Source organism: Malaclemys terrapin, chromosome 23, assembly GCF_027887155.1.
Source record: "Malaclemys terrapin pileata isolate rMalTer1 chromosome 23, rMalTer1.hap1, whole genome shotgun sequence".
Lineage (NCBI taxonomy): Eukaryota > Metazoa > Chordata > Testudines > Emydidae > Malaclemys > Malaclemys terrapin.
In genome coordinates this window covers 2,013,248-2,082,852 of record NC_071527.1, presented here as the reverse complement: position 1 = coordinate 2,082,852, position 69,605 = coordinate 2,013,248, and the positions used below count along the sequence as shown (strand labels likewise).

General features: G+C 47.7%; 3 protein-coding genes across 4 annotated transcripts in view; 2 read left to right on the top strand and 1 right to left on the bottom strand.

Moving 5' to 3' along the window:
- DNAJC14 (DnaJ heat shock protein family (Hsp40) member C14) overlaps positions 1 to 6,754 on the top strand; it is a 9,370-nt gene extending 2,616 nt beyond the window's left edge. The window contains exons 3-8 of the mRNA XM_054012283.1: positions 1 to 434; positions 1,727 to 1,833; positions 3,003 to 3,122; positions 3,478 to 3,638; positions 3,955 to 4,057; positions 4,934 to 6,754. The exon at positions 1 to 434 is cut by the window's left edge and continues 1,296 nt beyond it. Of these exons, the coding sequence (XP_053868258.1) occupies positions 1 to 434; positions 1,727 to 1,833; positions 3,003 to 3,122; positions 3,478 to 3,638; positions 3,955 to 4,057; positions 4,934 to 5,162 (1,154 nt within the window). The 3' untranslated portion in view covers positions 5,163 to 6,754. The remainder of the gene's footprint in view (positions 435 to 1,726; positions 1,834 to 3,002; positions 3,123 to 3,477; positions 3,639 to 3,954; positions 4,058 to 4,933) is intronic.
- A 2,818-nt stretch (positions 6,755 to 9,572) lies between these two features.
- ORMDL2 (ORMDL sphingolipid biosynthesis regulator 2) lies at positions 9,573 to 12,932 on the bottom strand. The gene is made up of 4 exons (XM_054012320.1): positions 12,866 to 12,932; positions 11,402 to 11,576; positions 10,718 to 10,869; positions 9,573 to 10,081 (listed from the first exon to the last, which is right to left on the bottom strand). The coding sequence occupies exons 2-4, from the start codon at positions 11,573 to 11,575 to the stop codon at positions 9,946 to 9,948; spliced, it is 462 nt and encodes a 153-aa protein (XP_053868295.1). The 5' UTR covers position 11,576; positions 12,866 to 12,932; the 3' UTR covers positions 9,573 to 9,945.
- Positions 12,933 to 13,161: 229 nt separating this feature from the next.
- Positions 13,162 to 62,912, top strand: SARNP (SAP domain containing ribonucleoprotein). Of its 2 annotated transcripts, XM_054012443.1 has the most exons (11): positions 13,162 to 13,234; positions 15,309 to 15,408; positions 16,019 to 16,065; positions 19,901 to 19,968; positions 23,235 to 23,286; positions 26,795 to 26,868; positions 27,895 to 27,923; positions 28,557 to 28,582; positions 29,999 to 30,067; positions 58,445 to 58,534; positions 60,432 to 62,912. In XM_054012443.1, the coding sequence occupies exons 1-11, from the start codon at positions 13,199 to 13,201 to the stop codon at positions 60,471 to 60,473; spliced, it is 633 nt and encodes a 210-aa protein (XP_053868418.1). In that variant the 5' UTR covers positions 13,162 to 13,198; the 3' UTR covers positions 60,474 to 62,912. The 2 variants fall into 2 exon arrangements, with proteins under 2 accessions (XP_053868418.1, XP_053868420.1); XM_054012445.1 differs by lacking the exon at positions 29,999 to 30,067.
- The last annotated feature ends 6,693 nt before the right edge of the window (positions 62,913 to 69,605 follow it).

Sequence of the window (69,605 nt, the reverse complement as noted above, 5' to 3'; positions counted from 1 at the left end):
TGCTCATGCTTCTCCTGGGCAGCCTGCGTCTGTGCTGGCGAGTCTCCAAGTCCCTGCTCCTTGCTGGGGCAGCTAAGCTGGGCAGAACCAGCAGCGTGGCCCGGCTCCGCTCGCTCCTGGACGCGCCCCTCCTCCGCAGAACGTGGGCTCTCGTCACCGAAACCAGGACTTGCAAGTACGTGGCGCACGTGCTGCAGAAGTGGAGAGGGCTGCTTGGGGCAGCCAAAGGGCTAAGGACCGATGGGCTGGGAGAGGCTGTGGCTGGCCCTGATCCCGGCCCAGGGGGGCGCTACCAGCCCAGCCAGGAGGTGGCACGGCTGCTGGCCCTGGCCGACGTACCTGAGGAAGAGCTGAACCCCTTTCAGGTACTGGGGCTGGAGGTGACTGCTTCAGACACGGAGCTGAAGAAGGCCTATCGGCAGCTGGCTGTGCTGGTGAGTGTGCCCTGGTGTGGCGGGGGACGGACGGACGGACATCGCACCCAGCCCCATGGCACCCGAGCACCTGCGGGGCATGAGGCAGGAACTCCATTCGAGCTGCATTGCCCTCTTATGGGGGGAGAGTGAGTCACTCTTCTCTAGCCTCTCCCCACTGAGGCTCAATATGCCTACCCCCCTGCCCCCATATTACAGATGAGTAAACTGAGACCCACACAGTTCGGGTGACTTGGCCAAAGGCCACATAACGTGTCTGTTTCAGAGCTGTGGTGAGACCCAGATTCCTTCCTGTGAATCCCTTGCTTTGGCGGGTCCACCGCAAGGCCTCACCAGTGGCGTGGGGGATCTGTGTTAATCGCTGGCGGCACCAGCAGCAGCTCCTGAGTTAAGCTTGTGCTGAGACTGGCACGGGCTGCAGGGCCGAGCAGCTGACTGACTCTAGTGCCCGGTGCTGCCTGGTATCTCCACGTCCTTTATAAAGTGAAAATTCTGCTTGACGTTTTGCCCCATGTGCTTCCTGTTTTCCTGGGCTCTTCTAAAGAGTCACGGCCCGGGGCAGCCTTTGCGTGCTTCCCGGCCCCAAGGGGATCCGCCTCCTCTTGCAATTCTGTCTCCTCCACTGTGCCCCTTGTTCGGAGGAACCACTCAGCGCCATCAGCTGTCCTCTGACTGTCCCGGCTGGGGTGAGGAGGGACTGGCAGAACCAGCTGAGCTCTAGGGAGACGTGGGGACCTGTTGGGGGGCAGGTGGAGCCTGGCGATTGCACCCTGCAGGCCAGGGCAGCAGCACCTTGGGGCGCTCTCCGAGCCCTGACACCTCAGGGTGGTGGCGGCCCGTCCTGACGCAGCTTGGTCAGTTGGAGTCGCCATGCGAGCACCATGGAGTCGCGGTGGGGGCCGCACTGGGAGTGCTTGATGGCTTTGAGGCTCCCCTTGGTGCTGGCCATCCCTTCTGCCCCAGCTCATCAGCTGGGCACCCCCTTTTTGTGCTGGCCGGGATGGGGAGCCCTCCTGCCTTTGCTACCTGAGAAGGAAGGCGAGGAGCTGCCAGGCAGGGGTCGGGACCCCAGAAGCGGCTGAGGCGCCCCAGCTCAGTAGCCTGGCCCCAGCCAGACCAGAGTGGACCAGTTGGCCTCGTCTGAGGACATGTAGCACCTCCTCCTTCTCCCCCCCCGGCCCATCTGGCTGTGCTGCCCTGCCCCTGGAGGGGGCTCCATCCCGGCCAGACCCCTCGCCCCAGACGAGGTCCGCACCGAAGGTGTTCTCAGGTTTCCGTGTCTTGCTTTGCAGGTTCACCCTGACAAGAACAAGCATCCGCGGGCGGAGGAAGCCTTCAAGGTGCTGCGAGCCGCCTGGGACATCGTGAGCAACCCAGAGAAGAGGAAGGAGTACGAGATGTGAGTGGGGGGCCCCTTCCTGCCGCCCAAGGCAGGCCAGGCGAGGGATGGAGGGGCGCCTGCAGTCGCTGGTGGCGGGTTAGAGAACATGGCCTCCTCCGTCCCACCTCTGTGTGCTCGAGGGACGGGCGACAGGGAGGAAAGTGGGCTGGGATCTTGGGCTGTGCTAATCAGTCCCACCGTGACTTGCCGATCTGAGCTGCCCACCGAAGTCGGTGCTCTGGCTTCAGGCCTGCCCTGGGACTTCTGCTTCCCCAGCTGACTGGGGGAGCAAGGATGGCGCCTTCAGATGGGTGTCTTGAGTGGGACTGGTCCTCTTCCAGCACTCGCCACTGCGAGACATTGCTTTCAGGCCCGAGGGTGGGTGAACCTCCTGTGCTCTGCTGGGAGGACACAGCCAGGAATTTCTGAGCGAGGCACTAAGGGCTTTCGATGAGCTGTTGGTCATGAGAGCAAAGGCAGAGCACAAGGGGGTTTAACCGAGAAACCTCCTGTACTTAAATCCCCTTTAGAAGTCGCTCTTAGACAGACTCCGGTCCCCTGTCAGAGAACTGGCATGTGGGAATTTCAGGCGTCCGATTATAAGTGAAATCCCTCCGGCTCTTCTTCTCTTCTCACCTGTGATCAGTGTTACGGTCTGGTCCGGTGGCCCAGGTCAGGGTGTGGGCGCTGTTGTGCTAGGAGCTGTACAAATGTGTCCTAAAACAGTCCCTGTCCTAGAGCGCTTACTGCCTGGGTTAGCGAGGAGCCACCACAGGTGACAGGAGCAAATGGGTGGGGAGGGAAGGAGGGCTTACCATGCTCGAAGCACCTTGGCGCACAGGCTGATGCGAGTGGTGCAGTGCGGCGTCAGACCCAGGCTGATGGAACAAAGCGGAGGCTCTCCAGGCCTGGCTGCCCGGCCCGGCGGCCTCCCAAGTGCTGATCTAGTGCCGGGCTTCTGCCACCACATCTCGGCCAGCGATGGCCTGGGGAAGAGGTAAGGATGTGTGCCCCCACGCTGGCTGCAGCAAGACCCTCGTGCAAAGCCGGCCCTGCTGCCGACGAGGGCTGAGCCCAGCAGGGAAGGGCGTGGGCTGACTGCTGGGTGCAGAGGCTGTGCTGTGGCAGTCCCCCCTGTGGGCTCCCTGCCTGGGGCGTGACTCAGCCCCGTGCCGTTGTGATTGCAGCAAGCGGATGGCGGAGAGCGAGCTGACCAAATCCATGAATGAGTTCCTCACCAAGCTGCGAGAAGACCTGAAAGAGGCCATGAACACCATGATGTGCAGCAAGTGTCAGGGGAAGCACAAGTAGGTGCTGGCCTTCGGTGACTGCTTTAACCTCTTGCTTGCGGGCCTGGTGCCCTGCCTCCTCCTGGGGCACGGAGCGTTACCCCTCCATGGGGCCTGGGGCTCAGGAGCGGGCCTGGCCCTGCCTGGGGGCCGGAATGGATCAGCCAGACGATCCTGCAGCTGGTGGGCTCATGTCCTGGCTTTCTCAGTTAGCTGCGCTTCTTCCTTCGCACAAGTGTTCTCTGGTGTGGGTTGTCCCAGAGCATTCTGGGAATTTGGGGTGCTGTGGGAGGGAGGACGCGTCCCTCTGGGACGTGACATGGCAAAGCTGGCCCCGCTCTACCGGCGTTTGAAAATCTCCCTGCTGCTCTAGGAGGTTCGAGATGGACCGAGATCCGCTCAGCGCTCGCTACTGCGCGGAGTGCGGCAAGCTGCACCCTGCCGAGGAGGGAGACTTCTGGGCCGAATCGAGCATGCTGGGGCTGAAAATCACCTACTTCGCCCTGATGGACGGGAAAGTCTATGACATCACAGGTAGGGGGCGTCTGTGGGGCCAGGACATGCTGCCTGACTAGACCGTGAAACTGCCCAGTTGTTTGCCAGCCCCCTGAATAGCAGTTACCCCAGGCTGATTAACCTGTGTTTAAACCTTCCTCTGCTCCCGATGGGTCAGGGCCTAGCACGCCTCCCCCTCGGGATCCCTAGCCCAGCTGGAGAGGAGAACGCCAGCCCTTGGTCGGGGTGCGGCTGCCTCCTGCTTTCCCTGAGCCTGTCATTGCTCCTGTGCTCCGGAGGCTGGGAGGGGTTGCTTCCCGCCGGCTGATGGTGTGTCCTGCCTGTCTGTCTGCAGAGTGGGCCGGCTGCCAGCGGGTTGGAATCTCTCCCGACACCCACCGCGTCCCGTATCACATATCGTTTGGAGCGAGGAGCTCTGGTTCGGGTGGACGCCAGAGGTGGGTACTGGATGCAGTTCTGGTTCCTTCGTGCTCTCGCCTTGGTCTGAGGGGGTGGGGATGGGTCCAATCCCAGACTTGAGCACTTCTGGGGGAGCTGTGGCTAGCCGTGAGTTCCCTCTGGCATCCCCCATCAGCGGCCCAAAGGGAGCTGAGTACGTCTCCTGGATGGGGTCAGCAAAACTCCCCCCTTTCCTAATCGTGCTAGTGCTGGGCCCTGGAACAGTGCCCCCTTGTGGAAGAATACTGCGCTGCGGCTTTAAACCATGCGGACTGAGGACAGGTTATTCTGCACAGATAAAACTCCCCCTTTCTGTGTCTGTTGGAGGACCCCCCCCGATCCTCACAGATGTGTTTAAACCAACGCCGGCCAGCGATCCGTCCTCTGTCGCTCTGTCAACCTGTCCTGTCTCTAGCTGCCTGGAGTTCCAGCTGCCTCCCCCACTGGGTGGAATGGTCACGGGAGCACAGTGATCCCCGAGCCCCCTGCCAAGTGCCATCCAATGCTTCTGAAGTTAACAGAAGGGCAGGTCACTGAGCCCCTGGCAGGATCGGGCCCCTTAGCCTCACCTCTCCCTCACTGTGTGGCTGCTCTCCCTGGCGAGGAGACCGGGAGTGGCCTGCCTTGAGAGTCCCTGACCGAGCTGGGAATAGAACCCAGGAGCCCCTGCCAACCACTTAGACCTCTGAGGTGGGGACAGAACCCAGGAGTCGTGAGTGCCGACCGCCCGGCTGTAACCCACTAGCCCTTGCAAACCTCCCTTGGCTGGCCATAGAACCTAGGTATCCTGACTCCCTGATTTAACCACTAGACCCCACTGATCTGCCTCTCGACACCCAACTGCATGTGTAAGGGCCGTCTCTCGTTTCCCTCAGAACCGCCTCTGAAGGCAGCCCTACCTCGGCTGCGGACCTGCAGGACTTCTTCAACCGCGTATTTCAGGGGACCCCAGGGCAGATGCCCAATGGGGGCTTCTTCAGCCCACCCCAACCCCCTCGGGCAGCAGCTCCTTCTGCTCCAGCCCCGAAGACAGAGAGTGCAGCCCCAAAAGGGGACTCGAAGCAGAAAAGGCGGAAGAAAGTGCGCCGGCCCTTCCAGCGCTGAGGAGCGGCGTGGCCCGTGGGGGCAGCTTTGAACTTGGCCTGGCAGGAGGCCACAAGCACTGGCAGGAGACGAAGCTCCGGTGGACGTTCCAGCAGGCAGCTGGGTGCGTCCCAGGCGCTAGGTCGGACACTAAAGGGCTCTTTACAAGAAGAAGAATCTATTTTTCTTTCTTTAGATATTTAAAAGCAACCAGGCGTGTGGGGAATTTCCGGCTGACGCCGTTAACTTCTAGCGTAAAGAACCAGCCCCAGTGATACCAAAGAACTCCAGCGGGGGGTGCCCTGCAGGATCCCTGGAGACACCAGCCCAGTGTATGGGGAAGGGTCTCTCTGCTGGGGTGGGGGAAGCTGGACAGAGCCATGGAATCTCTTCAGGGTCACTTTAAAAATCAGGGGATGTTTCATTTCCATGAAGGCCACACCTGGGATCCATTGGGAGGCAGCCATGTCCCTTCCATCCCCCTGCCTCCCCTTCTCATGGGCAGCTCCCATTGAAGTCTGTGTCTCGCAGCCCTGCGAGAGCTGGGGGAGCTGTAATCCCTCAGACACAGCGACTGAGCAGCATCCCGTCGAACTGAGTTGCGATTTGGCCTCCTAAAGCTTCTGCAGCAGATGAGATTGACCCCGCCCGTCCCCCAACTCCTCACCCTAGAAGAGCCATGCCGAGCGTTAACCCCCCGGTGCTGGAGGGCAGCTTGCCCAGCTCACAGCTGCCTAGAGAATGCTTCCAGGAAGCAGCCTGGCCTTGGCCCTGGGAGCCCAGACTGAGTCCCTTGTCTAACTCTTGCAGAGCGTTCTCCATACCTGCTGCTGTAGCCAGCGCATCTGTCTGCGCTCTCAGTGGAGCGGGTGGGGAAGCCTTTTCCCCCAGAGATGAAATGAGGCCTGGGGGGGGTGCTTCCTTCCCATTGCGCTGGTAGCACAGGCTGGCCCCTAGCTTCATACTTATTCCCCCCCCCCCCCCCATCTGATTTTTGTTGCTGATTTCCCCTCGGCCCTGATTCCCAGCCGTGGGTAGCTTTCCTGCCAGCTGGGCTCTGCCACAGGCCTGAGATGCGGGACAGCGGTTCCTCAGCAGGTTTCTCTGCGAGCTCAGGTGTGAGATGTTGTCTTCACAAGTCTCCTGATCTGTGCAGCCTGTATTGAATTTACTATTCACAGGGATGCTGGCTGGTGCCAGCCGCTCGCACACACGGGAGCCAGACTTTCCAAAGGAGCAAGGTCAAGTTTGTAAGTCCAGCCCCAACCTGGGCCCTGCAAGCTCCTGGCAGTTAGACGGGTCTGTAACTGTCCAGCCTCTCCCTGAAGGATTGGTCTTGGGTTTTAACCGCTGGTTCCTCTTTGTACATATCTCTCTTATGTGCATACCCCTTGCGATAAATAGAGCTCAGTCCCCGAGAGCAGATGGGGGAGTGCTTCCCCCCCTTCCCAGGGCAGCGTCACTCAGTTCCATGTATTACACCTCGGCTTTCTGTTGGCACTTTCTGTAACCTCCTTAGGTTTGCTCTGCCGGTCGCTAACACGCACCCAGCTCAGAGAGCTGCCGCTGAAATACTTTGACCCCAGGTGCAGTAAAGCTGATTTTTAAGTTGTGCCAGGAAGTAACTCATTTTACTTGTCAGGTTGTTTTTGGCATTCCACTGCTGAATTTCCAAAACGAAGTGGATTTAGGGTAGGGCCTACACAAACAATTGTGTGGGTGTGAGCAGAAAGCTCTGCTTTAGGATTAAACTGGTGAGTGTATATTGGACAATTCTCTATGCCCCTGCAAAATAAACCCCAGTAGGATTACATGAGTTCTCTTCACACCCACCTTGTGTCCAGACCCCACTGTGCAGGTGTGAAAAAGGGGGACATCACTAGCAGGAGGCCTGGCCCCCCGCTAAAGCTGGATTTTGGGCTAGTGGAAGAAGTACCTCAGGACACCCTGAATCTTTGTTGGTGCTGCCTTTGTCTGTGAACTAAGGCCTGGCCTGGCTGCCCTGGACAGGAGGGGTGAGGTCAGGTATTTCCTCATCACCTTCCTTCTAATGACCAGACAAAGCTCTTTAAAACAAACCCTCCCAGCTCAGCCTTCCTCTAGCTTTGTTACGTGAGCCTCTGTTCCTTAGGTGAAGGGTGTGACGGGAACCGCTTAGCTGGCTTCTCGTCAGCCTGTTTCTCCCCCAGGTGTCACTTACCTGCAAACCCGGATTCCTCTTCCCAGCGTGAACTGTGGGCAGCAGGACTGAACGCTGCAGGGAGCAGGGCTGCAGAGCTCTTTGCCTCTGGCTACTTGGTTCTAAGGGCAGCTGAGCTGGGAGTGAGTCTCCGCATCAGATGGCTAGTGGGGGGGCCTTATGTGAAATGAATCCAGGGTCTTTAGCTGGTTCCTTGCAGACGTGCATCCATGTCCCTAAAAATTCCAGCTACAGTGGGTGCAAATGTGGGGTCCTCTGAGAGGGCAGCAGGATTGTATGCAGCACCGCAGGGTCTGACCGGACCCCTGAGGAGGTGCAAGCTGTGCTCCCTCGGGGGCGGGGGGCAGCTTGGACTGTTTCTGCCAGGGCTTTACCTGGTCTGCGAGAGGCGGCCCACATCTGGCACCCTATCCCCTCGCTCCTGGGCTCAGTTTACCTTGAGCTGAGCAGGTAGCCGTTAGCTCTAGGGTTGAAGTTGGTGGCAGGAGGAAGCAGTGTTTTAACACGAGGCCAATCACAGTCACTGGTGCATAATGGATGAATGGACAATGTAAAGCCATGCGTCCAAGTGATCTAATCATAAGGGAGCTAATCATAAGAACGGCCATACTGGGTCAGACCAATGGTCCCGCTAGCCCAGTGTCCTGGCTTCAGATAGTGGCAGGTGTCAAGTGCTTCTGAGGAAGTGAACAGAACAGGGCAATCATTGAGAGATCCAGCCTGTCTTCCAATTCCAGCATCTGGCAGTCAGAGGTTTAAGGACACCCATAGCATGGGGCTGTGTCTCTGCCCATCTTGGCTAACAGCCATCGATGGACCTCTCCCCTGTGAACTTAACTAATTCTTTTTTTGAACCCAGTTATAGTTTTGGCCTTCACCACATCCCCTGGCAAGGAGTTCCACAAGTTGACTGTGCATTGTGGGATCCATTGTTGGTTTTAAACTTGCTGCCTATTCATTTCATTAGGTGATGCTTGGTTGGTTTGTTATGAGAAAGGGTAAATAACACTTCCCCAGTCACTTTCTTCACACCATTCATGACTTTATCAACCTGTCATATTCCCCCCTCCCCCCATCTCTTTTCCAAGCTGAGCTGTCCCAGTCGTTTTTAATCTCTCCTCACCTGGAAGCTCTTCCCAATGGAGCTCCATCTTGAACTCTCCCACATGGAGAACCAGGGCTGCTGGGGATTTGCTCTCTCTAGTTCTCAGCTGCAAAGGACACCTTGGCTGGTAGTGCCTTGGTGACCCCAAAATGTGCATTAAGGGGCCTTGGAAATATACCAGGAGGGCACAACTGCTCCAGTAATGTTCTAGCTGCCATCACATGGGGCAGCTCCAGAATGGTGATGTCCTCTTGGTCTGTATGCTCGTGGCTTCTTGTTGGCTCCTCTTGGGCAGCTGCCACAGCCACCATGCTGCTCCTTACCCCTTCATGTTTAAGGGGGAGTCTGTCTACTGCTGGGCTGCCAGCCTCCTTCGCTTGTCTTTTCACCATGAGCAAGTACAGCAGCGCTTGCCTTTGGCAGATGCCAGAGTCTCTCTTTCGCTGGGGCCTCCCTTACACTGAAAGCCACAGGCTCCCCGGCTTTGAGCCGAGCATGCCCAGGAGAGCAGCCACGCCCCAGGACCCCTCCCTGGTCTCACCTGCCAGCTTGCTCTGTTCTTTTCTCCCCTGAGCTTGCGTGGCCTCTGTGGCTCTGCTGCCAGGGCTGCCTAACTCCGTTCACAGCGGGGGAGCCAGAAACCGAGTTACAGGCATGTTCCCTCTCCCCTGCCTCCGAGCACTTGGCCGGGTGCCTCCGCAGCTTCTCGGTGCTACGGGAGCTTTGGGGAAGCGGATCGGCTGGAAGCGCATCTGCTTGGGCTGCTGCGGGGCAGAGCTGCCTTAAGATGCTTAAATACGTTTTGCAAAAACAATAAGTTTTGGACAATCAATCACTCTGCCTGACCTTTATTGCCATGTGAGTGTTTGATGTCGGGTGTAGGCACGGTTCATCTCCTGTGTCTTGAGGGCTGAGCACGGAGGTTTTTAAGATGATTGTGTAATTCTTTCTTATCACTTTTGTTAAATTAAAATATGATTTGAAGAAGCCTCTCTCTTCTGCGGAACGAGCAGTGGGTTGTGGGATCCACTCCACATCCTCTCCCCTGAGTGAATATCTTCTGTTCTTTACCGTCACCCCTGGCTGATTCCTCTACGCCTAGGACCCCCTTGCAAGAACACCACTGTTGTCTCTAAAACGTCTTTATTACGGTAGAAGTTTATAAAACACAAGGATGGGGAGGATGCACAGACTGGCCATCTCCCCCCTGCTGAGCAGCAGTTCTCCCCTCTCGCAGTTACATGAGCGGTAGACAGCTGACAGGGTAGCTCATGTGACACTTAGACCCCCTCCCTCCTCACAGCTCTCTCCACCCAAACAAAAGATAAGCCCAAATACCGATGATTATTAGGGAGAGTAACTTAATCCCCTTGCAAAATAATCCCTCCAAGTGGCTTAAGCAGTGGCCAAGTTCACGGGACAGCACCTTCACGCTGGGTTCATTACTCCTTGTTGGGATGGGTCCCCTCTTCCCTCGCAGCCGGCTGGGCAGCGCTGACTTAGTATTTGTTGATGCCAAAGACGCGCACGCCATGGAACTGGGGCAGCTTGGGGAGGAGGACGCTGAGGAGGGACGTCGTGTTGATTATAAAATGCGCAGGGTCGTATTTGGTATAAAAGCTGGTGAGGAGGTAACTGGAAGAGAGACAGAGCAGGGTTAGTTCTGTGGCCATCCAGTCCCCGACTGGGGTGACGGCACGTGAAAGCTATTTCTGAGGCTGGATTGACAGCAGAGGTGGTCATGCAAACATCCCAGCCAATGACCCTCATGCAGAACTATTTCCCCGGCACCGGCAGAGTTCAGTCACCACAGCCCGTGCTGCTCAGGGCACAAGCCTGCAAGGACGAGCCTGATGCCCACTGGTTTGTTTCAGGCCCGAGAGCTTGTGCCTCAGAGGGCAGCCACCTTGCCAAGGCATGCAGGGCTCTGGCCAGTTCCACTCTCTAGCCGAGGTGGCTTTCCCTGCCTAGGTGAAGGCCCAGCGTAGGCTAGTGCCCAGTATGGCTCCACGCAGACTACAGCAAACCCACCTTCTCCCTGAGCCACTCACGCCTGCTCAGCTGAAGCTGGGGCCTGGCATAATGTGCTTCTAGTCTCCCTGGGCTACGCAGGGGCACTGCAGTGAGCCCCACTGAATGCCTGGGAGCTGCAGCTCTGGGCAGGTTTGAAGCACTGCTACCATAGGCCCCCTGCAGAGCAGGCAGGTCCTGGAAATGAAACCCCACTGGCAGCTCTACAGCTGACCTGCCGCAGCAGGAGCGGACACTCACAGAACGACTGGAGAGATGCTGAGGAACTTGCGGGAGGAGGTGCACTGCGTCCCATAGTCGATCTGCTCCCAGTGCGTGAGCAGGCGATCCTTGCCCTGGTCCGGCGTCTCAAACGGGGTCCCTTTCACAGTGTGAAGAAACCAGTACATCACCTGCAATTCCCAGCGTGAGAAGGGAGGATGTAAGGATAGGGCCTGGGTCCTTATGCTGTTGTATCATTAACACAATGGGGGGGGAGGACACACAGCTAGAGCGCAGTGGAGCTGTGGAACTCATTGTTAGGGAGGCCAGAGTCAAAGACCGCGTCTGGGTTTAGGAAAGGGCTGGCTGGGCAGGAAAGGGCTGGCTGGGCAGGTAAGTTCTCTCTAGGTAAAGTGACTTGCCTAAGAGAGCGGCAGCTGGAAACAGAACTCAGGAGTTCTTGCTCCTAAACTAGGAAAAGGATAACGACATGTCATGCGTCAGACCACAGCTGATCATCAGCGGTGGTCAGGAAAGTATTTCCTCTTTCACCTTAAGCTTTCCCAAATACAGCACCCTCTATAGCTACATCTCTCTGAGTGCTGACCCAGCAGGGAGGGACTGGGCCTCATCCCAGCTCCGCCAGGGCCCAAGGAGCCGAGGCGAATCCTGCTCTTTCTAGCAGTGCAGGAAAAGGAGCCGGGAGGCTGAGATTTGACTCACCAGGTTGTGTATAACATTAGTGAGGGTCCAGACCACGGGAATGCTGAAGAACGGGATGCTGAGGAGAATGATATGGAGAACTCCCACCGAGATCACGTAGGCCAGCCAGATGCCACGGCTATTCAGCACCCGTGTGTTGGGATTCACCTCGCTGTGGGCCACCCCGACGTTCATCCTGAATGAGAGACGGGGTGTAGGAGAAGAGTCCAACGTTACTCATCTGAGACGACGAGGTTTTCTGATTCCGCCATGTGCCTGACGCCATCCTTCCTTGGGATCACGGCTTTCGGCACATGCCCATTCCAGGTTTCTTTCTAATACTTTGTCCTTCTGCAACATCTTGCAGCCAAGAGTCCCCAGATGCTTTATAAACATTAATGCATGAATCATCACAGCCCCCAGGCGCGTTGGTAAGGTCTCTGTATCCCCATCTTATAGGCAGAACATCAAGTCACAGAGAGGGGAAACGACCGGCCCCACAGCCACAAACTGAGGTAGCGGCAATGAGCAGCGGGACCCAGGCATAGCTGCCTCCTCTAGTCACTACACCCCACTCCTTGCCCGGAGCTGGGGAATAGAACCCAGGCATCCTGACTCCCAATCCCCGCCCCTCATCCTCCACTCTCATCCACTGGATGGCACTTGTTAGTGATTCTGGAAATCCCGCAAGCAAAGCTGAAATTGCAGGGACCCTATGCATTGCTTTTGCTCTGTAATTCAGGTTTTAGTTTCTCCCCATCTTTATGGCCCCACCCACAATACCTACAGCTCATCCTGCCTCCCATATGTCTCCCTCCACCTCTCAGCCCGTCTATGGCCGCGTCACCCCTTCCAGTAGAATAATACCACCACCACCACCACCACCACCACCACGCTCTTTAAATCTCACTTTTCCTCAGGGGATCTCAAAGCTCTTTACAAAGGAGGGCAGTATCATGCTCTCCATTCTACCCATGGGGAAACTGAGGCACGGAGCGAGGCAATGACTCGCTCAAGGTCACCGAGCAGGCCAAGGGGAGAGCCGGGAACAGAACCCAGGTCTCCTGAGCCAGCGCTCCAGCCGCTAGTACCGCTATAGGGGCCCCGCCCACCACGAACCGCCCCGCCCCCCGCAGAACGCCCCGCCCACCACGAACCGCCCCGCCCCCATCAGTGCCCCGCCCACCACAGGCCGCCCCGCAACCACCGGTGCCCCCGCCCACCGCAGACCGCCCCATCGGAGCCCCGCCCACCACGGACCGCCCCGCCCACCACAGGCCGCCCTGCAACCACCGGTGCCCCGCCCATCGCAGACCGCCCCGCCCCCAACGGTGCCCCGCCCACCACGGACCGCCCCGCCCCCATCGGAGCCCCGCCCCCTACAAGGCCCCCCGCCGGCAGGCCCCTATAGCTGCTCCTCCCCCCCTTCCTTCCCCGTTCAGAGCCCTCGGGCCCCTATAACCGACCCTCCCTCCCCTCACCCACCTGGCGGCGGGTGCGGAACCTCCACACCGCTGCCCCGGCTCGTCTCCAGGAAGTGGCCCTGCCTGCGCCCCACCCCCGCTGCCGCCCGCTATTGGCTGCCCACCTCCGTCCCTTGCGCACCTATTGGCCCGCGTCGCCGTCGCTCACCTCTGTCCCCGCCCCTCCCTCTGTGGCCACCAATAGGAAGCCGCAGGGCCGGGTGCCGCTGGGCCAGTAGGGAGGCGCGATATTGAGGGGCGGGTTGAGCGCCCGCTCAGGAAGAGCGCGGCTCATTGGGCGGCGGGCGCTCGGGGTGGGCGGGGCCAGGCGGGAGCGACCTGAGGAGGCGACAAGATGGCGGCGGAGACCGTGGAGCTCCACAAGCTGAAGGTAACGGAGCGGGGCGCGCGCCGCGGGGCCCCGCCTCCCTCCCTTCTCCTCAGAGCGGGCGGGGCCTGGCCCCCGCTCCCCCTCCCCGGGGCAGCCGCGGAGCCTGACCCCCGCCTGCGCCAGGGGCCGAGACCCCCCCGGGCCGCCCGCGCCTCGCCGCCTCCGAGCGCTCAGCCCCCGCCAGCAGCTCGTGCTCCGGGGCCTTCCTCCGCCCCCTGGGCTGCGCGGTGGGAGAGCGGGGGCTGCCCCCAAGCGCCTTCCTGCCCGTGGGGACGCGCTGTGACCCCCCCCCCCCCCCCGGTGCTAGTGAAATAAGGTGCTCGGGAGCGAGTCACAAAACCCTGGGCGAGCAGCAATCTTCCCAACCCGTGGGCAGGGCGGCCACTTCCAATACTGCGGAGAAACCGCAGCTCCCCCCTTTGCCCGGGGTGGAGGGGTCACTGGCTGCCTCCTCCCCAGAGTAGGGGGTTTCCAGAGTATATTGGGGCGTCAAAAGTGGCACATCCTTTAGTTTGTGGTGGTGAGTTCCTCCACGTGTTAGTGTGGGATGCTGTTGCTTTCACACCCTAGTGCGGGCAATGCTCTAAATCTGCTTAAATGGGCCTTACTTTGACTGAAGCAAAAGAATGAGGATAGGACCTGATTACAGGGTAGCCAAATATCAATCCTTGCACACACCAGGTACAGCTATTAACCTACCCAGAATCATCAGCATTCTCTAGAGGACATTCTCAGCATGTCCTCTAGTCTTTGTCTTGATAAGAAATGTCACCAAACCTGTATGAGGCTAATGAACAAGCATGTCAGAATTCTACAGGGGAAGAAACTTCGCTAGCAAGATGTTTGACCGTAATATAATCTTGGGAGGATTGTGATTGAAGCCTGTATTTAGGACTCTTAAAATTGGCCTGGGCAGAACACTAGAAAGAGTTCATTAGGGGATAATCTTGAATTGGGCCCAGGCAAATGGACTGGATAATCTAATGGCTCTTTTGTCTCTAACTTCTGTGGTTTCAATAACATGACTATAGTGTCATACAGAAGGACCTTTAATCTTAATGTCTTTGAAACAGTTAAATAGAGAGGCACATATTTTTATTTATTAGATTTGGGGGGGAACCGATCACAGGGAGATAAACTGACTTGTCCAAGGCATCAATAAATCATTGGCACAATTGAGGGTAGTTTCAAGGAATCCTGACCACCCCCCCCCCCGTCCCTGCTCTAACCACTAGAACACACTCCTTTCAAATCCCAGCAGTCGTGACTCCCAGTCCCTGGGCACTAGGCATCATCTCTATGCTCTTATCTTCAGAATTTTCAATTGACCATTATGATAACACTAATGATAGCAAGTAGCGATTGGAAGTTCTTCATATCTTGAGTATTTTGGGGTGAGTAGGCAGGTTTAATTATATTTAAGGAGTGTGACTAGAGATTGTTACTATAGAACAATGTAATTTTTCTGCTGTTTTTGTCCAATGCGGGGTGTAATGTCTGCAGCTATGTTTCTGTTCCAGTCCCCAGAGCAACTCAGAATCTGCAGGATGTAAAGCAGTTCTCAGGGGAGCACAGATTCAGACCCTCTGTTAATAATACATCTTTTGTCCTTCTCAAGCTCTTTTTGTCCAAGGATTGTGAAGTGCCTAGCTACCTCAGAGGGCTTGAGGCATTTGACAAATGGGAGAAATGGAAGCACCAAGAGAATTACAGAAATTGTGATGGAGAAATTCTAGTAGATTATCTGACTCCTTTCTAGTGCAGCAGTGTTCCCTTCTAGTACATTTTCTGTGGAATCTTAGATATCAGGGGTAAAGTAAAATCAAGGCTACACAAAGGGAGCCTATGAAAAAGCTGGAAAGAACCCACTCATTGACTCCTGGTTCCCCCCCCCCCCCCCAGCTCTAACCACTAGACTTATTGCCTTTTCTTTTGTCAGTGCCAATGCCCTTGGTTTATCTGGTCTGCTCATTATTTGCTTGTTTTGATCCTTTTGCTTTGGTGGTGTTTCTCCTGTTCTTTGCAAACTTGAATGAATGAAGTATGCTAATGGGAAGTCTCTTCTGGTACGCAGCTTGCTGAACTGAAACAAGAATGTCTCGCCCGTGGCCTGGAGGTGAAAGGAAACAAACAGGATCTCATAAACAGACTCCAGGCCTACCTTGATGAACACGGTGGGTAATATGTTGCGCTGGAGCAAGCTTTGCAGTTCGAGGGTCCCCTCTGGCAAGGTTGACTCAGGGTCCAGCTCTGGCCTTTTTTTTTTTAAACAGGAATTTTGAACTCCCCCTAATTGGTTCCTTTTTATAGATTCTAGCTGTTGTGAACAGTCCCCATTACATGGGCTTGCTGTGAGACTCTTGCAATAAGAGCTATCCTGTGGCTGTAGCCTCTGAGAATCTCCCTGCTGAGACAGTCCTCAGAATTTTCTTGGTGATAGGAACACCTGATGAATTGGGCCTCATGTGGCGCTCCCATCCAAGTCTATGTATGGAGAGTGACTGTAATATTGAGTAATTCAAGGTGTATTCTTTTCTTCTTTGATCCCAATTCCCATCCCCTAAAAAAACCCAAATTTATGAAGTGTCTATCTATACATTTTGTGTAACACAGGCCACAGAGCTTCTCCAAAACAATTCCTAGAGTATATGGTTACATCTTACCACAATATGTAAGAACCTGAATAGAATCTTTACAACATTCACTTACTTATTAGTGTGGAGAACATCAGCCTTCTAGGAGTTAATCTCTCACTAATCTGTGGATTTTTTAAAATTCTTTTAGCTGAAGAAGAAGCAAATGAAGAAGATGTTTTGGGAGAAGAAACAGAGGTAAATCCTATTACTGTGAGCAGATTATCATACTGTCAATCTATTTGTAGGTGTAGCTGTGTACCAGTTTGCCTGACGTCAATGTACAGATTAATTACTCTATATCATGTCAATCACGGTCGCAATCATGGGGAACTCCACTGTGAATGAACTGTAGTGTATTTGACATTGTTACTAATGGGGTTTCTTGGGGACTGCATAATCTTGGTATGTGGCTTACATTACAGAATTGGACTCTTTTAATAGTAACCCTAAGTATGAAGTATCAGAGGGGTAGCCATGTTAGTCTGAATCTGTAAAAAGTATGAAGTAAACTGAGTTAGTTTTTAGGCCTCACTCACTGAAGAGCAGATCTTGTCAACTGGAAAATATTGTGCTTAAGAAAAGCACCTGTTTTTTGTGCTTTTACATAGTGCTGTAAAAGTGAGTGGACGTGGGCATAACCAGATTGCCTGAAGAAGTGAGCCTCAAAACTAAGGACTTGCACTCCGAGAGAGAACAAAGAGCTTAACCCTGGGGGGACCAGTTTGTGTTAGGAAAACTAGTCTCTTTAGGTATCTTTATCTACCGCCAAATGTGCTGGGTTTGGATCATACATGTTGTGTATGCTCTCTTTGCCAGCTACCTCGCTGTGAGAAGGTAGGATATTGTAAACTTGAGAATGTTCTCATCCTAAGCACGTTTCCTATGTCTTCAGAAAATGTGGATTTTTTTATTAAGTATTAGCCTTGTCAAAACAAATATAACCCACAAATAGATATACATAAAATAAATCCTTTATCCTAACACTTACGAAACCTGCTAAGACTTCATAAAAAGACCCAGCATAAATAATAAGGTCCTTGAGTTTACCCACAAGCCCAGAGGAAAAGTAGAGCCAAAACATTTTTTGCCAATAACATCTAGGTTAAATTCGGACCTGACATATCCAGGTGTATCTCTGCCGAAGTCCAGAGTTGCATCTTTGTATGTATCTCTGGATTTGGCCCCATGTCTGTGTTTTTAAATACATTGCGATTTAGTTGTTTGTTGTTGCACTTTGTTTTCAGTGTCTATAGAATTTTTGTTACTCTTAATACTATAAATTCAGTTGGAAGAAAAGCTCTAATCCTGCAAACACGTACGAAACTTTACTCATGTGAGTGGTCTTCAGTGTTGCAGAATCTTGTCCCAAAATACTACTGTATGGAGAAGCCAGGGTAAATCTTAGCCCCTTATATTGTTCACTCAAAAAAATTAATCGCGATTAAAAAAAAAAATCATGGTTAATCGCAGTTTTAATCGCACTGTTAAACAATAGTATACCAATTGAAATTTATTAAATATTTTGGATGTTTTTCTACATTTTTCAAATGTGTTGATTTCAATTGCAATAGAGAATACAAAGTGTACAGTACTCACTTTATATTATTATTATTACAAATATTTGCACTGTAAAAATGATAAAATAAATAGTATTTTTCAATTCACCTCATACAAATACCGTATTGCAATCTCTTTATCGTTAAAGCGCAACTTACAAATGTAGATTTTTGTTTTTTTGTTACGAAACTGCATTCAAAACCAAAACAATGTAAAACTTTAGAGCCTGCAAATCCACTCGGTCCTACTTCTTGTTCAGCCAATCGCTAAGAGAAACAAGTTTGTTTACATTTACGGGAGATAATGCTGCCCGTGTCACCCAAAAGTGAGAACAGACGTTTGGATGGCACTTTTGTAGCTGGCATTGCAAGGTACGGTATTTACGTGCCATATATGCTAAACATTTCCATGCTGATGACGCTTGTTAAATAATGTGTTAATTAAATTTGTGACTGAACTCCTTGGGGGAGAATTGTATGTCTCCTGCTTTGCTTTTTACCTGCATTCTGCCAGATATTTCATGTTATAGTTGTCTCAGATGATGACCCAGCACATGTTGTTCATTTTAAGAACACTTTCACTGCAGATTTGACAAAATGCAAAGAAGGGACCAATGTGAGATTTCTAAAGATAACTACAGCACTTGACCCAAGATTTAAGAATCTGAAGTGCCTTCCAAAATCTGATTGGGATGGGGTGTGGAGCATGCTTTCAGAAGTCTTAAAAGAGCAGCGCTGCGATGCGGAAATGACAGAACCTGAACCACCAAAAAAGAAAATCACCCTTCTGCTGGTGGCATCTGACTCTCATGATGAAAATGAATATGCATTGGTCTGCACTGTTTTGGATCGTTATTGAGCAGAACCCATCATCATCATGGACGCATGTCCTCTGGAATGGTGGTTGAAGCATGAAGAGGCATATGAATATTTAGTGCATCTGGCAACGCCGGCTACAACAGTGCCATGCAAATGCCTGTTCTCACTTTCAGGTGACGTAAACAAGAAGTGGGCAGCATTATCTCCTGCAAATGTAAACAAACTTGTTTGTCTGAGAGATTGGCTGAACAAGAAGTAGGGCTGAGTGGACTTGTAGGCTCTAAAGTTTTCCGTTGTTTTATTTTTGAGTGCAGTTATTTTTTGTACATAATTCTACATTTGTAAGTTCAACTTTCATGATCGAGATTGCACTACAATACTTGTATTAAGTGAATTGAAAAATACTATTTTTTATTTTTACAGTGCAAATATTTATAATACAAAATAAATATAAAGTGAGTACTGTACACTTGGTATTCTGTGTTGTAATTGAAATCAATATATTTGAAAATGTGGAAAACATCCAAAAATATTTATATAAATAGTATTCTATTATTGTTTAACGGCACAATTAATCGCAATTAATTTTTTTAATTGCTTGACAGCCGTATAATTTGCAAAATAAATGCCCAGAATATAAAATCCAGGCGTTTATATTAACACTGTATGATAAATACAGATGGCTGTAGTGACTACATTACGGGGTAAGCGCTAAGTATTGTCTTTTATGTAAAGCTTTCAGCTGTTTCCCAATGTATCTATCCTCACAGCACCCTCCATACAGTAGGGTTGTCTGTAGTATTATCACTGTTTTTACAGATGGGGAAGGTGAGGTAGAGGTAAAGTGACTTGCCTTGATCACTAAGGAAGACTGTTTCAGAACCAAAACTAGAGACAGGCTTTGCAATGTCTACTGAAGGTCAGCAGTCTGGCCCTGGGCTCTGATGACAAGACTACAGCCCCCTCTAATAAATACTAACAAGGCTTTTGCAACAGGCAGTTATCCCACAGCGAGGTGTTTATTGGCCAGGCTACACAGACTTCTGGGGAAGCAGAGTTTGTGTTGTCCTCTGAGTACTCTGAGGAGAGGCCAGCAGTGAGATTGCAGAATGTCCATGTGGGATGGCAGCCCAGCGATTTTAGTCTCTTTCTGCCTGCCTGCCTTCCTTCATCAGGAGGAGTCTTAAAGTACATTAGACTGGGTACATAGGTTCACTCTTGGGCCTCTTAACCTTTAGAGAGACTCTTTCCTCAGGTGTTACTAGGGGCAGCTGATATGTTGCAGCTGACAGCCCTCTGGTTTAAAATCAGAGAGATTAATTTTCTCCTTGGTTTGCCAAAGTCTGAGATGGTTGACCTTCAGTAGATGTTGCAAAGCCTGTCTCTTTTCCCAGGGACTGGGTGGAAAGGGAAAGTGAGATCAGATGTGCAGAGATTCAGGGGGAGAAGGGTGCACTGACTGGGGACATTGTCTCCATTTGAATTCTATATGTAATGTGGAAAAACTTGTTTCCAAGCACCTAGAGCTCTGGGTAGATGTTTTTAAGCCATCCAAATCTGTAAATGTTGACAGTGTTCCCCTCCAATGCCTCTTCCTTCCATTCAGTTGACTGGAGTATTAACCTAACCCACTTTCTCAACTAATTGAATTGCAGGAAGAAGAACAGAAACCGGTAGAGCCTCCTGCTAAAGAGGAAGAACCTCCTGAAAAATCAGCTGATGTGTACGTTTCTGGGGAATGCATGGCTGTAACTGAGGGGGGTATGTCTGGGTGTGGAAACAGTAGCACTGTATGAGCACTCACTAGTTCCATAGTACCTGCTTCAAAGGAGTTGAAATCTACAAAGACAAGTATCATAGGTGTGTGTGCGTGTGTGGAGGGGGCCTACTGGAATAAACATCAGGTGTGCAATACCTTGGACTGCCTGGAATCACAGGTTCACATCCCAGCAGGGTAGGCTCTGCCCCTCATTCGTCCCTGGCAGATAAACTGACTTCCAAGCAGTTTAGTCTGTAGATCTTTTGGAGGAAACTTTGAAAAGCAAGGCTCTGCCCTGTGTGGTCACCAAACATCCCTGACACCTTCTGAGAGAGCAGAATTCTGGCCTGGTGTCCTTGGCCTCACCTTGCTGTTGGACTGGCTACTGCGGTCCACCTCAGAGGCAGCTGCATTTCAGGGGAGCTGTGTATAGTTTGTGAAGGATTTGGGGATGAAAGATAGTATAGAAATGTGAAATATTAATCTGATTTCCAGTCAGTTGGCCTAGTTGGCCTCTTCCTTCTCTTGTGACAGTGTCTATGCTATATATTTCCCATTCGCTCAGGTGACCCACAGTGACATGGAGTCGGATGGAAGAGGATGAGACTAGTAAATTAGTCTCCTCACTTTTGCATCATGCCAGCAAGTCACAGCACAGGATGTCTTTCCATGCTTTTTTCCTTTCATTGTGGTTCCTAAGCATTTGCTTCTGTAGCTCTGAGTTGAGTTTCATTATTAATCTACAGACAGTTGTTTGCTGGATGCTGGGGGTGTGATTTAGCAGTTACTGCAGATATAGAATGCACAGGGTTTAGTGCCAGAAGGGAAATAGGAAATTAGCCTGCGGTTTTGGTTTTGGTTTGGCTCTGCGAAGATGCATCATGTCTGTGCAAAGAGAAGACCCTCTTTCAGATGAACTGAATGGTGGCGTGTCAGAGGGGTAGCCATGTTAGTCTGGATCTGTAAAAAGTAAGAGTCCTGTGACACCTTATAGACTAAAGCATGAGCTTTCGTGGGTGAATACCCACTTCGTCAGACACATGTGAATGGTGGACGTTAAATCCCAGTGCATTACTGGTAGCAAATCCCTGCAACACTGGCGATGCTTTTCTCTGCAAAGCCCTTTGCTGCTAACCCTCACCACTCCTTGGCAGGCAAGGAAGTATTTATCCCCCTTATTTCTGTCAGATGGCAAACTGGGGAGGAGAGAGGTAAAGTGACTTGTCCAGGACCACAACAGGAGTCATTGTCCCTGCTTCGATTGGCATTCAGGACTTTTCCTCCCAGTCCTCTGTGTAGCCCTCACCTCTTGCTACAGGAGGGTGTTTCCAGCATGTGTTTTGCTGTCCTCCATTGCCAGTTACTGTGTTCAAGTAGTCAACATGAGCTTGTTAATGTTGCCCTCTTGACATTCAATCCCGTGCTGTGGGTCAGAACAAAGCCTCACTTAAGCCATCAGGATAGCACATAAGCGGTGCATAGGCCTGGGCCTGGCCCTCTGCGTAAGTGCCTACATTCATGCTCACGCCTGGGCTGTTGGGAGTACCTGAAGGAAGCTGCAGCAGTGGGAATGAAGAGCTCTTTAAAGCATTGAAATGAGACTATAGCGCAGCACATTGGCTTGTTATAGTTCAGATGAAACCATGTTCTGGGGCCCCTTCATCTCAGCTGGGCCAGCTGTAAGTTAAAGGTCTTGTAAGGAGAAAGGGACAATTCCTCGTGTCCCAACCCACATCCCCCATAACCATAAATCAGGTTCTAATGTCCTTGGCTGCCTGGGAGCTCTGGCTGAGTGTGTCATAGCTGCGTATTTGCCTGCATGATTGCCGCCTTACCAGTACTTAAATTGTTACTATGAAAGAGATGAGAGAACCAAACTCTCTGATGTACAACAGTCTGCGACGGAGAGAGAACTGCTTCAAGCTCATTTGAGTTCAGTACTTAATTTTGGACAGCAGGGGGCGTCCTTTATCTGCGTCCCAAACAAGCAGCTCCTGTGCAGGCTGGAGAGGAACCAGTCCTGGTTCCTGTTCAGAATTGCTTCCTGTGCGAGTGTAATTAAACCATTACGACCTTTCAGGGCATAAAATGGGAAAACTGGCCAGGAATCTGGAACAAAGGCAGCACATTTCTCTAAATGGGAGACCTTAATGAGGCTGGTTATGACCCACTGGTTTATGGGAGTTGTTTGGGGGAGGAGGATGCTGTTTCTTTTACCCTGGGAACTTCCGAACTTTCTTTTCCTCCTTTGTTTTCTCCCGCAAACCTCAGCCCTATTTTCAGAGCATAAACTTTGGAGCCCGCCCACTCCATTATATTTGTGTTTGGTCTTCGCTGTAGCCAACTGTGCATTGTTAAAGAAGCGTGCGTTTGAAATATCGCCAGAGCTGAGGAAGCTGGTGCTGACCTGGTGAAAGTAACCGGTGGCCGTGCCGTGAACTAGAACAGAGCAATCCTTTGTAAAGGAATAAAGCTCTACAGGGCACATGGTCCAGGCTTTGGGCTTCTGGTGGGAGCTGAACATTACTGTTGAGAGCCTCTGGGAAATAGCGATAGGTTATTCTTGGGTGTGTGGAACATGTGTGATACTTTGCATTTCTGTATCACCTTTCAAGCAAGCTTCTCAGAGTGCTGTGTGCATGCTGGTTAATCCTCACCTCCCCGCTGTGACTTGGGGAGCATCGAGGCTGCATTGGTAACAGAGCTGGGAGGAGAACCCAAGAGTTCTTGACCCCATTGATCTTCTCTGGCAACTAGGCCATGCTTCCTGTCAGAGCCCCTGATGGAATCTAGGAGTCCTGACTGCTAGAGCCCACCCCCACCCCACTAGTCACACTATTTAGGACCCATGGGGCCTGACTGTCAAGCTGTGGCCTCACCAAGAGAGTACTTCCCTCTGTCTTACCCCAACCTTGGGTAAGGATTGTACTTCCATACCTGGTGTTCTCTTTGGTACCTAGTGCCACGCTTACAGAGGTTTGTCTTGCAAGGGGCTGGAGAGGCGTTGGTGTCCTAGGAGTGTTGGCTGAGGGTGCTTTCGTTCTGTAGACCATAAACCCAGTGATGGTTGAGATGTGTTGGTTATACTTACAGAGGTGGAGGGAGGCAACCCAGTATATCTGCTACTGGGACATATTATTTTAAACTAATAGGAATTCTGTGGTTGGAAATTAGATTGAGTGTCAGTTCCTGGCTCTGATCCATTCTCTTTTTCCCCCCCAATCGTCTAGGGGTGCAGAAAAGAAAGTGGTGAAAATAACATCAGAAATACCACAGATGGAGGTAAGGTTCCTGTCGCCACCCCATCCCTTCCCTCCTTTTAGGGGTATCTGTTTAACCGGTGTGTGTGTGTGTGTGTGTTTCACATTTGGGGATCCCTCCCTTACGTTTCTTATCGGTGTTTCCATTGTAAACCCTGTTAGGTTTTTTAGGGCTTTATATTGTGATTCTGAGTTGCTTTAGGCTGCAGATTGTCTTTAAGAGATGTCGAGCTCTTGGTGCATTTCATTTTGCCACCAGATTTTAAGGTCTGCTCCTGTCAATCGTCTGTCAGTGTATGTCACTTTCCTTTCTTCCTGTCTCATTTCTACCACTTTATTCCTTCTTACCAGCAATCATCACAAGCCACGCATCAGTGCCACCTGCCGGGCAGCAGCAAGCCAAATTCATCCCTAGCTTGTAACTGTATTGCAGTCAGTGATGAACTTAGTCCGTGGCGTCCTCTGATGTGAGTTGGCTGAAGGGATTGCTAGAGAGGAACTCAGGCCTACCTCCATTATCACATGGGCTTTGTAAGCTGCATCTTTGTTCCTGATGTCTCTAAAGCCCTATCACTGGACTGCCGTTCCCAGCTCTGTTAGACTGATATCCTGGATTCCTCGAGACCTGTCAAACTGGAGACGATAGAGCCCTGCTGAGAATACGCTGTAGGGAATAATCCTGTTTGGGATGAACTGATCAGTTAACAGATTCTCATCTTTACCTTTTATGATCCTCTCTCTTTTATGCTTACTTGTCGTCTTTAAAATACACACACCAGAAGCAACTGATGCAGTCCCCTGTGGAAACTGCAAAAGTGTTCAGTCTCCAAAACCCATTCTGCTTCCTCTAATGCTTTTTTCTATTTTGTTTTGTTTTTTTCTCTTGTTCTCCATAATCAAGAGTTGATATGAAAATATGATTTGTCTCTCCTTGCTGTTCAGCCACCACCTTGAAGTTATAATCTTCTGTTTATGACATGAACAGCTCCACAGCAACCAGGGGTGATGTCTGAAAGGGAGGATTATGACTTCAGCTGGGGGAGCAATGAGGAGAAATACGTAAAAATTGATCTGAGGTGGAGCCAGAACAAATCACGAAGTGTCGTCTTCCACGCTTTGTGGGATGCCTTTGTCATTAGCTGCTTAAACAGCTCATTAAATGCCTTCGCTGACATCATACCTACAGCCTTGTTTTCAGTTCCAAACTCCGCCAAGACCCATTCACAAAGAAAACACATTTTTGTTATGTAAATTAGTTTCATGTACCTTTTTAATCAAGACACCTGCTGGAGTAGATGTGTGTAGAATGGCATCCCACTGACGTTTCCAGGACTCCTGGGTTCTAGTCCCAGCTCAGCCACTGACTTGCCATGTGACCTCTAGGGCAAGTCATTTCACCTTCCTGGGCCTCATTGGTTCAAGCGGAATGACATGCAAGTGTAAAGTAAGAGCATAAGTAAATCACGTTTTTTAAAATTCTGTTTTAATACCATAAGGAGCTTAGTGTTACAAAGAGTTAGTAAGTAGTTAAGAACATAAGAATTGCCTGGATCAGACCACTGTTCCATCTAGTCCAATATCCTACCCCCAGCAGTGTCCAATGCTAGCCCTTTCAATGGTAGGTGCAAAAATCTGCAGATAAACTGCCCCCTCCTAGCCCGTAATACTCAGGCTGGCGTGTGCCCAGAAGCAGGAGGGTGTATAGACCTTCAAAGCTCTTGTCTGTGGTTATAGTGTTCACTATAACAACTCTGGATAGTCTTGTTGTTCATATAAATGGTCAATCCTTTTCTGAATCTCGCTAAGCTTTTGGCCTGAATTCTATCTTGGGGCCATGAGTTCATCAGGCTAATGCATGAACAAATATTTCTTATCAATTTTAAACATGTTCCCTTTGTTTCGTTAAACACACTCTTGTTCTTGTGCTATGGGAGAGGGTGAGTTGCAGAGCTTGGTCTAACTTCTCTAGACCATGATTTTGTTACTTCTGACTGCATCCCTCCCATATTGCTCTCTTTGTGAAGGTAAACAGTCCATCTTTTCAGTCTCTCTTCACATAGAAGTTTGTTCCATGCTTGACAATAGTCAAGGGAATGGTTATTGCAGCTACTTTTAGTCCGAGTAACTAAGAAATTCCCAGTTGCTCTTAGCTGTAAAGCACCAAATCAACTTTTATGGTCTTGTATAAATAAGAATAAGGCACTGAAGGCCGATCAAATTTCTTTCCTCCTTTTAAGTATAAAAATACTTAAAGGGTTATAAATAAGTATGTGTGTGTATGACCACACACGCACCCTGTGCTTTCAACACTTCCATCCTTCGCTCCTTTCCAAGGCAGACTGCATCTTGGTCTGTGGGGAAAGGATGGCAGACTGGATCCTTCCTATGGTGAATTTCAGCATTAATCGTATTTTCACTGCTAAGTGATCAACTCCACTCCTGAGCCAGCTGTGTGAATTGTGCTGGTCACCCGCAGAAAGACTTGCTCTAAGATTTAAGGAACAGATTTCTTTTTTTTGAAATAACCCTTCTTTTCAAGCGTATTTCTCCTTTTTGTTTCACTTTAAAAAAAAAAATCTTGTTGTTTTTTTTTTTTTGCAAGTCAGCTGAGGCTGGATAATGCCCTGGTTTCTTCCTGCCGCTGGAGGGCAAGTCACAGTTGCTCCCTTTGCAATCAGTGCGAGGGCTGATGCTGCTTTGCCTTTTGGCACAAGGTTCTCCCCGGATGAGATGCGCAAGGCTTGGCATACCAGTCTGCGCAGCAGCAGATTTGTATTGTACTAATTTGAAAAAGGAAAAGAGTCCGTCCTTTTGCCTCTGGGTCAGTGTGCTAATCTGTCTCTCCTTTGGCAGTTCCCTTTCCATACAGATGTTTAATAAGTACGCTCTGCTCAGATTTAAAGTTGGGGAGCTGCAGGTGCCAGGACTTCACCGGCGAAAAGCTTTCTCTAGGATTAGATTTTTATTATGCGGTTCATCACTGCCATAGAAATAAAGGAGCGCTACATTGCTAGGCCTGTATCCCGAAGTTTAAGGGATGGCCATGATACAGACCATGCAAATAGCAACTCTCTCCCACTGGCTGTGGCATGAGGGCAGAGCTGACCAGCTGCAAGTCTCTGCTCTAATGATCTGTTAAGGCAGATCTCAGATGATTTTGTGATCGTTTTACACCCCTTTTGTATGGTTTTCCCTTCTGTAGTGCCTTCTCTCCAAGGATCTCCAGTCCTCTCAATGAGGCTGGGAAATAGCTCTGTTTTAAGCGGGGAGGGGAAACTGAGGCATAAAGAGGTGGTGAAACTTGCTCAGTCATGGTGAGTTTCTGGCAGAACTGGGGATGGAGCCCAGGAACTCTGATCTCTGTCTTTAAATACTAGGCCACAAATTAAGAGTGGGCTCTTGGCCTCCTAGCGCTTTGGGAATGCTTTCTTGGGGACTGAATGCGGGCATCCCTGGTTTAAGGTGTGCCCCATAACTGGCTGCCAGTGTGGCTGGATTAAGTCTTGCCCTTTTTCTTCTCCCTGTTTCAGAGAATGCAGAAACGGGCTGAGAGATTCAATGTCCCCGTGAGTGTGGAGAGTAAGAAGGCAGCGCGAGCAGCTCGGTAAGTCTCTGCTTGGAGCACTGTCACCCTTTTGTGATTGGTGGAAAACTCCTAGACTCTTGTCTCCTTGACAGCCCATATTGATACGGATCCTCGCCACAGCTCTGTGTGTGGGGATCTGGGGCAGCGTTGGGGATTGAAAGTGTCTGGATTTTTGAGGGGCATGTAAGGTGGAGGTGAAAGCTGCTTCTTAACTGGATTGTCTTTCGGAAAACTGCTTACCTGAGTTTCTGGAAGGCTTTGCCCACTTTGTAGTCCTTGTTGCTTGCCTAAGCATCTCTTGTCCTAGCACATCAAAGCACTTGTCAAGTATTAACGATTGAAACCTCGCAGCCCCTACACTGCTTCCCCCCACCCCAGAGAGAAACGTGGTTTTTATCACCATTTACAGCTGGGGAAACTGAGTCTTGGGAAAGGGCTTGGCCAGGGTCATTATTGGCAGAGCTCAGAATGCAAGGTGGGAGTCCTAGAGCAGAAGCTTGGGCATTCACTGCTAGGTAACATTGCCTGCCTGCCCTCCTGAGTGTCACAGGTGGCTAAGGCAGGGGAAGATGGTGCTCAAAATATGAGGCGAGTGTTTGGTATTCAGCACCTGGACTACACTTTTAAACCTGATTTACTAGCACTGGCACAACATGCTTTGTGTATGTAACCTGTGTCACTTACCTTGATCCTAAAATGCCAGGAAACCGATGCTGCCTACTCCCCGTGATGTAGAACAACAAAGGGAAAGGTGGTTATTGAGGGGCTTTGCAGCTGCTTGTATGGAACAATGGTGCTGATGCTAGCCCAGGAGAGATTTCCTTTTTTCAAAATAAATACAGCAGTGATCACTACAGTAGTAACATGAACTGGAAGCCAGTGTTGCCGGTTAATCCCACCCAAAGACCAATTTGTCTCAAGTACTCTCATGAAGAATTTTTGAAGGAAACGCTCCTGCTACCTCTTATGCTTGGCGAGTCAGACACTTTCCTACCTTATATTGGAGCCCTGAGTCTCTGACAAAACTCTATTTACTTTCTACAGGTTTGGTATGTCCACAGCTTCAACTAAAGGTAAGCAAGTCAAGTAGAGCTAATCTGTAGAATTAACCCTTCTGCAAGTATTTAACACCTCCTATACAGAAAAAGCCAAATGGGACTTCGTGTGCTTCCAACTGCTTGTGCCCCTTTCCCTAGAGATCACCAGAATCAGTGGGCTGGAAGAACACAGGACAGGAAATGGAAATGCATTGTCTTGGTCCTTTTTCAGAGTGGCTCCGAGCTACCCTAGTCCAGTAGACACGAACAGCTAGATTTTTGTACAGCACCCAGTTGCCATGAGCAATCAGTAGGACCTGGGCTACCTTTAAAAATACCACTCCTAATTGTCAAAGCTCTCAGCTACCTCACAAGAAGGCTATCTGTATTTTTACAGATGGGGAAACAGAATCAGGGATGAAGTGATTTATCTCCCAGGTCGCGCAGCGAGGCAGTGTCAGAGCCAGGATTAAAATGGACTTCAATTCCTGGCTCTCACTTGTGTTTAGCTCGCTAGAACATGAGGGATACCCAGCTAGTTCTGTTCAATCATGATCCAGTGGAAATTGCTTAAACTATGTCTTTGCCAAGGGGGTCAGAGAACTCTGTTTTAAAACTGTTCTTGCCATTTCTGATCACTAACTGTGTCCTCCCCTTTCCCAATCTCAGGTCTGTCTGCAGACAGCAAGCCTACGGTAAGGAATGCTTATTGCTTATAATTATAGCTGATCATGCCCTTTAATCACAATACCAAAAGTGTTTAGCTTGTTCAGACAAGTCTTCATCCCCAGGAGTAAATAGTAAACCCCCAAAACAAACCAGGTAGGATATGCATGAGGTTGCTTAAGGTTATACGGGCATTAAGTTTGCTAGGACCCCCTCCTCTGTGCAATATTTGGCTGTCTCTCTCAGCTGACCGCACTCCTGGATAAGCTGGTTTTAGAGCTAAATGCCTGAAGGAATAAAGGCAAATATTTTATTAATATTGCATGCGAGCTTCCCGCTTGTGTGCCTGGTGTTATGTCTTTGCCCTTTTTGCTTGAATTGATATATGCATTGCTCCAAGAACCTAGATTCTGGACAGCCTGCTATTTTTCTACAGTAAATGACCCTTCCTTTCTAATGTCCAAATGGTTCACTATTCTACCTCAGATTTCAACTGGAAATGTAAGGTATTAAAATACATGGAGAGCTGAGAGTTCTGGGCAGCCCGCTTAGTACCTTTCTGCTTGATCATGGTGAATTATTGGTGCAAAATGCAACAGAAAGCTAATTTAAGCAAGTTTTGGGTCTAATCACGGTTTCTCTTGGGCAGTGTGTTTTTGGAAGATGTTTTGCAAATACTGCTTAGAAGTAGGTTAGTGTCAGGGACCCCATTTTCTTCCATGGCACCACATACTGTAGAAGACTTGTCACTGAAAGCCATAACTGGGCTTCATTAGACTGTGGGATACTTCCCCCAAGGGAAACCCTATTGCTTGTGACCTGGGCAAAGCCAGGGGCTTGACTAGATGTGTCCTAGTAGTTCCTGAAGAGTAAGAATGAAACAGTGGTTACTGAAAACGACAGGCGTTGGAGAGAGATGGCTGGTTTGGTTGTTTGTCTGAGAGGCAGTAAGTTTCCTTCCATTGTGTTAATTGTATCTGGCTGCTGAAGGAAGAGTACTAAGTTCATTTGATTTACAGTTTAAAAAAAAAGAAAAAAGAGGAAACTGAACGAGCTGGTCCTTCAGTGGGAGAATTCACCATCTGTAGCATTGTCCTTTGGGCTAATACTTGAGCTTTAAGAGATGCCCATTAATGAAACTTGGGAGCAGAATACAGCTCTCTGAAAGTTCTTGACTGCTTCATTTGGGGCACTGTTTTCTTCCCCTCTGTAGCTGACAGGTGTCGCTGCTGAGTCTGCCGACCTAGCACAGAGAGGGAGTGCTCACAGGAGTGTCCTTTGCTCGACCAGGTTTTCCACAGACCCATCAGAATGGGTCGCTCTCTATCCAGGGACCCTTCTCACGAGCTGCCCTCTCCCAACCACAGTTGGTCTTTTAGTTTTCCTAATCTTACAGTTCAAGTGACAATGACTTAAACGTTAAACTGTTTCCTGTGTCTTTGTAGGTAAACATGGATAAATTAAAGGAAAGGGCTCAAAGATTTGGTTTGAATGTCTCTTCAGTCTCCAAGAAGGTAAGGTGCATTGGCCTCTAGGACACTGTCTGCACCTACAGATTAGCACAGTGCTCAGAATAGTGAAAGTTCTAAGTTGTCTTCCTTCCTGAGATTTTTACCTTCTGTCGCTGATACAGCGCTCCATGCACCACGCCACAAGAGGACTCTTGTCAGCATCGTTTTCCTTACCCCTGTCCTTTCCTCTCTTTGTTTGGCTGTAATTTTGTTGGTTTTGAGGAAGCCTGACTGCCAAGGCGCCAGGCTGGTGGATAGAGGGCTTCCTTCCAGGGGCTGTCAAGATAAACTCTTCATAAAATATTACAAGTGGGAAGGAGAGACAGTTGAGGCTTTATAACTGGATTGTTTTCAGGCATTTGGCTTGTGTTGTATAGGTGGATAGACCTGATCGGCCCTCACAACTGATCTTTTTCCCCAAGGTAATGACTTCCTCTGGGATGAGAGGCTCCAGAGCTCAGTTTGAAAAGTGTCTCAAAACTGTAATTCATCAAATGGTTGAAAATGCCGGACAGAGCTCTAGGTCCCCTTAGCCATCAGGTTCAAAGATTCCTGTATGTGTGCAGGATTTGACTGAGCGCGTCTGCTTGGAAATACAGCGAACGAAGCACAATTCCACCTTGCCTGGAGAGACTGGATCTTTTTGGTGACAAGATGTTGAGTGAGTTGGGAAGGGCAATATAAATGTCAGGAGGGAGAGGAAGAGCGTGGTAGCACAGGCATCGTCGCCAGTACAATAATCCCCTGCGTAAAAATGTTCTGCAGTAGGAGAGATTAAAATGGACAGGGGAAAAGAGCTCCTGTTTGAGGGAGACAGATAGAAAAGAGAGGGATCAGTAATACCCTCTTATAGCAGCTTAGATCACAAAACATCACACAGGAATAACCTTCTACTCCTCTGGTATGAAGTGCAGCCATGATGTACCAGTGCACAACAACACTGCACAATGCTTTAGGACAGGAAGTGAAGAAAAATCTTGTCCATTTGCAACGGCTGTGCTAGTGGGGTTTGGAAACCCTTCCTCTCTCTTTGAAAGAGTGTAAGGGGATGGGTTTGTCCTCTTCCCTCCACCACTGAGAGATAACCCCCACTTCTCCCATGGGGTTTGTACTGTGGACATTTTAATGCATCCATTTCTTCAGCAAGTCAGAGTGAAATGCCAGGCTCTGCAAATGTGGAGCCAGGAAGTTCAGTGATGTAGAAAATAACTGGTGTTGGAGGCCACTGTTCCTCCCCCACACATCCCTTTGGGGGTGGGGGAATCAGGCAAGTGCATTAAAGCTGGAATATGTGGAAGGGCAGGTCAGGGTGAGAGGCTGCTCAAACATCATTAACCCTGTCACAAGGAACTGTCGTTTTTCAGGAAGGATATATGCCGTGTCAGCATTCATGGCTGCAGCTTGCTTTGGGTGGAATAGTAGATCTGGGGCTTGGTAATGAGTCAGCATTTCTGAGAGGGCCTTCAATGATTTCCTCTTTTTGCTCCAGAATCTTGGCGATTCAAAGCAGCCAAGTGCTGCACCTGAGCTGAAGGAGTGCTTTACAAACACAAATGCCAGGCGAAGTTCATTAACGAACTGATCCCCTTCTACAGATGGCGGCGTACCAGGGTGAGGAAACGACATGCCCAAGGTCACACATCCATGGCAGAGTTAGGTCTAGCATCCAGTTTGCCTGACTTCCAAATGCCGTCCTTGTGCCTTTTACAAAGCGAGGTGTCCAGCCTTTGCAGTGCTATGTCGTTTGTTTGTTTGTTTCTGTTCTATCAGGAAGCTGAGTTCACCGGCTTAGCAGTGGCTTCTCCCACTGAGCGGAACGCTCTCACATTCCTGTGAGGAATATTATTGGTTACTTTAATTAGCCTGTAGTATTGTACTGCCCACCTGGGTGTTCTTTATAGCTTTTCATTACAGAGGAGCCTGGCAGTTGCTAATGTTTACATGTGCCGGGGCAGGTTTTTATACCCTGCTTAGCAGCAAAAAGTTTACAATAAACCATTGTCTCCACGGAGCCACACTTCATTTCTATTCAAATTGGTTTGGAAGAAGGGAGGGCCAGGGGTGGTGAGAGAATCATTGCTTAAGGGGGATTTCAGACCTGCTGAGAGCAGGGAGCAAATGCAGAGCTGCATTAGTGGCAGAGAACTCATCTGTAGCTTTGAACCCCCTGACTAGCCCTCCAGGGTGAAATCTTTCAAGTTTAAAATCCTCTTCCTCTCCACCTAAAGGGGAGGAAAGGCCCCAGTAGTTCAGAAGGGTCCTAGCAGGAAAAGGTTGATTTTTGGCAGAACAGAGGGCAGGTGCTTGCTTGTGTCTTGGCGGTACAGGCCCACCAAATTAATGTTTAAAATAAAACCAAGCAAGCGTTTATCTCCCCCTAGTACTAACCCCCCCCCATCCTCTCTTGTGAAGTCTCCTGTTAAAACACACTCACTCTGACCTGAAGCTACCATCCCTTGACTCCTCCCTACCCCATACACGCACTTATAAATTTCCCTCTCTCTGTAACGCTGAGAGCTCTTGGCTCCCCAGGGGCTGGAGTTATAGCTGCATGTTTTATAGGTAGGCTTAGTGGGAGTTTGTGATGCAGAAGCATTTCTCCAAGGCGTTGGTTTGCTTTTTTTCTATAAAATAGCCTCGTAAGTCTCCTGCTGAGAGTGTTGCCACCAAATGGAAAGTCAAAGCTCTAGGGATAACATAAAAGCCCAAAGCCCCCCCATGCCCAGCATTGGATTATCAAATACCTTTCCCTATCTGAGCAGATGACCAAAGTAATTGGCTTTTATGTTTCTCCTTTAATGTGGAGGTCTGAAACTGCCTTACAGACAGTTGGCTGACTAACCCTCAGCCCCATGGATGTTGAGATCAGAGAGATGAAGTCACTGCTTTGAGGTCATACACTAAATCGGGGCAGTATTGCGAATCGAATCCGGAGTCCTGAATCCCAGTTCCCTACTCTAAGCACTAGAAACACTCCCTCCCAGAGCTGTGAATGGAAAAAAGGAGTCTTGACTCCAAGTCTCTTTAATCACAATGAGGGGTGTGTGTGTGTGTACACACATTACTCAGTGATACCACATGTGGGAATGGTTGTCCATGGTACAGAGTACTGTGGTGTCCAAAACACCAGGTTGTGATGACATCAAGTGAGTTAGACTGGAAGAGGCCAGTTGCAATGAAGAGCGCTTCTATGTATTCTACATGTCTTAGAGATGATATGGTCAGCTGGGGTTAGAGTGGGGAAAACTGGGAGGTAGGACTTCTGGGGTCCATTCTCTGCACTGACACTTATTCAGGTAAATTGCTTCACCTTTCTGTGTCTGTTTCCCTATCTGTAAAATGGAGTGAGAACCTGGCTATTGTGACGCTTATGTAATGCCTGTGCAGTTCTTTGAGAGCTCCATAGACATGCCAGCTTGATTATTAGTCAGCAGTGATGGCAGGTTGCATGTTTTGGTGGAGAAAGTAGTCTTTGTGGCTACGAAGAGTTAAATAAAAATTAACATGGCTACCAGTCACTGCTCTGGCTTAATTCTCTTTAATAAGGATTTGTTTTACAGGTGGCAGATGAAAATTATTGCACTCATCGTTTGAGATTAGGTGGACAGAGCTGGCAGGCTGATTATTTCATGTGATATTGAGGGAGAGCAGGGGTCAGGAGCCCAGCAGAAAGTTTGTGTGTGTACAAAATATCTAAATGAGAGAGAGAAAACAATTGGCTTAATTGTTTGGCTCCCAGCGAGCTTATAATAACGTGCTGAGGAGGAATCCTTTTCCTGCCTGCAGTCTTTCCAAGCACCCCCGCCAACGCCGGATGTGAAAATATTAACCACCAAAGAAGCAAAGGAGGGAAAAATGCTTATGTTGGCAGATCAGGATGGAGAAAACTCCCTGAAAAAGAAGCCCCTTCTAGCTACCCACTAGGGATTTATATTTAATATAGAATAAGACCAGCTTGGTGCTCTGTGATGTTACTGGTAATTGCAAATGGCTTATGGTGTGTTAGGATGGTGAAAGGTCATGAGCTTCATGTCCGTATTCAATCTGAGACTTCCTAAACCCTCCATCAGTTTAGGTATCATGTGAAGCTTCCTCCAGACCTCTGATATGGAGACAGTTATAAATCCACAAAGCTCAATCTTCTGGAGCTCTGTAGTTGGTACAAGAGAGACTAGGACTGGTTCTTGGCTTGTTTTAGCAGCAGGCTCCATTCTCGGTTATATGTCTGGTTTTTTAAACTTTCTGTGGACTCTCCAGTTGCCTCCTCGACCTTGCTTGCCTCTGCTCATGTTTTAGGTCTTCCTGGCCATCCCTTCACACAATCACAGCCCTGTTGGCCCAGGAGTCTTCTCTGCAGCATCTGGAGTAGTCTTAAAGGACTCTCTCAGATGACACCTGAAAACATCCCTTCTATCTTCTTCACACCTCTTAATTTCTTCTTAACACACCTCCCTTCACTATTGTTTTTGCCCTCTGTAGTGCCTTGTGGTACGGTTTGTATAAAAGGTGCTACAGGAGAGTATATTCACTCTGTGCGTGTGCACATACGTACGTACATACATAAGCACATCCCTGCACCATTGTGGTGCTTGGATCCATATAATAACTTGTGTATATCCTGCACCTTTGAGCACCTCCCCAGTGTTCTGCCTACTTTCTCTTGCCCACCTGGACTGCTTCGAATATTCCAAACATCTGAGCAGCTGCTTACAGCTGGGAGTTCTTAAAAATCAGCCTGCCACAGAAACGTTTTTCTCCTCAGAGTAATGCTGAACTGAGGTTCAGCACGGTCACTGTTCAGTCCTAGACCACTACAAGGTATCTGGTACTTTGTGACAAGGTGGGGCTACAAACTGGAGCTCTGCCTTTAGAAAGGAAAGTTTTTCAGGGGGATGCACGGTATTTTTTCCCTAGATCTGAAACTCCCATGATATTGGCTGTTTCAATCTTATTATTTTGAGGTATTTAAAAAAGTTGCTCTAGGTAATTTGTAGAGGATTTTCTGTTTCCCTCCGTGTTATGTATAGTTGGACTAACAGTAACTAAGGCATCGAGATTTACAGGTGGGGGGAATTAAAAAAAAAAAAAAAAGTTCCATTTTAAAAAAACAAAACAAAATTCTAAAACATTTGAAAAATCTTTTGCTGTAACACACAGTAGGTAGGTAAAGTGTTTTGGTGTGGTGTGGCATAGAACTCTTGTGAGCCCTCATTTGGGTTCACCTGCACAACTTGTCTTCATTGTTTGAAAGTTATTTGGAAGAGTCCCAAATTCATGCTGCTAAAACCCTTTATATTACATCATTACAGATATTCAAAAAGGAACCTCTGCTATCTACAGTGTCTAGGCATTAGGGAATATCTCTTTACATAGCCTGAGAGCCCAGGAATGGCCCTCAACATCTTCTGCCGCGGCCAGAGCAGCAGTGCGTCTATGTAATTAGCTCTTGCATGTTGTATACATTTAGTAAACGTCGTCCCTTGGACCCAGTTGTGCCCCTGTGATTCCTTCGACTTAAGATGTATCACTCTATAAGGCAAAATATGAATGTGGGGATACCACTTCCTAAATTAGGGCTTATGGCTACACTTAATAGTTGCAGATTGTCTCTGAATTTTTTGGAGCATATATATACTATGCACTGATATTTGGAAGCCGTAATTTCCATGTTTGTTTCAGAAAAAGCTTGGATAGAATACCTACGTGACTCAGGGTTCAACTGTGTGTGTGTCTGAGAGAGTCACACACCTGTACGCATCAGAGTCTAGCAGTCTGGTATGTTTGTCCCCCTTGCTGCTCCTCCTTCCCCCGTCCCCTTAAAAACCGACCTCCCTGCTTTCTAACTTGAGTAGCTGTGAGTGCAGGCCTGTTGGGTTAGGGTAATGGGAAGTGACAAGGTGAAGAATAGTGCTGGCAGTTCTGGAGATTTTAACACAAGGGTGCAGTAAGCAAGGCTGCCTCCTCCCCCGCCCATTGGCTTTTCTCTACCTAATGGCCTGCGCATGGCTGCGTTGATGGCACAGGCTGCACGGCTAAAGTCGGGCTGTGAGTGTCAAACATGGATTTGTTTTCCCTCCTGTAATAAGAATGCTTTCTAGTCTTTTACTTAACACTCCTGTCTCCCCTCTTGCATGCCCCCTCAGCTCCTTGGTCTCAATACGTAGATGATTGTATTTCTAATCATAGCCCCTGTCTGTGTTATCATTAGCTTTCTGTGGCAAAGACCTGATTTGAAACTGGACTCAGGAATGGTGGGGAGGGGGAAATTTCTATTTTCACATATTGGTTTGCTGCTAAGTTCAGCGCCAGACCACCTCTTGACAAAGGCCAGTGAGAAAGCTGTCTCATGCAGGCTAATAGTGTGCTGAAAAAGAAATGCACACTCCGATCTGGGCCCCTTAAGAATAGGGCAGGGCAGCACTGCTCAGGATGTAGGCATGAGAAGGAATAACTCAGTAGAGCTAGCATACACGTGGATAATGTACTGGTTTGCCTGAGAAAGAAACCCAAATCCTAGTGGGGCTTAGTGAAACCAGTAAGTGCCTAGGTGCAAGGTGAATGTAGAGAGTACAAAGATATTTATAGCTGATTTTTCTCATAAAAAGAGCAGTCTCACAAAAGAGCTTTGGGGAGGGAACTGGCAATGAGCACAGGGGAGAACTACAACTTGCTGGGGGACACAGAGGTAGACCAGTGGTACCCCTGGTAAATTTCTGAGCCCATGTATCCTGGCTGGAACATAGTGGAACCATCGAGGGAGATTTATGGTAAGTGATGAGTCCTCACGTGTCTGCCACTGAAAACAAATAGGGAAGTTTGTGAAATCCAGCAGCTTATCCCCTGGAGGATTTTCAAGAGCTCCAAACTGGAGGGAATAGAATCCAGGGATAGGGATTGTAAGAAAGGACCTCATTGAAAGCTCCAATTGGCGGGGAGGGGAAGGTGAAGGCTGCGTGTGCTCCATTGATTATATGAGCTACTGTCCAATCAGCTTTACCCAGAGTAGTTGATACATGAACTAAACTACCAAGACCTCCCACCAGAGACCTTAAAAAAAACAAAACAAAACAAAAAAAACCATGTCAGCAGGTGTTTGGAGATGATGTGCTTTGGGTGACAGCTGCCTTAACAAGAGGCCCAGACTGGCTTCCTGGTTCATTCACCCTAAGGTGCTGAGCCCCTACAACCTCCCGTCTTATCAGGCTGTAAAATGTCACGTCCCATACTATGGGTTATGTAAGGATGGTCTTATCAAAGCAGATTTCTCAGTTCCATGTTGTTTGAACTACCCAACAGGTGTTTAAAAATGGCTCCCCAGCCCAAAGTGAGCCTGACTGCTGTTTTCCAGCATGGTTATTCCTAATGCCCTGGTTTGGAGGTGTGTGTGTTTTTTTTCAAGTCCACAGTCTTAGCCTCTAGTTTTATAGCAAGGTTTATAGTCTAACTTATTACTGTTAGATGTGGAGACAAAAGCATCTTAAAGCTGTGCTAGACTAATGTGGGTTTGATGCTGTTATGAGCCTGCAAGCATGTAGTTGAATTCCTCTGTAGAGAGCAGAATAAAAGGGGCCTTTATGAAATAATAGGAAATGTGAACAGACTGCAACTATCTGAAGATGGGCAGGTCTGTCTATCAGGTAGAATTCCTTTACTGGATTGTAAACTTTTTGTGACAGAGACTGTCCTGACATTGTTGCTCTGTAATGCACCTAGCAGGTTTTTTGGAGTGCTAAGTAAACACCATTGCAAGAATTCTTGACTAGTAATGGTTGTGTTCAAGTTATCCCACTCCTGGTACCTAGCTATCTCCCTGTGCTGACTGAGATTATCTGTATGGTCTACTTAGTCAACACTGCATACAGCAGTCTACATCTGAACTTAAGGTAGGGGAAGTGTGGATAAAGAGCCATTGCTGTCTCTGTTTTGTGAGAAGAGTGTTCTTCCACTGAAGGAAAAATAATCCTTTCCCTGCTGTCTGTAGCATTCCTGTTGCGGGCTTTTTGAAGGACACCAAAGTGCCCAGTTCCCATTGACTTTCACTCTTGGACACCTTTGAAAATCCTGTGCACAATTGCTGCTTGAGGTGTGGATGAAGATCTGTTGTAATTTAGAGAGGCTTATTCTTTTAAGGAGTTATAGGGAGGTTTGAAAATTGCTGATTCCCCACCCCCACCCTCCTCCATCTAAAACCAGATTTTAAAACATGTCCATGGTTAATCAAAATGTAACGGGAGAAGTTTGACGAAGGACTGAATATCCCCTGAAGATTAAATGCGTGAGTTTGAGCTCCAGCATGGAATTCATTATTCCCCGATGGTTAAAAGTGAGACCCCAATAGAAAACATTAGGATGAAGTTACTTTTCTTTTCATTCTGGACTTATATAATTCATTTACATTTTGAATAAATAACAATTTATCCTAAGATGCATTTTGATTTTTAATTTCCTTTGAATGCAAAAATGTAAGTAGAGTTTTTTTTTTTTAAATTGGAAATCTGTGTATTTGTTGAAAATCTTTGTAAACCTACTTAGAAAAGTAACATTTCCTTAAGGGATGCTGAATGCTTTGCAGAAGGTGCAATGACACCAACCTGCCTTTCTGTCTCTGTTTGTGAAAATTAGATAGTTTTCACCTCCTTTGAAGAGGTTATTCTATCGCCAGGGCATTTTAAAGAAATAGGAATCAGTAAAAAGTTGCTCTCTGAAAGGGACATCATCAATTTGAAATCTAATTAATGTAAACAGTTTAAAGCAGCTCCAGGTATGACACCTTCCCTCCCGAGTCTGTCAGATCCTGTGGCTTTACAATCACATTTTCCTGTTCTTTTAAATGTTTTTCCTTGCCCCTGTTGCTTTGTTGAATGAGCCACATAAATGGGAAACAGTGAAGCTGATGAGATACAAGTGCACTTAACTGCACAAAGTAGTAGGGCCCTTAGGTGTTACCTGTAACAAATTGTTCAGGGTGGTGGTATTTTTGGAGACTGTGCTCCTTCAAGCACAGAATCCCAATCTCATCCCCATGTGGTTATAAATCTCCTGGGAACTCTCTCTCCTGCTGGCTTGGTAGAGATGAGGGCGCTTCCCTGGCATTCCCCTAAAAAGTCATTTGCCAGTGGAGGCTAAAACTTGGCCACCTGTTGTGTAGGTCACTCTGTCTCTATGGATTTTGTCCAGTTTGCTCTTTTCTTGTAACATGGTTGCCAGAGGAGGAGGCAGCCATTATTCAGACCGTCACCAGCACCTACATTGGAAGGGTGGTTGGAAGTGGTCTTTGGATGACAGAGCAAACCCCTCCAGATTCTCAAGCCCCTTCCTTTGCAGCCCTGGTGTCCTCTTTGGTTGGCTCCTTCAGGATCCTTTTGCAGTAATCTTGGTCATCTCTTCTCTGAGCTGCTGCCATCTCCTGGCCTTCCCTTGCTATCAGATCCAAAGCTCTGCGGCTAATGTAATTTTCCGCCTGCTCTGACCACATCTCACATCTCTCCAGTCCTGTCACTGGCTTCCTTTTCTTCCACATCAACTTCATGCTCTCATTCCTTGAAACAGATTTTAAGCTGCTCGTTCCTGTGGCCTGCACTTTCCAATCTCCATGCTGCCTATAAGCTCTGACCAGTTTTCCCTGTGTCAAGTATTTTCCCTATCTTCTTCGATCCTTCCTCCAAATCCAGTTCTTCCAAGCAGGCTTCCTCTTGTTTCTGACCTACCAACCATCTCTTTCAATGTACATTTTGATTTTTCCAGCGTGCCTATCACTGTTGTATCTAAGCAAAGTCTTCAAGGCATTCTCCATGTAGTGAACTCTTCACCTCTCCAAGGTTCTAGGAGTCCTCCCTCCTCTTCTTACCAAGGTTTTGCTGTCTCTGTGGCAAAGGCTTTAATAAATGTACGGGCCTCTAGTTTACTCTTATTTCTTCTGGGAGCTCATTCCACCCTTCTTATGTATTCATGTTAGGCCGCGTAGGATTGTGACCTTTTAAGGCAGGGATGGTGTCAAGTTCAACCCATACTTGTTAGATACTATTTAAACATAATTCCAAGACCTAGGGGGCCAGAACCCTAAAGGGACCTCACTTTCTGGAACTGCTGTGTGGAAATCAGCCCCTTTGAGGTGGCTCAAGTTGGGGGTATCCAGACATTGAGGCCCAAGTATCTGTCTAGGCTAAGACTTTCCAGTGGTACTAGGATTTTTACCCCTTGTGTCTGTTTAGTATGTTAGCCTTTTTCTGAGTTGCTGGCAGCTTGTGTGCCATACCACTCTTGTTGTTTTTCCTTTTCTCCTGGTTCTCAAACTCTTCTGTAAAATGGACCTTAGAGAGAGAAAGAGGGAGGGTCTCATGGACTTCTCCTGTTCTATTCATGTTACATCCCGGTGGCAACTCCAGCACTGAGCAGCTTATATAGAACAATAGCAACAGGAAAGACCTGAGGGTATTTGTGGCTTTTGGATACAATTTAGAAGCTGGAAATGAGGAGGAGGTGGCAGAGCCAGGACCATGTGACCAGTGAGTGCTATTGGGAGGAGGGGAGAACCAATGTCCTACTTGAGTTTGAGCATTTTTCTTCCTCCCTCTTTAATGGAAGGTCTTTTAGTCCCTCTTGATAATATTAGTGTCTTTCTCACGCTTCTTCAGATTTTAGACACTGGACTATAAAATCCCTCTGTCTTGTTTCTCTTGTCACACTGGTGACACCATCTGTTTGTCTCCTCGTTTTGGTTACTGGCTTGTGAGTGGTTCTCTTTTTGGGGAGGGTTGCATCTCTCTCCCCTCCCCCAAACAGTGCACTCTAAATATTTCACTTGGTGTGTTTCCGCTAGGCATAGGCCAAACCGAAACCCTGCATTGAAACAGTCCATAACCTTTGCTGTGTTCTCAGTCCTAATCTGAACTATGCAAATGCCTTCTCTCAAATGGACTGAACCACCTCCTCTCCTCCAGACTTCAGGGTGTTTTGCATATTTCAGCTTGGCCATCATTTAATGAACACAATACCCAGAGTATGCTCCCAATTTCAGATTCGTGGCAGGCTGCTTTCCCAAACAGCTGCCAGTCTAGGGGAGAGGAAGAAATGGTGAAATCTAAAAACTCGGTAATTGAGTGGTTCCGGCGGGGACGTTCCATTATTTCGTTGTCCTTTTGCTTTGCCTTTCCCCTTTTTAACGGCTTTAATGTTCGTAGTAATGTAGTGTTTACAGTTACTCCTTTCTTCGTGTTTGTCTCTTCCCCTCCTGTTACCTCTTTGCACGCGCTGACACACACACGATGTCATGTTAAAAATAAATGACGAGGAGCTGCAAGGGGTCAGCAGGACCCCTGATCTTTTCTTTATCCACAGTGCCATTTGAAAAGGATTTGCGTCCCTAACAAACCTTTAGGGAGTGGGGAAGGGGTTGCTTAAAGGGAAGACAATGCTGGGGGGGACTCTGTGACCTCACTCTGTCCAGTCATCTGGTTCTTCGTTTGTCCCTGCTGTGAAACAGAACTTATCTTTTGTCTGTAACACAAATACATCTTTTCCCCACTCCCCCTTTCCCTTCTATTATGGTTCAATCAATGATGTCATTATGTGTGCCATTCAGGGGCTGTTGAACCACTTGGCTGCAGGAATTTGGAGGAGCGACTGGGGGAGAATGGCAAACTGTGCTCTTGCTCTTAGCCTTCAAGGATCTATTCTAATTTGAGGGAGAGAAACGAAGTCAGGTTTCTCTTTAACCCCTGTTCACCAGGGAAGACAAAAGTTAAACCAGAAAACCCAACCCACATAAAATGAAGGGTGAATGAGAGAGAGGTAGTAGCATGAACTGCTAGGACTTTCTTAAATAAAGGTCTTAAGCCTATACAAATTCTGTTTGCACTACCACCCTCTGAATTTTTCAATAAAGATATTTAAGAAGCTTTCTCCATTGCTCTTAACCAAACTGTCAAACATCTCTGCTAGTGCTACTTGCTGTAATTTTACTCCCTTCCCCCATCCGTTGGATTACTTCTCTTCCCCAACATTTTTCTGAAAGTACTGACTACGGAGGGAGTCCTGTGAGTTCAGAAACCTACCATGCAGTCAAATTAATACACTTTCAGTGAGTTGCTATGGCATTCGATTTGGAATTGGAGAACCCCTTTTGCTTCGATGGGTTTACCTTTTAACACAGTCTTGCAGAACGCTGTGGAGCCTCGCTAAATGTAACTGATCCAAAACACATTACATCAATGGAAGACTCCCATGGGGCTTTGGGTCAGGCTGTTAAGAGTATTATCATCCCAACTAATTCAGCTTATGGAACATGCTTAGTCTCACATCATTGGAAGCCTGCTTTGATTTAGTTATTTAATAAAGGGGAAAGGCTTTCCTAACTCAGCCCAATTCAAGGAGATATAAGAGTGCATTTAAAAAGTTCTGAGATTACTGGAGCTTGCTCAGAGCTGCAAAATGGATTGATCCAGATCAGACTGCCATGAGATGGATCTGGATTTAGGTTCAGGCCCATCTCTGAGTAATGCCTTTGTTTATGTATGTCAGCTTTCCTACAGGAGAGTCCCACAGGAAACGGCTGTGTAAAACCCTGCTGCCCTAGGCATAAGCTGGTTTTTTAAACGTAATATTAGTTTAGCTGTAAGGGGATTCTGATTGACCTGTCTTTAACATAGTAGATTTATATTGCTGAGTATTTTAACTCTATTTAGAACAAAAAGCAGTAAGTCTTTTGGACAAAATGTATGAGTGGGTGGGCTTAAACTCCTGAGCTTCATGGTGGTGTTGGAAAAGTGATTTGCATTAAGGTCTGGGATTTAACCTGACTTCGGTTACTAATAATTTGGAACTTCCTAACACATCTATTCCTTGCTCTGGCTATTCCCACTAATAAAAAGGTACAGTGTCTTCTGGAAAAAGGAACACTTAAGATCCAAACAGAAATGAAGGAATAGCGTTTAGAGGTTAAACTGTCTTAAATGTGTTTGGCCAGCATATTTTTCTCTGCGTGTGATCTGAAATCCTTGAGAAATGTATGTGGAGATTTAAAAACTAGCAACCTTTTGATCTTGACAAAAGATTTGCAAAAAGTCTGCTCCTTCATTGACCTGCCCATCTCCCTGAATTTGGGGCTGCTTTTGTTGGCATCACAGAAACCTTAAGCCGTGAAGCAAATAGAAAAGGACAAATATGTATTACTTTTCTACTGGGTGTACTTCTACTGCCTTCTTATTCCAGACCAGAGAGACGCTCCTGAGTATTTTATAAGGCATTTGAAGTAGCTAACATCCAGAGTAGCTGGACTAATTCGATGGATGATATCCAGTCTGCTTGAGGATAGACCAGTTTTGCAGTACTTGCATGCCTTTTAAATAGGGCAACGGATAAACTTGGCATAATAAAACTCTTGCTTTCCGAGTTCAGAGCGACGGTCTTGTGGCTCTGGCTCCGGAGATCTGGGTTCAGTTCCCAGTTCTCCCCCACACTTTCTGTGCTCCCTTGAGCCTGTCGATTAATGTCTGTCTCTTCCTGAGCTGCAAAGTGTAATCCACCTGATGTACATCTACGGCCATCGTTACCGTAGCATCTGAGCACCTTATCTTTGTTGTTTTTACCTTTACAGCACCCTGTGAGCACCGTTGTACAGATGAAATTGAGGGCCAGAGAAATGGGTCATTGGTGGCGGAGCAGGGAGTTGAGTGCCTTGGTCTCCGGCATGTCCCAGGCTGGTACCCTGGACACTGGAACTCCTTTCTCCCTCCCTCTGTCTTGTCTCTGAAGATTATTAGCTCTTTAATGCAAGGCCAGTCTCTTGCTCCATGTTTGGGCAGTGCCCGGCACAATGGGGCCCTGATCTTGGTTGGGAGCTAAGCAGTACTGTCACACAAAACTACATTTTTCAATTCTCCGTTCACCTTTAATAATTAAACGCCAGTAATGCCTCTGCAAACCAGACTACAGGGGAATTCAGCCAAGCAGAGTTGGTCATGGAAGGGAGTTAATCAACCCGTTCTTTGTCTCTGCCACTCTGCAAAAAGAGAAACCGAGTATAAAATGGTGAGCGAACGACGGTGAGAGCTATTGCTAACGCTCTCGCTTGTGGGTGTTGGGAATCTTGCATTTAATCTGGTTTATAGATTAGTTCAAAGCCTGTCCTAATGAATCTATGTCATGAAGTGACACTCTGAGGTATTATTGTGTATTGCCATTTGTTCTTTCTCCCATAGCCTTTTTAGATGTTGACCATATATAGACTTTAAGTCTAATGGCCACTGATTACTCCCAATCTCTGCTCCCCGTGTACTGAGTTGGATCCAATCGCTTTGATATTGATAAATTTTCATTTATTGTCTATTCTATAGAATGGACGTATTAAGTCACTGTGATATCTAGGGGTGCTTAGCCCTGCATGAGCTCCCAGTGCTGCTGTGGGAGAGTGAGGGGGATTCTCTTTAGCCTCTGTCCAAATATGTAGCTCAGTACTGAAAGCAAAATCACTTACCGTTGGGGGTCACAGTTGGAAAGAGCCCAGCTGCATTTCCAGATCCCAGGGGAAGTGTGTGAGGCCTGCAGATAGAAGAACCTTCATTTGACTTGTCAACAGAGCCAGTTTGATCTGAAATCCTGGAGTGGGGATAAATCTGGGGACCCCACGTCCCCTTTTACACACTCATTTCAGCACACTGGGACTGTGCTGTCCATTTCAATGAGCAAGGATGCACCCTGATGTTTTCTCTTGCACCTCAAATTCACTGGAGTTCAGTGCCTTGGAATGTGGCTTCATTCCACATTTATCACCACTTTAATATTGCTAGTTGGTAGAATGGCGAGTCATATTGGCCTCAGCTGATAAAATACAGTTGAAATATGATCCACTTGCCCAAATAAAAAGTTCTCCCTCCCATAAATAGAGGTGTGTGGATGTAAACTGTCTCAATGCACAGGAAGGGTTAACATTGCTGTGGTGTGTTGCCGTTTTTGCGCTTGTTGGTTTTGAATAGGATGGGTTTTTTTTTTAAATCTGGGGCTAATGTGCAATTCAAATAGTGTTTAGTAATCGCCCGATTGCTCCTTTTTAATAACAGATGGACGCTTCAAGGGAAAACTTTCCCTGCACCAAGTAGCTTTAACTTGGGGTGGCCTCTTGTTTACCATAAATACCATAACTCCTAAATATGTTTTTGTCAAGCAAAGCCTCTGGTGTCTACAGATTGGTAGAGATTCTGTACATTGTCAAAATCTGTCTGTGCTGGTAAATTAAAAAACAACTCTGCTGAAATGCTTTGATGATGTTTAGGACGCTGTTCTTAAGGGACTGTGAAGATGCTTCCTAACCCCTTTGCCTTGCCCTGCACCTGAGATGTGTCTTTTTCACTCTGCCATGTGGCATTCCTTACGCGTGTCTTTCTTCCTCTGACGTCTAGGTCAAAGAATGCTTTTCAACTTCAGTATTCCACTTCTGGGAGAGTTGCAGGTGTACTCTTAACACATGGCTGTGACTTTTTTGTCTTCCTCCCCTGCTGATTCCATTTGGAGAGAACATAAACTTTTAACTGTTAAGGCCTCAGTATCTTGACACAGAGAAACCTCAGAACTGCCAGCTGTTGTAACTTTTGCCCTCTACCAAAACCAGCGTCCAAAAAATACGTTAGCGAGATTCCTTTATCCTTCCCTTGCTTGATCTGTTTCCTGGATTTTTACTGGAAGGGAGATGGGGAAAGGGAGAGGCGCTAAAGGTAACACCACAGTCTCTTTTTTTCCCCGACTAATGTATTATAGCAGAAAATTGCTTACTGTGAATTACAAAGTTGCTGTCTCAGCATAGAGACCTGCTTCTGATCTTGCCTGTACTGCATTTACGTTTCACTGATTTGAATGGCGATGCTCTCAGTTCACACCACTGTCAGATCAGACTCCGGCTCAATAAGTTTAACAAGTTGGCCTCTTTGTTGTATTAGCATTCGGAAATCTGTACGAGGAGTTGCTGCCCTTAAAAGCGACTGGCTTAGATGCATTTTGATTTGTCTCTAGTTTTTATAAATGTTTTAATAGACCATGTTAGCTGGCAAATGAAGCATCACTCCAGACCTACATGATCTAGAGGTTGATGCTGTGAAAGTCCTAGTCCTTAAAGACCGCAAAATGTGTGAGAACCTTTTAAGAGGGGAACTTGGTCAGTAAACTCCCCACACTTCGAGAGGCCAGCTAAAGTTGCATCAGTGAAACACAGATGGTCAGTGCTTAGGGCTGGAACTTCTGTGTTCTGTCACTGAGGTGCTGGGGGAATCTTGAGTGAACCATTAGCAAAATGAGGATGATGCCCACTTCCCAGGGGGATGCAACTGAATAATGCTTGTGAAGTGCTGAGAGACCCTTCCGTGTACATCTCTTATACTACTGTCTATAAACAATCCCCCCCTGAGCCTGGGAGGAAAGGTGATCTAAAAGAGCAGAGTATTTTCATAAGTAGGCTGTGATACAAGCCTTTCATGAATAACCCTTTCATAGGTATCTGATATAAATGGAGTTGAAAAGGTGAACGTATTCCACGCTAGGCCGAGGGAATGCTCTCTCTTTCCAGCGTTATTTTTGAACTAGACTTTGAGCCGCTGGAAAGAGAGAGCCTCAATCTCGCCATACGTCTCCCTGTAACTAGCTCCAAATGTTGAATGAAGACATGAAGTGAGGTGAACCTTACAAAATTTTATTTACCTTCATTTCATGAGGTTGGAGATTAAAGTGCTGTGTTGACTTGGGTTGAAAGGAACAGATTGAAAACAACCAGGCATTTGGAGGTTTTTTGGGGGCAGCAGAATTGGGGTGGGGAAGTGGAGTCTATAAAACCACCATCTCCTTGGTGGTTCCTCTAAGATAGTTTACAGTGTGTGTATAGTATGAAACTGAGGTCTTGCACAATGATATTTCTGTGAAAAGCAATTCTGGGGATGTGAATTGAAAGGTAAGCCACATGAGGAATGCTTATATAAAACCCCTGGGATTTCCAATTGTTTCACAGCCCCTGCTAAATATTTGCTGATGTACATTAGTTTCTCAACTCCAAATGGACTCGGAAGCTCTTGAATGGAGTCTGCAAGGCAAAAGAGCCAGGAGGTATAAATACGTTGAGATGAATTTCAAAAAGGTGGTGGGTGACAGCTGTGCGTCCCAGGATTGGAGTGTTTCTGAGAATAAAACCATCAGTTGCTGTCATTCACCCTCTGGGTATGAAATTGGAAGCCCAGTTACCCTTGAGTGTTTCATAACCTTTACCTTTTGGAGGTCAAGGCCATGTCATCATTAATCTACCATCGCCTGAAAGCCTCAGGGCTCTGCTTTTCATCCTGCCATCCGTCATGCTGCAGCAAGATACAGGAGAGTAGATGACCAGAAGGGTCTATTTTTATACATACATGCGCATGCACACCCTTCCATTCTCTCAGAATGAAAGCTCCAAGGATGAGATTATGGAGGTTTGTGTCTGTAGCTCTACATTCGTGATTAGAATTCCTCTCCAGTGTTGAGCTGAAAATTCAGACTCCTTTTCTCTAGGGGACTCTTCATCTATGGAGACGGCATCTTGCCCATACGATCCTGTGGGGCTTGGCTTTCAGCAGGGTGAGGTATTGTCCCATGGTTTTTTATCTGTAAGGTCTAGGATTGGTGGTGAATCTAGCATGACCCCAAGATTACACACGACTTTGATCATCTTTGATCTGATGCCCGCTGTCAGAGGTGAGATTAGAGTATTGGCAGGTTCTTCAGAGTGTAGCCTCTTCCCTACCACTTCTGTTTCCTGTATTGAATCCGAGCCCAATGCTCATCACCTGTCTGCTGCTACTAAAGAGAGAGGTTGGTCCTCCATTCATTTCCGTCTATCTTCATTATTTGTAATGAGCCCTGCGCTGTAGCCTCGAGGTGTCATTCCATAGCACCTACACCCTGGCCACTGCTATGAAATCTAAACTACTGAGAATTAGGAGCTGCTGCTATGTCACTTGTCTGGGCTGCCTGGGTCTCTAAGGCTAACCAGGGGGAGAAATGTTTGTTAGTACGTGTTCTCATCTCTTACTGCCCCTTCAGAAGCACCCCTTCTTTGTTTGCAGTGACTGACTTAGTGCAGAGTCCTCCCATCACTCGGAATGAGCCGTTCGTTAGAGCAGCGTTTCTCAACCCTTTTGGTGCCAGGGAACAGATCTCATGGACGGCTGTTGAGAAACACTGTATTTGAGCACTAAAGCGTGGGACTGGTCTACGCCTAAAACTTAAGTCAGCCTAGCTGCATTGCTCAGGGGTGTGGAAAGTTCCACCCCGAGATGTCGTTCAGCTGACCTAAGCCCGACAAAACTAGTTTGATGGAAGAATTCTTCCATTGACCTAGCTGCCACCTCTTGAGGGGGTGGATTTACCACAGGGACAGAAACTCCCCGACCACTGCGGTAGCAAGTGTCTCTACTGCAGTGGTGTAGTTGCAGCACTTGTAATTACTAAGGCTATGGCTACATACTAGGGACATTACAGCTGATCTGGGCCCCCCCAACCCCTAACATAGAGGACACCAAGAGGTTTCACTTGTACCACTGGGATCAGCTGGGAGCTGCCTCACTTCAGATGGGAGAAAGAACAGGGCTTCTCCTGTTGGAGCAGAGCTGAGTGCCGCCATTGTTGCAGGGAGCTCTTGCGTGTCATTTAAAAAGGTAACCAGCTGCGCCCTCCCCTCCCAAGTTAAAATCCAATTCTGCTTGCGGGGATGAGGTTAGTACCAGAGCTGCTCCGTGCACCATGGAAACCAAGACTTAATGCATTTTGGCATTCACCCTTCCAGCACTGAAACTGGCAACCTGCCCACCCTGTGGGGCGAGAGGAATGATCTGATTTTTAAAAGGGTCTGTTTATCTTTTGGGAATAAACTAGGTATGAAATAAAGGCCAGATAAACTTGGGATCATTTAATTCTCACAGACATTTTTAAAACCTGGAGCTGTGCTGGTTGGACCTCTTCAGTGGATGTACATGTTGGGTTTGCCCACCTGCCCCCACTGTGTGTCAGTGTTGCTTCATGAAAAGGCTGCTGCTGGCCCATTTGTCTGGCTGCAGTAAACATGGTCTTTTAAAGCTGGTTTGGGGGTGTGACCACTCAAGAGTCTTCTGGTTCAACTGTCGAGTACCACTTTTTCAGGTGAAGAGCTCAGTCCAGTTAATGTCGTCGTCCTTTCAGTTTGATCAAAACCTTTCACTGGACACTGCCCGCATGCTCCGTGGGTACGTTCCAGAAGAGACACCTGTCCCAAGGTGCGTCCGTCTATAGAAGTAATCCCGCCTTCAAAATGAATGACCTGATTCTGCCTGGAGCTCAGCTGAGCTCCAGCCACTCCCATTGAAGTCATTTGGCATGGAGAGTGTTCAACAACTTACAGGCCTACGGGCTGATTTGAAGAATCATTGACCGTTCAGTTGCTGGCTGTAGAAAGCTGCCGCTTATAAAGGAAAGTGCCAAAATCTTGACTGGGTTAGAAAAGAGCCTGAGGAAGCTCCATGTGGTGTGGTGACGTTATTATTGACGCTCGCACTGAGGGGAGCTGTGTGATTGTGGCCCTGTGGATGACTAGGTTAGCCACTTATTTCGTTCAAAATGACAGGACAGGGCTAGATTGAACCAAAAGTGCTGCAGCTAGGTACAGCACAGTAGAAATGTGTAGTTACACATGTCTAAAATCCTGCACACTCCCCCATGCCCAGTACGCTTTAAAAGTTTTTAACTCTCAGGCTCAAATCCTTCACGGAAAGTCCCCCCTCTCCCTCCCCCCCCCCCCCAAAAAAAAATTCTCTCCTAGTGTGAGTGCAAAGGGAGCAAACCTAGTAACAGTAAGGTTAAAATTTGTCTGATGCTGCTGGAAAGGTCAGCTTTCCCTGCAGATGCACATGTGCCCATTTGTACACTCAAGCGAGGCCCCAGGGCTTGATAAATGCAGAGATAGCAGTGTTTTGATAGAGGTAATTTTCCTCAGATGGGTTTCAGCACCCCATGAATCAAAACCTGTCAGCGAGGAGCCAAAGATGGAGTGAAGTTTATTGTAAGCGTGTTTGCATCTGACACTGTCATGCTAGGGGGTCAAGTGAGCAAGATCATTAGAACAGTGTTGATTTAGTGAGACTGTTATACTCTTTCCCTGCAGGGCCACAATCGGAGGTGGAGGGGTTACCGAAAAAATAAATAAAAACCTGCAGCTCAGTGCAGTTCCCCAAGAGACACTCCCATGTGTCCTTTTAAAGACACAGTGCTGCTGTTTCTCCTGAAGTTGTATTTGGACCATTGTCCCACCAGCAGGGTTTGAACACCACTTTGGTCTCCCGTAGCAATCGAAGAGCATGGTTGTACATGGTTAAATGACTAGATTGGAGTGGATTTTCTCTACCAGCATCAGTGCTTGCATATAGATTACACTTCTCCAAACAGTGATTTTTGCAGCCCCCATGATCCCAAATGATACATAATTCTGCCCACCATTGGTAGTTCCAAAGACTCTAAGCTTCACAACCGCCTTTCTAGGGACGGAGGAGGTGATATGCCCACATGAAGGGCCTGTCTACACTTACGATTTATAGCGCTCTAACATGCTGGCTCTGGGGGGTGAAAAATCAACCCCCTGAGTGCAGCAAGTCTGAGCGCTTTAAAGCGTTGGTGTGGACAGGCTCCCAGCGCTCGGGGCTATTCCCCTCGTGGAGGTGGATTACCAGGAGCGCGGGGAGAGAGCGCTCATGCGCGACCACACTCGCACTTCAAAGCCGCTCCCACGGCAGCACTTTGTGTAGACGTAGCCTTAGAGAGGATGGCCTCCTGGATTGAGACACAGGAAAATTGGGTTCAGTTCCCTGCTCTACCACAGACTTTCTGTGTGTCTTGGGAAGGTCACTTAATTTGTCTACCCCTCTGTCCCCCAGCTGTAAAATGGGAATAATGCCATTTCAAACCCAGAGCGCTAACAAGCCATGCCCGGAGAGGCACTGTGATGCTCCCGCGCTGGGGATCATGTAAGAAACTAGGTAGTGGTAATGGTGAGTCCAGAGTCCCAGTCCTTGGCAGGCAGATGGATGCCAGAGCTGCTACACTGCACTGCTTCCTTTAAATGACTTGTTTATAGTCAGGGTCTCGAGAGGCTTTCTGGGAAGGGACGTTAAAGACTAAAAACATGGCAGATCTGTGGGTGTTCAAGGGCTAAGGGGATCCTGGAACAAAGGAAAAAGTTAGCAGTTGTATTTAGCAATAATTACTCCAGTGAAGTGTCGTAAGTGCACAGAAAGAAATGAATGTGCTGTCTGGGCCTTGACTGCCTATGGAGCCAAAACTCCTGAGAAATTGCTGAGTTTTCAATTAAAACTTTTCCGTCGCCCCTGTTGCCACAACACATGGGGATGTCATAATTAATAATGCTGAGCCGGTTGCTATGGTGTCATTTATGTAAGGTATTGACATAAGGAAGGCTGTCCAGCTGCTCGCTGACGGGGTGTCAAGTGTCACTTTTGTCATGAAAATTGGCCACAGCACCGGGGATGACATTAGGTCTGGTTTGCGAGTTTGCATTTAAATGGATCTTTTTTCTAAGTGTCCGGTTCGTTTCCTGCGCTTGGCTGGCTCACGTCAGTTTATTAAAATGGAGCAATCGGGTTAGAAGTTACCTGTTACCAATGTATGATTTCTATTAGCTGTAGGCAGTGGGCCTCCTGGGTTCTTGCTCTGATGGGCTGCCTTTTTAGTAAAGCAAATGATGACGAAGTTCATACCCATTTACTTAGGATGCCTAATGGACGTGGGAAGTTGTGCATCCAGTGAGGAGTTCGGGCACCCGCTGTATTGGTGATGGTTTCGATTTGTTTCATCTCTTATTTATGTCATCACAAGGATGGCTCTGTAGGCTTCACCTGATTGCAAATGAATGCCTTTTAGTGCCTGTCAGACCATGCTCTCCCCAGTCACGAAATGTAACAAATGGTGTTGGAGGGGAAGACATGAAATATACTTAGTGACAGGGGACAGAGGAGAAATTATAGGAGTGTAGCAAGGTAATTGAACAGCCTGAGTTGACGAAACTGGCTAAATGAGGACTGAAATAGCCAAAGCTAGAAATAAATCCATTGAAAATGGATGCATTGAGGCTTTTAAAGGGTAATGATGGCCTTGGTTATTACTGATAGTCAAGGCATCTGTGTGGGTAGTGGCAGTGGAGATAAAAGCCTCTGATTTTGTGGAGAATCTCGAGAAATGTAGGGACGTGACAGTTCTGCAAAATGTCAGTAAAACTGTGTCCATTCAGACTGCAAATCACTGAAATGGAATTTGTGAAGGTAGCTGAGTGGGTGCTGAGATGGTCATGTCAAAATGGAAATGCTTTTGAGAGGAGTGGTGGCCAGTGCAGGGAATAGAAACGGGGGGCAAGAGCCCTATGATGAGTATCGAGGTAGTTGTGTGGTATATCAGACTGCCTCTTGCTAGACTGAAAACCACGAGTTGATCAGATCTCTCATCCTGCCAGCGGTAGCCAAATGTATTGTGTCCATAGCAAGAGAAGAACTCCTCTGAGCATGCATGCATGCCTACCCCTCTGCTCTCGCTGAAGGAGCAGGGAGTGAAGTAAAATATCCTAGTCTGAAGCATCCCCTGTGAAAACAGTTTGGTGTGCAAAGTGAATGTCAGCAGAAGAATGGAGTCGAGCTCCATGAGACATCCTTTCTGATGCTTGCAGAAATGAGCCCCTAGCGTTGGATAGTAAGCCAGATTCTACCCGGGCGGTTTATTAAACCACAGGTAACAAATCTGAGGGCACTGCAGCAAATCATTCAAAGGAAAGGTGCCTTCATATTTAATGGTTTAGAAAAATACCACTTGACAGGGTTGTGAGATACCTCTCTTGTGCAGATCCTGGAGGAGCAGCAGCTGTAGAATTTTACAGCAAATTACAGCCCTGGTCTTTCATTCGCGGCTGCTATCAACTTTATTGGTAGTTCTGCTTACTAATGATTCCCAGGAAAGAACCTTAAGCTTGTAAGTGGTTAGGGTGTAGAAACCCTTAACTGAGAATTAACCACAATCTAGTTAGGACATTCCCAGTTTTAAGGGATGTCTGCTTTTTGTGAAGGCTTCAAACAGAAGGTGCCTTTCAAAGATCCCTAGTGACCCCATGTACATAGTTCACATTAACGTCATTAACAGACTAGAACCACAGAGCCGAGCCTCATGGTCTGTTGTAAGTGTGAGAGTTTAGGGTACTTTGTGGGATGGATTACACTGCTCTACAGCCAAAATGCTTCTGAAATAAATGCAGTCAAACTTTACTAATTCTGGGTCACTGAGAACGAAAATGATGCTTACAATTGTTGATTGGCTCTAGTTTTCAAGATGTGCTATTGGGTCAGTATATACGACCCTTGACTTGGGAATGGCGGAGGATAAGTGAGTTATAAAGGGAAGGGATCTCAATTTAAACCAGAAATGACTAAAATACATCTTTGACTGGATTTATGAATAAATCTATGACTGGGTTTGGACAGTACTTGCTTTTTAGGCAAAATAATGAATGATGCAATCTGAAGCTGGTATTGCGTCATACATGATATGAATTGCATCACGTTATTTCTAGAAGTCATGGATGATGCAATCATAACGAAGCTTACATCACTCTGCTGAACAAATTGCCCTATATCAGCTCTAGAAATCATACAGTGCCGTGCTCTTATTTGTCAGTGTCTGATTTTGCAAAGGGACACTTTTCTGTTTAGCCAAAGTGAGCAGAGATGCCTCGTACTTCTGTGAACAGTGCAGCTAACTTCTGCTATGTTTGTGGTGAAGTGACTTTTTTGCATCACAAAAGCGCAGTATAACCACTATGGTTAAGAAAGCCTATCACCTTTATTTTGGCTGCAAAATTGGAGATCAGGACAAGAGGTGGGCCCCACACATATGCTGCAACACTTGTGCAACAAATCTTCGCCAGTGGTTGAACAGGAAAAGGAAATCTATGCCTTTTGCAGTGCCAATGATTTGGGGAGAGCCAACAGATCATACCAGCAATTGTTACTTTGCATGGTGCCTCCAGTTGGGAAAGGTGTGTCAAAGAAGAAAAAAGTGGACTGTGCATTATCCAAACATTCCATCAGCTATACGCCCAGTACCCCACGGAGAAGGACTGCCGGTTCCTGATGCACCAGAATCACTCTCACTTGAGTCAGACGAGGAAGAGGATGAAACTTCTGGTCCTGAACCATCAATGTCACAGGACCCACATTTTCTCCCATCCTCCTTCTCTGAACCACACCTCATAACACAAGGTGAATTGAATGACCTTGTCAGGGATTTGGAACTACCCAAGAGTAAGGCAGAGCTGTTGGGCTCCAGACTACAGCAGTGGAATCTCCTGGCAGGTGATGTTAGGGTTTCCATGTTCTGTGACCGTCAAAAGGATCTTGTCCCATTCTTCTTCATGGAAGGTGATCTTGTAGCCTGCAACAACATCGATGATGTGATGGCAGCCCTCAACATCGTTCACGATCCAGATGAGTGGAGATTGTTCATTGATTCATCGAAGACTAGTCTTAAAGCTGTTTTACTGCATAATGGCAATGTTTTGCCATCAATTCCAGTTGGTCATGCAGTCCATACGAAGGAAACCTATGACCACATGAAACAACTTTTGAGGTGCATAAACTATGACCAACATCAGTGGCAGCTTTGTGGTTGTTGCTCTCTTGCTTGGTCTGCAGACTGGATACACAAAGTACTACTGTTTTCTCTGTGAATGGGATAGTCGCGCAAGAGATTCCCACTACATCAAGGAAGACTGGCCACTCCGACAGTCATTGGAGCCTGGGAGGAAAAGTGTTTAGCATCCACCACTTGTTGAATCAAGGAAGATTTTTTTTTTTACCACCCTTACACATCAAGCTGGGTCTGATGAAGAACTTTGTCAAGGCCATTGACAAAACACAAGCAGCTTTCATGTACCTCTGTGGAAAATTTCCAAGGTTAAGTGAAGCTAAGATAAAGGAAGGTGTCTTTGTTGGTCCTCAGATTCGTGAACTTCTTCGAGATGATGCATTTGACCATGCACTGCGTGGCAAGGAAAAGACGGCATGGAAAGCCTTCCAGTTAGTGGCAATAAATTTTCTCAGAAACAACAAGGTAGACAATTACAGGTTGTTGGTGGAAAACCTCCTCAAGGCATACAAAAGCCTTGGTTGCAACATGTCACTAAAAATACATTTTTTGCACTCTCATCTAGATTTTTTTCCACCGAACTTCGGAGCAGTGAGCGCCGAGCACGGCGAGCGATTTCACCAGGACATTGCAACAATGGAGAAACGCTATCAGGGCAAATGGAGCCCATCAAAGCTTGCAGACTATTGCTGGACAGTGACAAGAGATGCTCCATTTAATGAATACAAGAGACAAGCCAAGAAGCGCCGAGTAGACACTGAATAGGACTAAACTATGTACATAATAGTTTTTTGCCTTTTGTTTCATAATAAATTTTAAAGTGTTACATAAACAGGACAGGTGAAATATTATCATGGAAAGCAACCATAAACACATTAAAAGACCTAGGTTTACAATTTATGATTAAAACTCTATCTACACAATATACATAGACATAAAATGTAAAAATTTAAATATCTTAGAAACAGTAGCCAATCAGTTGTTTTAATTGTCATATTTGAATTCAGCACATCAAAATACATAATAAATAGCACATTTTATCTCTGAAGCAGACGACTTCTCAAAAATTGGAGACCAGTGTTATTTGTCACATCAGTCTGTAGGAGTTAAAATGTGCAAAACCAATATCTATGCTGTCTAATCTGCCTGCTCTACAGTGCAAATGTACCCAGGATATATACTGACATGTCCTCTTGAGGCTGAACCAAAGATTCATAGATTCTAGGACTGGAAGGGACCTCGAGAGGTCATCGAGTCCAGTCCCCTGCCCGCATGGCAGGACCAAATACCGTCTAGACCATCCCTGATAGACATTTATCTAACCTACTCTTAAATATCTCCAGAGATGGAGATTCCACAACCTCCCTAAGCAATTGATTCCAGTGTTTAACTGGATCTTGGGGCCCATGGTAAGACTTTGTGTCTAGATTGAGCTTTGGAGGGATTTTTAGGATTGTTCTATTGCACTGGAATGCTGCCTTGCAGGAAAAACTCTGCTTTGGCTTATAAAAGATTCGCTGACAGATAGCAGCATCCTCTGGGCCAGTGGGCACCTCTTTAAATAGGGGATTAGAAAATGCAAGAAGTTGAGTGGTGGAAATAATAATAATAAAATAAATCCATATGGCCATAAAAATCCTCCTTGGAAGCAACAAAGAGAGCTCGTTCGGTAACTTGTGTGAGACTTTCCAGTAACATCCGCGCTCCCTTGTGAAGGGGCCAGCGGGTTCTCTCGATAAAAGTTGAGACCATCATCATGATCCATGAAGTCTCTAAGGGCAAATGGGGAGCTAGCGCTTCAAGTTCAGGGCCTATTGCCCTGGGGCAGGCATGGGAAACGATGTACTCCCCAGGTGCTTAGGTTGTATAAAATGTTCCCTTGGTTTATGTTGATGATTCACATAGTCCTGTGCCTGACATTAGCCTGCTCCTAGAGAGAGAGGTGATGTTGCAAACATGGCATTATGGTTTCACTGCAGGATCAAGTGTAAGATTAAAAAAACTGGGTGTGTTCAGCTTGGAAAAGAGATGACTATGGAGGGGGAGATGACAGAGGTTCGTAAAGTCATGAATGATTTGGAAAAAGTGAATAAAGTGTTACTTAGTCCTTCACCTAACACACAAACCAGGGTCACCCTGTGAAATTAATAGGCAGCAGCTGTAAAACAAACAAATTGAACTACTACTTCACACAATGCACAGTCAGCCTGTGGAACTCGTTGCCAGGGGATGTTGTGAATGCCAAAAGTATAATTAGGTTAAAAAAAAATTAAGGAAGATCACGGAGGATAGATTCATCAATGGCTATTAGCCAAGATAGTCTGGGACACAATCTTATGCCCCGGGTGTCCCTAAACCTCCAACTGCCAGAAGCTGGAATGGATGACAGGATAGATCACTCAGAATTGCCATGTTCTGTTGATTCCCTTTGTAGCATCTGGCACTGGCCACTGTCAGAAGACAGGATACTGGGCTAGATGGACCACTGGGCTGACCTGATCCGTGCGCTCTTATGAGGGTGCATCCTCTTTATCATGTTCAACCACATTCCTTAATTTCCAAATGAGGAAAAACATGCAGCAGGTGGATTGGTGTTAGTTGGTGGTGATGCTCATCAAAGTGAATTGGGTTCTTCCCTTTTGCTGCTAGTTTCACCAGCGCTGCTGAAGAGTGTTTGCCATCATTCTGCAGGGAGTCGCCAGCTTCACTTTCTGCAAATTCTCTTCGTGTTGCAAACTTTACGGGGCAGTTTTTAAAACTATTTCCATTGGAGCATTTCATCGGGGAAACATTTTGATTTTTAACGTGAGATCTTGTAAATCCTCAATGTTGGGCTTACACTTGGGTTGGTAATAGGGATACAAAGGCTTTCATCTCTAGGTTCCTAACTGAAATCCAACCCTGGTCTGCTGCTCAGTGGCCTGTGTGAAATGAGTTTGGGTTCCATTACCGAGGCCAAAGATTTAATGGGGTCATTAAGGGAGAACTTAGGAAGGGACCCTCCCTCCCTGTCAGGATTGGGACACACTGACAGGAAGCTTAGACTGTCACTGCCCAGGTACTTGTACTGCTTTGGTTAAACAGAGACTCGCTTTCTAAGGCTGCCAATCCAGCGCCTTTCATTTACTCCGTTGGGAATATAAAGGCTTCCTCTTTTCCTCCCTACCTCACTAGCTATCGTGGTCGGCTCTTCTTTGACTTGACCTGTTAAGGTGGACAGTTAAAAGCTAAAGACATTTAAAGTGGAGGGGATAGAGTAGTTGCAAAGTTAGGCAGGTGCAAGGTCACGGGTTACCTAGCTTTAGCCATTCATCCCACAAACTCCACAAATTTCACCACTGTACTCCAGAGAAATAGGGTTCACTTTTCCTTGATTACCATGGAGGGAGAGCTGGTTTTGCATGGGGACCTACTTATTGTAAATGCTCCTCAGAGGTTCTTTTTAGCATCTATTCAATAAATCCCTTCTGGACGGGGCACCTAACCATGCCAGCATGATGATGCCTGCTAACATGTATGTTCAGTTCTGTGCACTAATTCATGTGCACCCCAAAATCATCTTGCAACTACTCTTTTTTCTAGCATCTGGTGTTGTAGCTAAAAGCAGGAAGATTTGGGGGGCAAGGAAAGGAATCTTATCAACTGTTAAAATGATGCTTTTAGGCCTGTCTGGCAAACTAAATCTTCTACCTTCTTTCCACACAGAGCGAAGATGATGAGAAGCTGAAGAAGAGGAAGGAGCGATTTGGCATTGTAACAAGTTCGGCTGGGGCTGGAGCCACAGAGGACACAGAGGTAAAATGCTAAACCTGCAAGCAGAGGGGCACGTGATAAGAAGTTTGGGGGCGAGAGGGCAGCTGAGAACACTTTCCGTGCTGACTTGTTAGGAGAGTTGAATATCCCAGAAGATGGCACTGTAACTCTTTGCACACATGAGATCTTGCTACTCAAGTGGATCTCATCCTACTCGTCCGCATGCAAGTACTTATATTCGTTTCCTTCAGGTACCCCAATGATGATACCGCAAAGATAAATTCTCCTTTACATTGATGATGAGCATCTGCCTCTTTGGGTTGCATGCATTCTAACCCCCCAGTGGAGCTTGTCAGCCTGGTCTGGAGCAGCCCAAACAACCAGATCTGGCCAGCGCTGGCTGAGGTGGCTGGGCTCTTAGTCTTGCAAACTAATACAGATGCCTGCAGAAAATTGGGAGCAACCATTCTCCTCCAGTTTCCTCCACACTGCTCCCTTTATGCCTTGAGTGGCCTACTGTACTACTTCCCATTCACATCCCTCCTTGTGACTTCCTTTATCCAGGAAGCCCTTGAACTTTAAACTTGCTTCACTCCTTTCATCATAAAAGCCATGTAAATTTCACAACATAAAAAGGAAGGAACAAGTAAGGATCAAGAAATTGACCACACCCCTTGCTTTTCTCTCTTCCATCTTTTGATTTGACACCTCTGTCCTGCTGTTGTCTCTTTGGTCTGATTTTTAATTTGTAAGCTCTGCAAGACAGTGCCTCACCATTTTATTTATGGGGGTTTATGCCTTGCTGTGCGGCACCTGGTACCAAAGACCAGGCTAGATGGTTCTGTGGCAGTTTCTACGTTCCTGTTGTCGAGTATCATAAACACTATTGGTGCTGCATAAATAATACTCTAGCATAAATCAGTGAGAGCTGAGCCCCCATCACTGTCCACAGAGGGGTGCTGGATATGGATTTTAATGTTAACAATCAATTGGCAAAGGTTGCGGGAGGGTGAGCTGTTGGGTTCTTAGAAGCTACTTAACCAGATGGTTTCTGGATTCGACATACAAGAAGTGTTTTTTTGTTTGGCTCCGAAGAGTGATCTCAGCAATTCAGGTGGGGTTTGGGGGCTTTTTCTGTTTTGTTTTTGTAGCTTTTTGATAAACGCTTCCCTGGAATGAAATGGTGCATGGCATTCCCAGCCTTCTGCAAGCAGCACTGGAGAACGGGCCCCTGTTCAGTCTGAGCAGAGGGGGTGGCTGGGGGGGAAGGATTCCATGTTTTTCCGCTAGGTCACTTATAGGTTGTGCCTGGAACAAAAAGATCTTTTGACTAGTATTGTGTGCACTCAAATGCACCTTTCCCCTGGAGATTCTTGGTTCGGGCTTCTGTTGCCCCCTGGCTATTTATCCTGCTAAAAATTAAGATTTATACGCCCCTCGTGTATCAAGTTAAAGGCATATCTGAGAGACGCAATAGAATATTTAATGCAGTTTAGTGTGTCCCTCTCACCTTTTCCATGAATAGAAGAGTGTTAACCCTTTGCCCTTTTAAATTTCCCACCTCCCCATTGCCTGGAAGGGTTTCCAGGCCTCTCAAGTAGGCATTGTTCCCTTTTGTAGCATGTTGCCAGCGAGATGAAGTGACTTCAGCAGCACTGTATCTTGGGCACTGTATGCTTTTGCAACTTGATTTCAAGCTCCGTTTGTTGGACTAAAATCTTCTAGCGCCTTGCCAAGCATAGATACCAAATACTCTCTTGAACTAACCTTGTGATCCCGTATTCAGGCAGGGGCTGGGTCAGTCATGCACTAGGGTCATTTAATACCATCAAGTGTGGTGGGTTTTTGTTTTTTTATTTTAGTCTTCATCCAAATGTGTGTGGGGTTTGAATTGTGAATGTTTTTTTGGTTTTGATTTTTCTTTCAATCCCTTTTGCAGGCAAAGAAGAGGAAAAGAGCAGAACGCTTTGGGATTGTCTGATGTCTGTCCATTTTAGGCTTTACCTGTTGGGCGGGGAGCACGCTCACGTGTGTGCGCGCTCTCTCTCTTTCTCTCTCTCTCTCTCCCCCCTTCCCTTCCCCCGCCACACACACAGTAGCACTAGTAAGGAGTGTAGGCTCTCTTCTGCAATAGAGAATCCCTGATAGCTGTACAGTTGTGCTGCTTATTTTTTCAATTGTGAAGTTTAAAAAAAAATATATATATATACAGAGTAAAGAGCAAAAATGTTCTTGTATCTGTGGTGGGTGAAATCCCATTGCCCAGTTCGCCATTCCCCTGCCACTTGTGTAGTTATTTACAGCAGTGCAAAGCAGGTGTGTAATGCCACCACATCCAAATTGGAAGTGTTTTACACCCACTGTGCACTGGTGTAAATGCCCACCCAAGCTGCAGGTTTGAACCTAGGTAGTGAGGAAGGAGAACTGGAGTGGCCATTATCATCAGATGTAGGATGAGGAAAGGATAGTGCCATTCAGGGATGAAGTTGGAGGAAGGTTTGCTCTCCCTGCTATGTCTTAGGGAGTTGCACCCTTGGGTTGAGAGACAGGTTATGCCACTTAAAGCAGGAACTTCCTGGAGCTGCCCTTTTATTTAAATGTTGCTGATCTTTATTGTCTCCATTTCTCTGGGCTGCCCTGGGCAAAGAAACCCTCCTCTCCCTCCTTCAGCCCCAGGAAATCACTCTTTAAGTTCAGCAGTATCAGGGCATGCACACCAATAGCCTGGCTAAAAACATTCTTCAGCTCAAGTGCACCTTGCATCCCTACGTAGGTTCTGCTGTCGATCATCAGCTGCTTCTTGGGTTGCCCCACCCAGCTTGTGACATCGTGTTTGCTGCCTCGCTGGCCAGGGCAGGGCCTTCCTAATATATTGCACGGGATTGCCAAAAAACATAGTCGTCATTCTTGTATCAGATAGGCTTTAAACTTCATGAACCACCCGTATGTGAAAGGGTCTTTCTCCGCTACCTCTGCTCCCGGGGGTGGTCTCGTGGGGAATGGGTTGGAGCAGCAGCTGGTGATTGGCAGAAGATCAAGGCCAAAGCCTTGGAATAAGGAGAGAGGAATCCCAGAACATTTACAAATTAAACCCACTTCACCGGCCTCTAAGGGCTGTTCTGGGGCTTGTGGCATTTAGTACAAATGTTCAGATCTCCTGGAAGGTTAGTGAGATTTCTCTTGCCTTTCAAAAAAATTCCGTTGCTCAGTTTTTATTCCCAGGTTGAATTTTGTGTTGTCCTCATCTAACATCCAGACTAGCTCAGTCAGACTTGTTAATACCTCACCCAGTCTTAAACCAGCCTTCCTGCCTCACCTCTTGCAAAGGGGGACAGCACCAACCTTGTCCTGGGAATACGTGGTTTGAAAAGGTGTTGCAGTGAACCTGTTCTGCATCGGGACTGAAGCGAATTTCCCTCCTGTCACGTTAACTTCTCCATTTTCCCTGCAACATCATGCTTAGTACAGGAGCAAAACACAGCCTGGCTGCAAATGTTATGCACCTTTTGTCTGGTTAGCTTATCAAACGGCACCTTCTGTTTTTAGGAAGCTGTAGGAATCAGTTCTCCATGTTAAGTTGTGTAGATGGAGCAAGAGTGTTAGCTAATACCAGAGAGCTGTTGTCCCATGCTTTGCTCTAGGCCTCTGAGGCCAATAGCTGTTGTTAGCAGTGATTCAGTAGAGAGGGAAGACGTATGGTGCCTTTCCTCGTCTCCTTAATAGGTTTTTACACACAGGTATTCCTTGTGCGTCTAACATCTTATGTAACTTTTTTACCCTTAAACTTATATCAAGGTCCCCAGAAAAATAGAACAGCTGGGCAGATTTCCCCTTGATTGATCTTTGCTTTTAAATGTCCATTTTGGTTGAAATGTGCCTGTGCTTCAGAGATTTGCATCCAGGGATTCTTGCTTCTGACCATACCCTCTATTGGAAAGATGTGTTTGCACTGGTCACACGCAGTGGAGAACAGCAGCTGCATGTGTACAGTAGGCTGGGCAAAGGGGCCAGCCTGACTCTTGAAAAGCAATATATTTTTCTGTAAATGTAGAGGTCTTCAAATGGCTTGTGCTCGGCACCACCGATGCACGCAGGCTGATGTCTCAGCTGTATGCCCCAGGTGATTCTAAGCAATATCGGAGGTTGGTTTGCTTGCCCAGCAACTATAGGATTCAGGTTGCATTGTGTGTGGCTTGGGGTGTCAATGGTAGATTGAACTGAAGCCCCCGTCTCCTTCCAGACTTAATGGAATAACCTTATTCTGTTTTTGGGTTTTTTTGTATGTCGGATTTTGTAATATGTATTTTCTATTCCGCTCATGGCTTTTTGCTGGTTATTTGCTTGAAATGTTTTGAAATGTGCCAGGACAAACACTGCATTTCACTCTTGGTTTCATAATAAAACTGCTTCTTCAAGGCAACACCTGTATCTGCCTAGTTGGTGTGTGATGTAACAGTGCTTTTTCCTGTGGTGTCAGGGTTGGGCCGTGCTAGCACAGAGCCAAACATCGCTGAGGTCTGATTCTCTCTGGCGCTGCATCGTGTGGTGTTGTTTACACCCGTGCACGTCAATCCCATGGCCCAAGGAAAACGTCATTTATGTTCATTCTGCCCTGGTTTAAATGACTTCCCACGGTGTACTGTGCCCCTTGCCTTCAAATGAACACAGAGGTCCTGAGCACTTGTAGTCGTGCAAGATCCCATGATGCTTTTTGTTAACCCCTGGCATCCCGGACAAACCCCAGTTCTTAGCCCATTCTGCCTCCCTGAATTCTTCCCTATAGTTTGTTGGATACAGAATTCCTCTTTGCTTCCTGTTGACCTCATTAAACTTTGCAAGCCCTTTGGAGTAGGGACTCTGCTTTTAAATGTCCTGTAAAGCATCTTGCACATGCTGGGTGCTGTGTATATACTGCCCAGGCCTCCTTTGTTTATTATTTGGTGCTAAGAAGTCAGATGCTCTCAGTTCTAGGATTGCCCTTGGTCTGCTTGGCAAGTGCAAATATCCTTTTGTGTCCTTGGCTGCTTTATTTCTGATCACTTCCTGTACTTCTCCGTATACTACCTGAGTGGTATAAATGATCAGCTGTTTGACAGTACTGCAGGGAGGGCTGCTGGTGGTACTCAAATCCCTAATCCCCCCAGGTGTTAGGTAAGTGGGGTCCCCTTTGTACAGGCTGACGTACGGTAAAGGGACTCACTTAAGGTTGTACAGCAGAGTTGGGCGTAGAACCCAGGAGTTCCAATTTCCATGCTTGTGCTCTGACCCCTTGATTACACTTCCCTTTCTGAGGCAGAAACCGTACCCAAGAGTCCTGACTTCAGTCTCCTGTTCTAACTAGTCCATATTTTCTCTTCCCAGAGCTGGGAATAGAAGCCAGATATCCTGTCTTGCCGTCCCGTTGTCTGACCACTGGAACCCAGCCCCTATTGCCTCTAGAAACCACACAAGCACAGCTTGTTCAGTTTCCCTTGGGCATATGGGATCACTACAGATATGGACAGTGCCTCCATTGCACGTTCTCTCTGCCGTTCCAAATCCGTTCCTCACGTTCTAGGAGCACTAATGCATATTCTGCCCCCCGGCATTCTCTCCCCTGCACCCATCCTCAAATTGATCGCTTCCCTGTGCTCTAGTAAAACTACCTGAGTGTCTCTTGCTCCCACATTTCACCTCCCTCTCCTTGTTCGGGATGAATTTCCTTTGGCCATGGGAGCAATATAGCAATGAACCCAGGTCTACCCCTCGCTTCTCCTTTATCGATCACTCTCTCCCTTTGCCTGTATATAGGCACTTTCTGTTTTCCCAGCCCTGGTCCAGCAGCCAGTGCTACAGAGGGCATCGCTGCCTGTCGAGATCTCCCCTCCCCCCTCTCTCCCCTCTGCTTCTTTTTCCCGCTTGGAGGGAGTTTATTTTGTAGAGGACACTGCTTCTTTTAAATGCTGGGCTTTTCCCTCCGTGGTGTGGGGGGGAAATCATTCTAATCACACTGGGTTTAAAACACCACCTAATTTATTTTTCCTCTCCGAGCTGGGAGCCGCTCGTGACTAATTTGGGCTGAATAGGTGGAGAAAAAAAGCAGCGGGCACACAATGAGTGGGGGAAAGTGTGGGAAAGCGAGCGAAAGAAAAGGAGGGCCAGGGCTTGCAGCGTGAGAGCTGGTAACGCCGCGCAGCGCCCAAATTCAGCATGAAGTCACTTTTCAGAGCAGACGCTTGGGCTGAAAACGCAAGTGGGACTATAGGTCAGGGCGGCGGGAGGAGTGGGGGTGGGAAATGGTTGGGCTCGCACAATGTGAAGGGAAGGAGGAGGTGGGGTGAGAGAAGAGAGATGGGCACACTGTGTGTGTGTGTGTGTGTGTGTGTGTGTGTGTGCCCCTTCACAAAGAAACACAAACACATCTTCCCGTTCGCGCTGTCCCCTTCACCCCAATGGCCTCCTGCCCCTGAGTCGTCTGTGGCTGGGTTGGAAACTTCTCGTGTTTAAATTCAGAAAAATAAGGAAACAAAACCAGAGCCTGAGAGAGAGAGAGGGGAGGGGGTTAATACAGAGCAATACACTTTAAGATTTCTTCTGTCCCTTCCTTCCCCCTCCCCACAGTTTTAAATATCTTATAGGCCTGCACTGAAATCTCTTCTGGAGTCTCCTTGAAACTGACCGTAGGTAAACCCCCTTGCTTGAAGTTGTGTTATGTTCAAATTGATTAGGTTACAGGTTATCCTCTTCCCCTGCCCCCAACTGCGTCAAGGCTGGTTAGTTTCACAGCAAGGGCCCATCCCACTCTGTACTGCTCTGTCCTTCTGTGCACCTTAACAGTTGTAGTTCTGACCACGCTCGTCCCCTCCTCCCTGCGTTTGGAGGTGAATGGACTGTTTTTAAAAAAAAATATCTATATCCATCTTGCAAGAACTGAGACTTGGTGAGCTGCTGCTGCGATTGGCTCAATCCCTGGAGTCCCTGGCTAATCCAAGGGGTTCAGGACTAGTTAAACTCTGATTTGCACAGCTTGCTTGGGCCGTGAATCAACTGTGCTTTTCCCCTAGAAATCGGAGCTCAGGGAGGCCTGTTGGGTGATCCAGTCCACATTGCCTCCAGAATCCAAGGCCAGGGGTGGATTTTCTATAGAATGAATATAATTTCACTACCCCAAATATTTTTCAGGACAGAAGGAATGTTGCTGAGTAGTTAAATCAGGAAGCCTGGCATCTCTACACCAAGGCTTAGAGCAGGGGCTTTGGTGTCAGGACTCTTGGGTTCTATTCCTATCTTCAGAAGCGGTAATGTCTAGTGCATGGGGGCAGGGGCTGAGAGGCTGGAGTCCTGGCTTCTGTTCCAAGCTCTGTTTCTGGATTGGCTGAATGGCAGTTGTCAAGACATTTCAGGGGGCCTCTGGGCCCTGTCTGTGGGGAAACTTGGGCTGCATGATGGTTTTGTGAAACACATCGAAAGCGGAAGTGGCTTGACCCAGAGGGAGTTGGTGTCGGAGCTGGCAGTAGAACCCAGGCATCCTGGCTCCCCTCCCTTGTCCAGAGCCATTCTTGCATTACCTAACTCCATGGTTGCTCCCTCAGTCCTGCCCCTTTCTGAAGTACACATCTGTGTGTTACTCCCTCTCCCCAGCAGCTCTGTTTGCTAGATGCACTCAAGCTGGAGGGAGGGGCGTGTGCCATGGTTGGCCATGTGATGACCCGTCAGGACGTGCTTTGGGAAGCACATGCTCTGGCAAAGGCCTGAAGAGAAGTGAGTGAGCTGGGCAGTCCTCTCTTCCCCAGATAACTCCTGCAATCAACTCTTCCTCCCCGGCACCTTGCCCCTTAGCTGTCAATCACACTTCTCATTGCAGTCCTACTGTATCTGCTCTTGGCACTACTGCACTGGAAGCTTGGTGCCCAGACCTCAGCCAGGCCAGAGCCCCCCTGTGCAGGCTGCTGTATGGACGTGTCATAAATTCAGAGATTACAAGGCCAGGTGGGACCACTATGGTCCTCTAGTCTGACCTCCTTTATAGCACAGGCCAGATAATCCCCCAGTCCCTGCGCTCAGGTAGAAGGGTGGAGTGAGGGGACTCAACAGAACCTGTTTCTTCTCTTCTGCTGAGCCAGGAGCTCCCAGAGATGAGGGTCAGATGTTAGATGTTCCCTGTTGCTCCTGTGTAGTGTAATTGACTTGTCAGGGGGTCTCAGAAGGGAAGATGTTTTCAATAACTGGGGGATTTCCCCCCCAATCTCATCCCAGGTGCCTTGGAAGAAGAGACTCAGCGGGGAATAGAGCGAGGACCTTTATTCTCTCTCCACAGTTGTGCGTGCCATTCTGCTCCCACCACGCTCATGGCAGCCTTAGGGTGACCTGCCCCTCTGCTTTGTTGTTCCCCAGCCTGCTTGGCCTTTCTCCATCAAGGACCGCTTATCCCAGGTGTGAAGCAAGGTTCAGAAGCACATACGGCGGCAGGTGGAAGTGCCCATATGCATGGATTCCCTTGGCTGCTCTCCAGAGCTTTGGTCCCAGCGCCATGTGCAAAGCTGCAACTTAGCCCCACAGAATGGTAGGCTGAGGTTTATAAAGCCGTGGTAGATAGGGGATGAACAGTCAGGACAGGTTCTGTTCTAACCTTTAGAAGACAGGGATGTCCCTGAGGAGGAGGTGGTGTAGGGCTCTAACCATCGGCTTAGAACTGCTCCCCGGCAGGGTCAGCTCAGCCCTTTGTCCTTCCACGGTGGATACATCGTGTTCCGCGGGGTCTACTGGCTGTGGACTGTGCCCATGAGACCTTGGACAAACAAGGGACATCCCACAGCTGAGTTTAGGCTGGGCCCATGGGATGATAATTGCCCCAAACCATCTGTTGTGCTGTGGACTGGCTGCTGCTTTATCAGGGGCAGGTTGCAGTGGCTTGTGCCCACCTCTCCAGTGTGATCGCTCTGCCGCTGGTGTTAGTCCTTGCTTCACAGGCAGCACTGGTGTCTCCTGCTACAGAAAGAACAGGAGGACTTGTGGCACCTTAGAGACTAACAAATTTATTAGAGCATAAGCTTTCGTGGGCTATAGCCCACTTCGTCAGATGCATATAGAGTGGAACATATATTGAGGAGATATATATACACACATACAGAGAGCATGAACAGGTGGGAGTTGTCTTACCAACTCTGAGAGGCCAATTAAGTAAGAGGAAAAAACAACTTTTGAAGTGATAATCAAGCTAGCCCAGTACAGACAGTTTGATAAGAAGTGTGAGAATACTTACAAGGGCAGATAGATTCAATGTTTGTAATGGCTCAACCATTCCCAGTCCTTATTCAATTCTGAGTTGATTGTGTCTAGTTTGCATATCAATTCCAGCTCAGCAGTCTCTTGTTGGAGTCAGTTTTTGAAGTTTTTCTGTTGTAAGATAGCCACCCGCAGGTCTGTCATTGAATGGCCAGACAGTTAAAGTGTTCTCCCACTGGTTTTTGAGTATCTCTTCAAGTGACATCATCATAGGACCTAATCACATCAGCCATACCATCAGGGGCTCATTCACCTGCACATCTACCAATGTGATATATGCCATCATGTGCCAGCAATGCCCCTCTGCCATGTACATTGGCCAAACCAGACAGTCTCTACGCAAAAGAATTAATGGACACAAATCGGACATCAGGAATCATAATACTCAAAAACCAGTGGGAGAACACTTTAACCTGTCTGGCCATTCAATGACAGCCACCCGCAGGTCTATCTTACAACAGAAAAACTTCAAAAACTGACTCCAACGAGAGACTGCTGAGCTGGAATTGATATGCAAACTAGATACAATCAACTCTGGTTTGAATAAGGACTGGGAATAGCTGAGCCATTACAAACATTGAATCTATCTCCCCTTGTAAGTATTCTCACACTTCTTATCAAACTGTCTGTACTGGGCTACCTTGATTATCACTTCAAAAGTTTTTTTTCTCTTATTTCATTGGCCTCTCAAAGTTGGTAAGACAACTCCCACCTGTTCATGGTGGGGGTGTGTGTGTGTATATATTGAGGAGATATATATATGTTCCACTCTATATGCATCCGAAGAAGTGGGCTGTAGCCCACGAAAGCTTATGCTCTAATAAATTTGTTAGTCTCTAAGGTGCCACAAGTACTCCTGTTCTTTCTGCGGATACAGACTAACACGGCTGCTACTCTGAATCCTCCTACAGAGTCAGCAGGATGGGTGGATCCCAGCCAAGCTCCCTGCCTGCTGGTATAATTACTGTGAATGTTGCATGCGGACAGTCTTATTAGGCATCAGAGGGGGAAGGTTAGGAGAGCCATATTATGGCATGGCTGGCATGGGGTTGCACCCCCTCCCTCTGACATGGCTGTGGGTGGTCACCAGGATGGAGGTAACTGGCTCTGTCCCTGTCCTAATTTGTCTGCCCTGCGTGCCTGCACCCTCTGTCTCTGAATTAGGTCAGCCGAGGGCCGGGGAAAGCAGGTGATGCGGGGCGCAGCTCCCAGCAGCCTCGGGGGAGACGCGACCAGAACAAAAGCAAGCTCTCATTAAACTTTTGACATCGTCCTTCGAAGCAAACCAACCCACCCACCCAGGAATGTTACAAGTGGGCTGACCTACCCTACCCCTCTGCCCAGCCCCATGCACCCCCAGGCGCTCTGGAGGAGTGGAACCCAGAGATCTAGACTCCAGCTCGAGCTCTAGCTGCTATCATCCGTCTGCCTCCGGGTGTGGAGTAGGTGGCAGCTTGGAGATGGGGGTCAGTAATATTATAGACCCTTTAATAACAGTGCGGGGAGTTACCTGCTGGTATGCAACAGAGCCTGCAGCTGGAGCCCTTGTGTCTGAGCAATCCAGACTTATCTAGCGCAGGTACTGATCTGATGCTACTGTAATAGGGGACCAGGTAGGGCAGGGTCTGGCTGTTTTTCCAGGTGTCTGTATCTGTGGTCCCATGGGGTTATGGTCCATTAGAGGGGCTCTAGGTGCTACCACAGCACAGCTAACGAGTATCTCAGAGATTATCTACCCCCCATCACAGTCTCTAAGTACCTCTCAGCTTTTAATGTATTGATTCTCAATGCCTCTGTGAGGCCGGACAGGCCTGTTATTCCCATTGTACAGGTGGGGAAACTAAGTGAT

Excerpts from the sequence above, each read along its gene's own strand:
- ORMDL2 (XM_054012320.1), bottom strand. The coding sequence starts at position 11,575 with ATGAACGTCGGGGTGGCCCACAGCGAGGTGAATCCCAACACACGGGTG. Across the intron at positions 10,870-11,401 it reads CTAATGTTATACACAACCTG|GTGATGTACTGGTTTCTTCA; the intron begins GTGAGTCAAATC and ends TGGGAATTGCAG. Across the intron at positions 10,082-10,717 it reads AGCATCTCTCCAGTCGTTCT|TTACCTCCTCACCAGCTTTT; the intron begins GTGAGTGTCCGC and ends TCTCTCTTCCAG.
- SARNP (XM_054012443.1), top strand. The coding sequence starts at position 13,199 with ATGGCGGCGGAGACCGTGGAGCTCCACAAGCTGAAG. Across the intron at positions 19,969-23,234 it reads CCTGAAAAATCAGCTGATGT|GGGTGCAGAAAAGAAAGTGG; the intron begins GTACGTTTCTGG and ends CCAATCGTCTAG. Across the intron at positions 28,583-29,998 it reads CTGCAGACAGCAAGCCTACG|GTAAACATGGATAAATTAAA; the intron begins GTAAGGAATGCT and ends GTGTCTTTGTAG.